Below are 56,778 nucleotides of genomic sequence, written 5' to 3' on the forward strand. Positions count from 1 at the left end.
GATAGAATGGATCTGAGAAAATAAACATAGTCTCAAGTTTAATGAGTTGGAAAGAGTTGATGAATAGTTGGGACGAAAGGATCGGGTTGTTCAATCCAAAATGCATGTCATAACCATTAGAGTCAGTTATCGTACTCAAATAAGTTTTCTTTTCTTATTTCTGAAAAAAGGGGCATTCATTGTCTCTTTTTGTTTTTCATATTTCCATCTTTGTTTTATAGTGTCTATTATTAAAGTAGAAAATCATCATCATTTTTTCTCTCTGTGTCAAATGTTTGTCCAAGCAAGTGATAAAGGACTTAAAACATGTTGCCAACCTCTTCAATTGAATAAAGAAAAACAAAGTCCCAACATATGAAGGCTACATGATCCAAATTCCAAAGTGAAGATAAAGTATCCAAGAAATTCTTGTCAACTGACAAGTTCTGAACTCATGAAAATACAAAGGTTCAATAGAGTTTGTTTTATAGACACCGCAAAACAAAGATATAGGGTTTGTGTTGGAGTCCTTCTTAATAGCCTAAGTTTGGTTAATGGTGCAGAAAGTTAATGACACATGAAAATAGCTTGAAGCAAGTTAAATGTGACAAGTGAAAGAGCAATTTCATCAAAACCTAAGCCACAAACCAACCACTATGTTTTTAAACTAACAAGTTTTGCTTGATATGAAACAGGAACACATGCTACCTTCAAATAAAGGGCTTCAAATCCTAAATATCAAAAGGTGAAATAACTCACTTCTATAAAACAAAGAGGCAATATTGCTACACAGATTTTGTAATCAAAATCATGGTAAAAACTCATCATTCTATATCTATGGGAGACACACTTCCTTGTCTGAATATTTCACGTTTCATTCATAGGTGGCACGCTTCCTAGATTAAACTTCTACTCCTATAAAGAGTCTTGCAACCCCTAAGAGACACACTTCCTAATTTTGGGCCTTTCACATTTCATGGATAGGAGATGCACTTCCTAATTTAAAATTTTAATCCTAGAAGATGCATTTTTTAGTCATAATCCCCTACTTTAACTCTTAGGAGACACATTTCTTAGTCTTGATCATTCAGTTTTACTCTCAAAAGACACAATATTAGAGTCCTTATTTACCTTTGCATTGTCCATGGTACATTATGCAAATAGTTATGATTCGGTTGACACTCACAAAATTCTTCAAATGATAAATTGGGCAAAAAATTATAATTATGTTATTTGGGACCTTACTTTCTGTTTAAGACCATCCTAGAAAATAGCACTTTACTTTATGTTCAGGACCCCCTGAATAATGAGACTTCAATTTTCTATCGGGATCCACCTATAAATAGGATTAACAGGACCCTCCAGAAAAAATGGGATGCCATTTAGCAAACCCTTCTTGAAAAAACTAGGATTAGCAGGACCCTTCTTAAAAAATAGGACTTCATTTAACAAGACTTTCCAAAAAAATAGGATCAATAGGACCCTTCTGAAAAAATAGGACTTTGTTTAACTAGCCTTTCTTAGAAACTAGGATTAGTTGAACCCTCCTAAGAAAATGAGACTTTGTTTAATAGGATCTTCCTGATAAAATAGGATTAGCAGGACCTTCATGAAAATATGGGACTCCAATCAACAAGCCCTTCCTAAAAGTATCGGATTAGCAAGATCCTCTTGAAAAAATGTAACTTCGTTTAATAGGACCTTTCTGAAAAAATAGGATTCTAATAGGACATTGTTTAATAGGATCATTCTTACAAAATAGGATTAACAGGACATCTTTCAACATGACCTTCTTGAAAAAATACGATTAGCAGGACCCTCTTGAAAAAAAAAATGTCACTACTTTAAACAAGACCTTCTTAAAAAATAGGATTACCTCCAGAAAAAATGGGACATCTTTTAAAAGGACCATTCTGGAAAACTAGTATTAGTAGAACCCTTCTAAAAAAAATGGGACATTGTTAAACAAGACCTTCCTGCAAAAATAGTATTAGTAGGACGCTCTATAAAAATGGGACTTCGTTTAACAAAACCTACCTGAAAAAATAGGATTAACAAGACCCTCTTGGAAGAATTGGATATCATTAAACAGGACCTTCCTAAAAAATAGAATTAATAGGACCCTCTAAAAAAGGGGGTAATTGTTTAATAGAACCTTCCAAAAAAAAATATTAGTAGGACGCCCCTAAAAATGGGATTTCGTTCAATAGAAACTTCCTAAAAAAAATAGGATTAGCAGCACCTTCCCATAAAATTAGAACTTCGTTTAACGGGACCTTCCTGAAAAATAAGATTAGTAGGAACCTTTTGCGAAATGGGACTTTATTTTCTGTTCAGGACCCTCCTGCAAAATGGGATCTTTCTTTATCATAGCCCTTTTGAGATAACTTCTGTTCTAGCTCACTGTTGATTTTGATTTCAGAAACCCTCCTAGAGAATACAATGAAGTCTTTCAATTTCAAGTTCATGAACCCCCCTGGAGAATAGCATGAAGCCTTTCGATTTTATGTTCAGAAGCTCGCCTAGAGAATAAGGTAAAGACTTTTAATTGTAAGTTTAGGAGTCCACCTGAAGAATAGGGATCACTTTCATTTCAATGCACAGAAGCAAATGCTAACACATTTAAGGCTTTTAACTGAGAATAATTGTGAAGTCTTAAGCAAATTTTTTCATTTTTGATTATTTTACTTTGATATTGCAGTAAAAGTCATGATGCAAGGGAAATTTAAGGAAATGGAAGAAAAAGAGCTAAAAACTAATGCAAAAGAACTAAAAGTGTGGCTGACAACATTCCTGATAAGTCGTCAGCTGATGTGTGAGCAGATGCTAACACATTTGAGGCTTTTAACTCTAAATAATTGCAAAGTCTTAAGGAACTTTTGGTTGTTTTTGATCGTTTTATTATGATATTACAGTTGTAGTAAGGATGGGAGGAAAACATAGGAAAGATGAACAAAATAAGTAAAATCCGGTACAAGTGAGTTGCTATGAGTCTGATGGCATTTCTTACAAGCCATCAGAGGTGTGGTAAGTCGTCAGAATATGCCGTCAGAGTGAGGCAGAACATGGTGAAATAGCTGAAGGTCTAACGACATTTGTTACACGCCGTCACAAGTATGGTAATCCATCATAGGACATCGTCAGAGTGAGGCAGAACAGGTCAAGATGGCATGACTTCTGATGACATATCTAAGACACCGTCAGAAGCCTGACGACCAACACCAATATGGCGTCACCTAAATCCGAGCCCAGCTATGATTTTGTTATTTTATTTTCTTAATTAGGCTTTAGTATAAATAGCAGTTTTTAGGGTTTTTAAGGAAAATGTTTTTCATTATTCAGAACAAAGAATTTTGGAGTGAGAAACACGTACAATGTTCTCTTTTGCCAATTATTTTTAGTTTCTTTCTTATCAACTATTCTTGGGTTTCTAACTTGGGATTTAATTGAATAAATTATTTTTTGTTTTCCATCTATACGTAAGTTTATCATTATCATCATGAATTCAACTTATGATTTCCTTCATCAAATCATGAGCGGCTAATTTCATTAGCCGGGGTTATGGGATCCAAGGATTAGGATTTGATATGATGCTAGGTGTTTAACGGATTCAAAGAGTAGTAGAACATCTTGAAATTCTGTGGTTTTAACTAAAATCTAGTGGTTGAAAACATTAGATTATGCCTTAGATTTTATTTGCTTCTAACGGAGAAATAGACTAGAGGACGGAAATTATCAAGAGGGAGTCGGAAGCTACAATGTCGTAACTGGATTAATCTACTTAAGATAACATCCGGTTGGATATAGATAAATTATCTAAGTTTGAGAGAATTAGATAATAAATTTTCTGGTGAGGTCGAGAGATGAGTCAGATAGTATCATAGTCAGAGATATTTTGTTGTTCTACTCATTCCGAGGATCTTTAGCATTACCTGGTATCTGTCAATACCTAAAACCTTTGGTGATCATAACCCTGGCTTCCTATTTATATTGATAACAACTCTACAAATTCAAAAAGTGAAGATTGATACTTTGTGAACTTTAAACCCCCAACTTTTGGAAATGATAAACTACCAGTAAAGTATTTCGTAAACAAATTAATGTTCACACCATATTCCCTATGGGATTCTATCCTAACCTAGTTGGGTTTTATATTGACAACGATTGCTTACCGCATTCAAGAGTGTAATTTGAGCGTTATCAAAAATGGCGTCGTTGCCGGAGAATACGGTTGTCAACTAAAAATTTTGTGCGCGAAAATTTGCTGATAATTAAGTTTCCTTGATTTATGTTTATTTTTTGTTTTTGTTTATTGTAGGTACTGTGTGGTTTATGCCAAAAATGAGAAGTTCCGGTGCACCACTATTACCAATCAACCCAGAACCTCAACTAATTGGAAGAATGGCTGAACAACAGGAAGTAGAAAGATTAGCTGCTTTAGCCAGAGCTCAGGTGAATGTGCAAAATTTGGGTAAACAAGCCCATCACCAAAACCCTGATGATAAGGACTTGGGTGATGAGGAATTGCTGAAACCTCAAAACCCAAGGAGAGCAAAGCAAGTTGCTGCACCAGTGCAGTGAAACATCAATAGAAATCATCCATCTCAAGGTAGATATGGTCAACAGCCTATGAACTATGAGGCTGATGATGATGATGAAGGAATGGATGGAGCTGGTGCGACGGGTGCTATCATCCCGCCACCGTTGGCACCAGGTGCAAAGTTTATCATAACAAGTATCATGATCTAACTCCTGAATCTGAAGAGGTTATTTGGAGGCTTGCCTGGTGATGATCCTAACATGTATTTGGTAAACTTCATCACCATCTGCAAATTCTTTGACAATCTGGGAGTGAGTCAGAATACAATCAGATTGAGGTTATTTCCATTGTCTCTGTCTGGAGAGGCAATAATATAGTTGAATGAGTTAGAGCCTGATTCTATAACCAACTAGAGGCAGTTGAAAGATGCGTTCCTAGAACAGTTCTTTCCACCCTCCAGAAGGATACAGTTGAGGGATGAGATTAGTAACTTCAAACAGCTTCCGACTGAAGCACAGCACGAGACTTGGGAAAGGTTTAAGAAAAAACTTGCACTATGTCTGAACCACAATATGACGGACTTGCATTTGATGGAGACCTTGTACAGAGCTTTCAACTCTGTGACAAAGCCAATAGTCGACAACGCTACAGGTGGTTCATTCATTGACCTCTCTTTTCTGGATGTTTCTGACATGCTAAATAGAATGACCAAGCAAAGTCAAGCTTGGCAGACTGGGGATTCTATAGTGGCTAGCCCTACTATTGCTGGTGGTATTACTGCAGAATAGCATAGAAGGGATGAGGAGCGAGATCAGGATATGGCCCACTTGAAGACGCAAATGGACTTGCTGGCTAAGAACTTGTTATCTGGCAAGACTAAAATAATTAAGGCTATGGATGCTCAAGGTACCGTATCTGCAGGTGCTGATGCTGAGGCCAACTATGCTGGTCCTCCTTGGACACTATGCACCTTGACTTGGGCAAATAGCCTAAGTAGAGGGTGGCTATCATAGGGGTGCGTGATGCAAAATGAGTGTAAAGAGAGGTAGAATAAGAAAAAAAATAAAAAGCCAGGTGTGGTGCAAAAAGAATAAGAAAAGAAAAAGTTGTATAAAAGATTAGAAAAAGATAATTTGGTTTTTGAAAGGATAGCACCTACCTTGAGCATATGTGATCAATAAAAGCGAGGAAGAGAAAAAGGTTAAGAAGTGAAACCCCAAGAGGTTAGCGTATTTTCAAGGAGGCGTAGTCACTTTAAATACCCTTGAATATCATACCAGCCCCTAGCCTACATTACAAGCTAAGAAAAAGACCTGTAGTAATCCTAGCTGACCTGTCTGAAAATCGTGGTACTGACTATAAGGGCAAGCCTATGGCATTTGATGCTCATTGAGTGGACCTTCATTCTGAGAGTGAGTCTCGTGATTATCCCTAAGTGTATATATGTGATATCGGATATGAGTGAGAAAGGGATTTCTTTCCTATGAGGGCACACAGGTTATGTTGCTAATTGCTAACTTGTTCAGATAGTGTGATCTTGGTACATGCATGGTTGCTATTGCTGAATTTATGCCATATCTCGATTCCTATGTGTTGCATAGTTGTTTTTCAATAGTATACACAATTGAATTTGAATTGATTGGCTTGGGAAAAGGTGAAGTTGTGTTGGAATGATATCAAAAATTGACTGCCAAATTGTACTTTGTATTCTCTTAGTTATGTTTTGGTTACTTGAGGATAAGCAATTCTTTAAGTTAAGGGTGTTGATGTGTGAGCAGACGCTAACATATTTAAGACTTTTAACTAAGAATAGTTATGAAGTCTTAAGCAACTTTTGTCGTTTTTGATTATTTTACTTTGATATTGTAGAAAAAGTCATGATGCAAGGGAAATTTCAGGAAATGGAAGCAAAAGAGCTGAAAACTGATGCAAAAAAACTGGAAGTGTGGCTACGACATTTCTAATAAGTCATCAGCCCTATGATAAGTTTCAAAAATCACGTCAGGTGTTGCAGTGTTAGGAGGATTAAAGTGAAACTGTGATGACATTTCTGACATGTCGTCACAACTGTGTAAGGCGTTAGAGTTGCTGTCAAGTGTAGGCAGAGAATCAAATTTTGAATGAAGAAGTGACGACATTTGTGATATGTCGTCACGTATCTGATAAGTCATCAAGCTTTGTCATCAATTAAAGAAAAAAATTCCAAGAATGCTGGAGGGCCTGACGACATTCCTGATAAGTCATCAGGATCCAGACACACCGTCACAAATGCCTCCACCTATTCCTAAGGATTTTCTGAACATTGTGATTTTATTTCCTTATTTAGGATTAACTATAAAAAGCATTTCTTATGGTTTTTCTAGGTGGTTGGCACTTGAGTTTTAAGAGACGTACTTTGATCTTTTCTCTCTCAAACTTCTTGACTTGAACAACACAACTATTTTGGAGAGATTATTATCAGTATTGTGGAATTTTTTCTTCGTGATCTAATCTGTGACTCACTAGTTATTATTCATATCTGTAAGTTTATCTTTCAAATCATGAATTCAATTACATGTTTCCTTCATTACATCATGAGTGTCTAAACTCCATTAACCTGAGTTATGGAATCTAGGGTTAGGTCTTGATGAGGTGCTAAGCATTCAAGATTCAAAAGGTGATAGGATTTCTTGATAATTCTGAAGTTTTAACTAACATCTGTTGGTTGCAAACAGTAGACACACATGCTTTGATTTGCTTGAGAAATAAATCAAATATAGTAGAAAGTAAATTATTAACAGGGACTAAAAAATACTTTGTTTAATAATCAGCGTTATAACAAGGTCGGTTAACCTGAGATAAAATCTGGGCAGTAAATAAAAATTCCCTAAGTCAGAGAGGATTAGGGAATTAAATGCTTAAGTAGGTCGAGAGACATTTAAGCATAACATTGATAAAGATAGCTTGTTATCCTACCCACCATGAGAATCTTGAACCACTTTTAGCATCTGTCATGTACTGGAAGCCCTAGTGAACATAATTCTGGTTATTTCATAAACTCTTGATTTACAAACACTGAAACTAGAGTGACCAACAATTATTGGCTAATCATTAAAAATCCCCACTTTATCTTTTTGCATCATTCATTTGAATTCAACTTGTAGCTATAGTTTCAAATTGATTTGATCGCTACCCACATTGTTCCCTGTGGATTTGACTCTGACTCCAAAGTTGGGTAAATATATTGACGACGACCGTCTTGTACTAAATTGAGGTGAACGTTGAGCGTTATCAACAATAGGGATCACTTTTATTTCTAGTTCAGGAGTCCGCCTGAAGAAAATGATCAATTTTCAAGTTTATCTCTAACACCAAAAGTCTACATAGAGAGACAGTTTATTTTCAAATTCAACGCAAGAGGAAAGCGGATGTTTCTTCATTTGAGAAAGCATGAAGATGTAAGTCAACATTTAGAGAAGTTACATAGATAGGATTTTGTAATATTATTTTTCTCCTTAACTTATAGTTTTCATTTTAATATAGTGATAGGGTCCACAAATCAAAAACTCGATAGCACCTTACTCGACTCTCAATCTAGGTATAGTATCTCTCCTTTCTTACCCCTTGAACTATGCGTGACTTAATTTCCTTATAACTCAAAATACGTAAGTGTCCAAAATCAAGGCTCGGTCACACTATATCTTTTTTTCACCTTTTGAATAATGATCGGGTCAAAACTTGCCTCGTTGTCTACTTCTTTATCTAGAAACACTTTGTGTTATAGTCAAAGAGGAGCAAGATATGGACACATAATTTTTTAACAGCCCGAACCTCATACTTCTCTTTATATGAAAATTCAACAATCAAAAAATAGTGACAAATTAAATTAATCCACTCAGCACTATCTCACAAGTCCAAAAAATATTCTTCAATTTTGATTAATTTTTTATTCTTTCTTACCCACCAAAATTTGCTAGGCAATAGTACCCTCCCGCACACTTTTATTAAATTGTACTTCCATCGCATTATTCTTTTCGTAAGACAAATAAATAAATAAACCAATCTTATGCTCTACCTCAATACACTAACATAGACCTATCCACACCGAATAAATAATTTTCCTCTCTCATATTCTTAGAAACATACTCAGCCAACCATCACCTGACAAGTGTCCCTATCCCCACACCCTCTCCTCTCATGTTTTTATTTCCCTTCACCTCCCCAATTTCAGGAACAACCCACAACAAAATACAAGATACACACAGAGAGAACAACAATATACACAGAGAGAATGACACCCAATTCACCACTATCCATATATGATACACCATTAATAATGAGCAGCAACAAATCCCTTCTCCGTTAATAGTGTTCACCTACACTAATTGACTCCACAATGAACCTTCATTTACACCACGAACAATGACCCCCACCTCTATTTTTTCCAATTCCTAGAAACCATGAACACCTATTAATAGAGAATCAATTTCCTTCATGGATTAGATGAGCAGTAACAACACCAAGGACACAACACCACCATCAGAAATGAAAAACACCACCAGAGTGACCAAATGACCACTTATTCCATTCATCACCTCAATCTCCATTAAAATTGACTGTATCATCGATAAAGCAACCACTAAAATAAGAAAACCAACTCCGTTCAAACCACCGCTGCTACCTCTATCCAACCACAAACTACCACCACTATCTCCAAAACACAAGAAGAAAAGGTTTCATGATTCAAGAGAAAAATAGAGTGGGATTAATTTTGTTGCATCCTAACTCACACGCAAGTGTATATGGTTGTGCAATAAAGTGGCCTTTTTTAGCCGAATATCAACTCCAGAGGGACTTGGTGTTTAGCAAGCAGTCCAATTCTAGAGTTACTAATAATATTAAATAAGTGTGAGTTGTAATCAAAAGAGAGTCTGGGTTTTAAAATTATGAAAGTAACAATAAACAATAACGAGAATAAAAAATTTTGTAACAATAATTTGGAGAAATCCAGGTTCAAGGCAATTTAAACAAGCCTACAAAGCTATTTAATCTCATCGGTTAAGTCAACTATCTTTGTTGTTAATTCACGAAGTTGATAACATGATTATGGTCTTTCAATCCTCTAATCATCTATTTAAATTATCCCCACAACTACATCGCTGAGCAGATATGTGAGAACTATTTCAAATGCATTTATATGTCATCACGTAACTGAACCAAATGGGGCTAACCGTCAATCGTATCTTTAATTCATCTACAAGAAAAGAACCTACTCCATATGTTCCACTCTAATCTAATGTTTCTCCTTCTGGTCTGGACTCACAGTAGAAATATAGGTGTATTCTAAAGCTCACGAGTTAATAAAATAGTAATACAAGAACATATGAACAACCAAATATTATAATCAACGTTAAACGAACTTAATTTAATGCTAAGTAATCATGTTCGTATCCTCAACTCAATAAAGAGGGTCTTTAGTCACTCATAGTCATATAATGAATCACAAAATTTAAATTCATACGTAAAAACTACAAGAAAACTAAAGTAAAGAAGAAAAACTCTATTTGGAGCCTCCCTCATGTATTTTCTCACCTAAGTTATTCTCAAGATTAGAATAGAAGTTAAGTGTCCTATTTATAGTGTAGTATAAGTTTTGCCCAAAAAACCCAAGCACTCTCTTATCGTGTGGCCTAGCTAGCATGCCACGCTCTAATCGCATGGCCTAGCTAGCGTGCCACGCTCTAATCGCACACGCATATTATTTTGTGCCATCCAATTTTTAACCAACTCCATATTCCCTTATCATGTGTCGCTCAGTGGGCGTGGCATGCTCTTATATTTTAAATACTAATTTTTCACTATAGTGTAGTTTCTTCACTTTGCTTCGTGTTCAATACATTGTAGGTGCCTTTCCAACTCTTTTTAAGCTGGTTTTGTTTCCTAATATTGCTCCTATCACCTTCAATTATTCAGAAGCTTGGTATTAATATCCAAATCAGGCTCATCGTGTAGCAATCTAGACCTGAAATAATAATCATCTCCATTAATTCATGTACACAAATTAAGCTCAATAAAATGAATATATATATACACACACACAAAATAGATAAAAGTATGGACAATAACCAGCACTTGAACGTATAAATACGCTCAATATTATATTTCTTTGAGCATCAGATTCTTTTAGGTTTAATATTTATTTGGGGTTTGTTGTTAAGGCTCGGTTCGAGGTTCCATGCACACCTCTGTAATTAACATTTTTTGTGGTGTAAAGCACGCTTCAAGTGGTCAATTCTCTCATCCTTATCTAGATGAATTTTAAATAGTTGTAATTTTGGATTTTGGAATTCTGTTGGATTATTTTATTTTAGGTACTGTTAATGAATGAATCCATGGTGAATCATACTTGGTTTCTCTAATTTTGTTGTGAATTGGATCATGGTGGATGTTACTATTGACAGTTGATTAGGGTTGTTTCACAAACAATTGAATTTTCATAATATTGGATAAAAGCAATGAGCCAGGAAGGGATGAAAATTGATAAGATCATAATTTAATATGTTCTCTTTTGTTTAAGTAATTAGTGTTGTTAACTCATGTTAGGTCGTTAAGTTGGATAGGCAAACTTAAGATTCGATATTGGATTATAATTAATTGCATAATGAAATTGTGATCAAATGTATTCATTTTTCGGGAACGCTTCGAAGTACTATGTATTCGAAGATCATTATACATAACTTTAGGCTAAGTTAGGTTAGTCTATGTTTATTGTTGAATTTTTCTTTATTTTTGGACTGTATTAAATGTACTGGACTTTATTTTTATTTTGAACTTTTGTCTGTTTGCCTTTTTGTGTTTGTGAGTTTATTCATGCCAAGTAGTCGATACAATTTAATGAAGTGATCACTCTCAAACTATGGGATTGTGTCTAATACCTTTCCCTCATTCAATAGAATTTCTTAATCAGAATCTTTGTTCGTCGATCATTATTTTTTACACCAAATCAATGCCAAAAGGTGACTTTGAGTTTTAAATGTAAATTCCAAATGGTGACTTTGAGTTCTAAATGTAAATTCTTTTTTTGAAGCAGTTTCTTTTAGTCGTTTTCAATAATTGAAACCCTTGCGAACTTAAATCTAATTTTTTTAGGTAAAAAAAGAAGTGTGACAGGAGACTAACATTTTCTCTACTTGAATTTCACGTCTCTATTATCCATCATTTTTCACTGCCTGTGTCTAGTTTCTCTCTACTATTATCATTTCTTCGTCCATGTCATTTTCCACCGCCCAGCTGTTACTTAGTAATGTATTTGGGTAAACAAAATATGTGTATGTGTAACAACAACTTCAACTTTAGTTTAATGTTTAAAAAAACAAGAACACAATGAAGTACAGAAAATACCCTCAACCTAAGATCAAAGTGATCTTTACAAAAGGTGTATTTTATTTTCAGAAATGAAGCTGAAACAAAAATGGCCAAGTCCTCCGAATTCACAGAGTGTCCTTAAGGAAATAATTCCTCTCACTGTACCCGAGGTTGTGGAATTTTTCTCCTAGGATAAAATGGTCTTCAATCCAATTATAGCGATACCTCAAATAGTTGAATTCCACGAACGCACTCAACGATTTGAATGATCACACAAAATATTTTTAAGAGAAGAAGAGTTTTTATTCTGAAATTTTTTATATATCAAAACCTGTGAATGAAAGCAGGTTTATATAGCCTATCAGATGCCTCTTCAAAAAGGTGGCATTGGTTCACTTAAATGGTGTGTCTTTTCTGGAAATTTATGTCTGTTTATCCAAAGAACATGTCCTTCTTCGCATAGAAATACCAGTTCACGAAACAGTGTATCATTTTTTTGAACAATTGCATCAGTTCGAAGCAGTGCATCAGTTCAGGAAACACTGTTTTGAAAACCTGCATGCATGCATATAAATGGAGGATTAGAAACACAGAACTGTTGTTGCATTTTTTCCTTTGACATTTGGATTAAATTTCTATCAAACAAACTTTGTCCAAAGATATTGATCTCATCGATCGATCATTTGACAAATCCAAATTGAAATCCAAATCCAAAGCTGAGCTGAGCAAGCGAGGACGACGACAGCGTGAGGTATCTCTTATTTCTTGCCTCACTAGCATGTGGAGATGTGTTTCACAATATAAACACTTTAAATCTTCTTTCTCAATGTGGTAGAATTTTAGTAAGTTTTCCTATTTTGAGCACACTTTCTATTTTGGTGTAAACTCAATTTTCTCTTCCACTTAATTTCCTCCACTTTCCATTCAAACACACATATAGACACATAGAACCCAATAATCCCCCACATGAATAGGGAATGGCTATTTTTTTTTGAAAAACTTTACGGACAAGTATGTGATCATCAAGTAAAGACTTATTGCATCTAGATAAGTGGGTTTTCCTTTGAACTTTCCGTAGTGAACATGCATCAGATGCACTCGGTCAATCAGTAGATTTGATATCTTTGAACCGTCGAACTTTAATATACACCTAGACAACATATGTCACACAACCAGCCTTTTACTATTTATGGTTCTCACGGTTTTGTTCTTTTCATCCATGAACATATCCCGGTTTTATGAGAGCTTAGAGAATAGGCCTTTACTAACATTCTCCTTGAAGCGGCTTCCACTTCGCTCTCACATAGGTGATTTCTAAACGTTCAGTCTTATAGATTAAACTATTTGGTCAAATCTGCCAAATTTAGATAATCATTAAAAGATTTTTCACCTTAAGTCTTATCAGTTTACGATCCATTATCTACATTATGAGAATGAGTTGGGTAATGGACAATGTTGAACCTGTCAGACACAACTTTGTTTGATCTCCTTGAACCTAGCTCTTGGACTTTCCAGTCTGCTAGGTGAGTTTCCACCATGCTAACTTGTCATAGGACTTAAACCCATTCCCTAGGATGTCCTTTCCACTCCTTCTCTAGATAGGCCTTTTGTAAGTGGATCCGACACATAATCCTTTGACTTTACATAGTCAATAGTGATAATTCAACTAGAGAGAAGTTTCCTAACAGTATTATATCTCCGTCGTATGTGATGAGATTTACCATTGTACATCATGTTCCCTGTCCTACCTATTACCTCTTGGATATCACAGTGTATACATGCTGGTGCCACTGGCTTGGGCTAATAAGAAATATCTTCCAAGAAATTTCAGAGTCATTCTGCTTCTTCACCGACTTTATCCAATGTGATAAATTTAGCTTTCATTGTAGAGCGAGTAATACATGTCTGTTTAGATGATTTCCAAGAGAATTCTCCTCCACCGATAGTAAATACATATCCACTTGTGGATTTTACTTCATTTGATCCGGTGATCCAATTTGCATCACTATATCCTTCAAGTACCGCAGGATATTTATTATAATTCAAGGCATAATATTGAGTGTATTTAAGATACCCCAAAACTTTTTTCATTGCCATCCAATGAGTTTTGTTGGGATTACTCGTATACCGACTCAATTTACTAATAGCGCATGCTATGTCTAGTCGTGTACAGTTTATTATATACATTAAACATCCCAATACTCTTGCGTATTCCAATTATGAGTCACTTTCACCTTCGTTCTTTTGGAGTGCAAAGCTCACATCCAAAGGAGTCTTGGCAATACCAAATTCCATATACTTGAATTTTTCAAGTACATTTTCGATATAATGAGACTGTGACAATGCCAACCCTTGTGGAGTTCTATGGATTCTTATACCTAAGATCACATCCGCAACTCCAAGGTCTTTTATATCAAACTTGCTCTAAAGAATTCATTCTGTAGCATTTATGTTAGAAATGTCTCTACTGGTGATCAATATATTATCCACATATAAATAAACAATGACTTCGTGATTTGGAGTGTCTTTAACATAAACACATTTATCACATTCATTTATCTTGAACCCGTTTGCCAACATAGTTTGGTTAAACTTTGTATGCCATTATTTAGGTGCTTGCTTTAGTCCATACAGCGACTTTATAAATTTACACACCTTATTCTTTTTTTTTGGAACCACAAAACCCTCAGGTTGTTCCATGTAAATTTCTTCCTCCAATTCTCCATTTAGGAATGCGGTTTTCATATCCATTTGATGGATTGGAAGATCATATACCGCAGCCAAGGAAATTAATATTCAAATCGATGTTATCCTTATTACTGGCGAGTATGTATCGAAGTAATCAAGGCCTTCTTTTTATTTGAAGCCTTTTACTACAAGTCTTATCTTGTATTTGTCAATAGTGTCATCCACTTTTATCTTCCTTTTAAAGATCCATTTAGAACCTAAAGGTTTATTTTTGGGAGGAAGATCAACCAATTCCCATGTATGGTTGCTTAAGATTGAATCAATCTCACTATTGACTGCCTCTTTCCAAAAGAATGAGTCCAAAGATGTCATCGCTTCCTTAAATGTTTGAGGCTTATTTTCTAAGAGAAATATTACAAAATCCTATCCAAACGAAGTAGACATTCTTTAACGTGTACTACGTCTTGGATTTTTTTCATTATGTACATTCTCACTTAGTTCATCTCGAGGTCGTTTAGACCCCCCACTAGACTGTTCATGTCTAGTTTTATACGGATAAATGTTTTCAAAGAATTCAGCATTGTCTGATTCAATTACCATATTTTCATTAATATCCGGATGTTCAAATTTATGAACCAAAAATCGACATGCTTTACTACTTTTAGCATATCCTATGAACACGTAGTCCACCGTCTTAGGTCCTATATTAACCCTTTTAGGCATAGGAATTTGGACCTTTGCTAGACACCCCCACACTTTGAAATATTTCAAGTTGGGTTTCCTTCCTTTCCATTTTTCATAAGAAATTGATTGTGTCTTACTATGGGAAACTCTGTTAAGTATACAATTGGCTGTAAGGATAGACTCCCCCCATAAGTTTTGCGGTAAACTGGAACTTATAAGCAAGACATTCATCATTTTCTTCAAAGTTTGATTTTTCCTTTTTGTAATTCCATTAGATTGAGGTGAATAGAGGGTCGTAGTTTGATGGACAATTCCATTCTCTATACATATTTCGGTAAAGGGAGATTCATATTCTCCACCCCTATCACTTCTTATCATTTTTATCTTTTTATCTAACTGATTTCAACTTCAATTTTATATTGCCTAAACGCATCTATTGCTTCATCCTTACTATTTAGCAAATAGACATAACAATATCTAGTGCAATCGTCAATAAAAGTTATGAAATACTTTTTCCCACCACGTGATGGTGTTGACTTCATATCACAAATGTTAGTGTGTATTAAGTCTAAAGGATTGAAATTCCTTTCAACGGACTTATAAGGATGCTTTGCATACTTTGATGCCACACAAGTTTGACACTTTGATTTATTGCACTCAAAGTTTGGCAAAACTTCCAAGTTAATCAGTTTTCGTAATGTTTTGTAATTAATATGGCCTAAACGTTCATGCCATAAATCATAAGACTCAAGCAAATAAGAAGAATTTGAACTTTTATTTATTTCAACATTCATTACATTCATCTTATAAAGGCCCTCTGTGAGATAGCCTTTTCCTACAAATATTTCTCTTTTGCTAATTACAATTTTTGCAAAAACGGTTACACATTTGAATCCGTTCTTATCTAGAAGTGAAATAGAAATTAAATTCCTACGTAAATCCGAAATATATAAGACATTGTTAAGTATCAAGACCTTTCCTGAAGTCATTTTCAAGCATATTTTTCTTGTTCCTTCTACCTTAGCAGTAGCAGAGTTAGCCATGTAGATCATTTCTTTTACTTGAGCCAGAGCGAATGATGAAAACAACTCTTTTTTGGCACATACATGGCAGGTGGCACCAGAATCCATCCACCATTTGCGAGGATTCCCCACCAAGTTGCATTCTGAGAACATAGCACACAAATCATTGCATTCTTTATTGGATCCAATCATATTTGCTTGATCCTTTTTCTTACCTTTCTTTGGGGCACGACAATCCGTGGACTTGTGAACAATCTTGCCACAATTGAAGAATTTTACCTTAAATTTCTTCTTTCTTGGGTTGATGGCTTCCTTGTTCAGCTTTCTTCCTTTTCTTAGAATTGTACAATATGTGCTCCATTAATTGTAGAATTTCCTTTTGACCTTCACTCGGCAGCCTTATTATCCTCTTTAATATGTAGCCAGACAATAAGATCTTCGATAGTCATCTCCTTGCGTTTGTGCTTCAAGTAGTTTTTGAAGTCTTTTCACATAGGTGGTAGCTTCTCAATGATCTCTGCTACTTGAAATGCATCATTCACAATCAAACCTACAAAACAGTTTATGTGAGTTCTAAGAACATTTTCAATTTCTTCAACTAAGATATTTTTTAAAGACATACCTTCTTTTAGGAGATCGTGAATGATTAATTGTAATTCCTGCCCTTGAGAGACAACTGATTTGCTATCTATCATTTTAAAGTTCAGGAACCTTGCAACAAGGAATTTATTAAATCCCGCATCCTCTGTCTTATATTTTCATTCAAGTTCCCCCCATAATTCCTTTGATGTCTTAGTTCCACTATAAACATTATAAAAGTCGTCTTGTAGACCACTCAGAATATAATTCCTGCAAAGGAAGTCTGAATGCTTCTAAGCCTCTACAATTACGAAATGCTCTTTGTCTGAGGTTCCCTCGAGTACCTCAGGAGCGTCTTCGCTAGTGAACCGTTGCAGACACAAAGTGGTAAGGTAAAAGAACATCTTTTGTTGTCATTGCTTAAAGTCAATGCTCGCAAATTTTCTAGGCTTCTCCGCAGGTGCCATTGGTTGTGGAGCATTTGCTCGACTTGTTGAAGCAATACTGTTTGCCTCCATAGTCGTAGCCGCATTTTGCATTAGACTATCGTTAGTCATTTTTTCTATCACCACAAGACAAAAATATTTAGTATTTTCAGAATACTACTTGTAAAGTTAAGCAACTTTAAATTCTTCTTCTTGTTTCTAGTTAACAATGAAGTTTTTATGACTTCCAATTATCAACCGAGTGAATTTTAAACTTGTGATGAAGATTTTATGTCTTCTACTCACTAGTTAAATTTAAACGGAGTAGAAAGCTTAAAGCTTTAATCTCCAAAAACAAGTTATACAGATTCTGAGTTATTTCCTTAAGGTTGTTACTTCATAATCTATTCGGGTATACAGAATCTGTATATGTGCAACAACTTCAACTTTAGTTCAATGTTTAAAAAAAACAAGAACACAATGAAGTACAGAAAATACCCTCAACCCAAGATCAAAGTGATCTTTACAAGAGGTGTATTTTATTTTCAGAAATAAAGATGAAACAGAAATGGCCAAGTCCTCCGAATTCACGGAGTGTCCTTAAGGAAATAATTCCCCTCACTGTACCCGAGGTTGCGGAATTTTCCTCCCAGGATAAAATGGTCTTCAATCCAATTATAGCGGTATTCCATGAACGCACTCAACGATTTGAGTGATCACACAGAATATTTTTAGAGAAAAAGAGTTTTTATTCTGAATTTTCTATATATCAAAACCTATGAATAAAAGCAGGTTTATATAGCCTATCAAATGCCTCTTTCGAAAAGGTGGCATTGGTTCACTTAAATGGTGTGTCTTTTCTAGAAATTCATGTCTGTTTATCCAAAGAACGTGTCCTTCTCCGAACAGACACACCAGTTCACGAAACAGTGTATCATTTCGTTGAACAATTGCATCAGTTCAGGAAACATTGTTTCGGAAACCTGCATGCATATAAATGGAGGATTAAAATCACAGAACTGTTGTTGCGAAAAGATAGATCTCATCAATCGATCGTTTTTCGAATCCGAGCGACGACGACGACGGGCGAAGCATCTCTTATTTCTTGCCTCACTTAGCATGTGGAGATGTGTTTCACAATATAAACACTTTAAAGCTTCTTTCTCCCACAAATGTGGGAGAATTTTAGTAAGCTTTCCTATTTTGAGCACACTTTCCATTTTGGTGTAAACTCAATTTTCTCTTCCACTTAATTCCCTCCATTTTCCATTCAAACACACACGTAGACACATAGAACCCAACACCAGCTACTCTCTACAACTATCTTCGTTTCTCCGACCATGTCATTTTCCACTGTCCAGCTACCCTCTACAACTATATTTTCTTATACCACAACTCTCTATTTTGTAATCACTTTCCAGTTATTGAAAACTGATAAGGTTATGATCCCACAGCTTTTCTCAACTATTAACGTAATATTCTTTCAAAAAAAATATTAACTCTTTCGGTTCACATAAATAATATTGTTATCAGTAATAGTAGTTAACAAGATATTAACCACCTATTTTTAATACAATCTGTTTGATGTATATTGCATAAAATTTATTTACTAATATAATATGTGGTAGTTTAATTCAAAATTTTAAAATCTTTCTACTACAGTATTCATTTCTAAAAAGAATATTTTGTTTACTTCTTACTTTTCTATCACTTACAATATTATCTAAGTGAAAATTAATTCATTAAATTAACAATTAATTAAAAAGTTTGGACATCAAATTTTTAGGGCCTAAAGCAAAATCTTCATTAATTAGCCTCCCGTTGAGCCACGATATTCTGTCATTGTAGTTTCGGGACTCATGAAAATTCGATCGAAATGAGTATTGTAGTAAGCTTGGTTGACCTTGATTCAAACTCCGTTCAATTTGGTAATGTAACAAACTTTGATTGAGCTTGATTCAACGTCTAGACCTGATACCTTGTCTAACAAGCGAGTAAAACACTTCTTGATATAAATTTGCTGTTTTTTATCGTACTTTTGGACTACTTAATAACTTAATAATAAGTCTCCCAAAAAACTACATATTAAGGGTATAACATAGATGAACGAAGCTACCATTGAACTTTATTCATGTAATTCAAAATTACATTTATTCAAACGACATGAAATATTGGGATGATCCCAACTAACAAATTAAGTTACTTCAACAGAATGTAACAGGAATTTTGCAATAAATTAAAACAACTCATCAATTTTTGTGATGAGGACAAGCACAATTATGTGTACCTATGTCATTTGCAGGACAAGGTGGTTGAACCTTATTTCCATCTTGGTACCAAATTAACCTTTTCTTGGAAAATTCAGTTACGAAGTTGTCAAGCATTTCAAATGTAACACCAGGCATAACGACCACAGGTGCCATGTCCCTTTCACATGAGAGTTGCCATTTATGAATAAACTCTTGTTCCATAGATCTTTCGAAAACAACCGTGATGCTATGTTGATTGAGCATTATGCTTATCCCTGATTTTCGAAGGATCTTTCAAATATCGAGCATTTTTCATGCATCTTTTAGCATCACCTTGAATAGTGGTGTGACACTTTTTGCTGAAACTGTACCATAAAAAACTGGGGCATGGCCACCTCGACTGCCTAAAATTGTGGCATCTATTGAAGCAATATACTCAATACTCCTTGAGAGTATGTCGACGTGCTTTTTTCTTGCTATTTGTATGCCACAAGGCATTGGACATCCCAAGAATTTGTGGCCGGGGACACTTACACTGCCAATGGGCTTCTTGAAGGTAATTTTAGGTGCCTATGCATACTCAACATTTATTTTTAGTATTTGTAAACAGAAGAAAAATGAAAAAGAAACTTAGTTCTGTGACAATTTAAAGTAGAAGTTAAGTTATATATACTAAAATAATGTATAAATCTAGTACAAAATCGTCATATAGTTTAATATGTGATAGCATGATAGTTGTCATTTTTATCTGGTTACATTATTAATTACTACTGCTTATATTTATTGATCATGAGAAATTCATTTGGCTTGTAGTTATTGTGTAGGTGATCTGATGAATGTGTAAAGATTTTTAAGGAAAACTTTTGTTTTTTAATATCAAATTGTGTTTTATGTCTATTTGGAGAAAATATCATGAGAAATTCATTTAGCTTGTACTCATTAGACAAGTGATCTGATGATTGTGTAAAGGTTTTTAAGAAAAACTTTTGATTATTATTATAAAATTGTGTTTATGTCTATTTGGAGAAAATATATGCGCAATATAGCCCGATATAAAACACTATTACATGCTTTTATACAAGGTTGGTACGTCATTTATTATGTTTTTCCTCAGGTATAATGTTTCATACATAACTTTGTATATTTGACTATGTGGCGTATATTATACTAGGAGGCTTACGCCGTGCTACGCACGGCCCAATGTTGATTCTTAAAAATTCAATTTTATGTATAATTCTATTACTTAATTAAAACGTTCATTTGTTTGGTTATTAGATTCTAAGTTAGACATATATTACTATATTTATTAGATTAATGAAATTTGTATAACAATATTTTAAGTTGTTCAAACTTTTGTGAGATGGATAGTTAATTATATTTTTTAAATTATTTAAATTTTTAATTATTGTGATTTTTAATGTTTGTTCCTCTATTCTACTAATTAAAAGTGACATAGTAAAATTATTATAAAAAATACTTGTAAATTTTTTTTTAAGCTGTCCCATATAAGACGTTAAGTTAATTTAAAACATCAAAAAAAAGATCTCATTTTATCTCTATTTTTTTAATTAAATATTATAAATTTTTTAATATTTAAATGACACGATTGAAACAACTGAAGCAGTTATGTCATAAATATCTATTTTAATTTTTTAATTAAGTATTTTTAATTTTTAATACGTGAATAACTTAGAATAATTACATAAGGGTAATATAGTAAAATCACAATTGAAGCAGCTGAAGCAGACATGTTGACCATGAGCAGCCTGCTTCAGCTGCTTCATCACGCCTTATCCCAATGTTGATTCATAAAAATTCAATTTTATGTATAATTCTATTACTTAATTAAAACGTTCATTTGTTTGGTTGTTAAATTCTAAGTTAGACATAATCACGATTGAAGCAGCTGAAGCAGGCATGTTGATCATGAGCAGCCTGCTTCAGTTGCTTCATCACGCCTTATTATATAGGATAATATTGAATAATATATTTTTGAAAATTTCCTTTTTTCTGTTAAAGGAAATGGTACTTGATGAACCAATAAAGATGACAAGAGGTGAGGTGAATGTCTTACATTTTTTAGAAATGGTAGTATAACACTACTAAAAAGTCTTGTTTTAGTCATGCGGTTTAGTGAGGGACGTCCCTCACTAATTAAGATTTAGTAAGGGCGGCCATTGCTATATGGTGTCTTGCTAATTTAAGTCTTGCTAATTATTAGTGAGAGAGACCCTCACAAAGTAATGACAGACTCCGTCACTCAGCCATCGCTATTTTGATCTTATAATTTTATAGGAAAATATAATGTAGTGAGGGATGTCCCTTGCTATATTAAAAATATATAAAATATTAAGTTATTATTTAGTGAGGGACGATCCTTGTTATATTAAATATATATATAATATTAATTTATTATTTAGTGAGGGACTTCCCTTGCTATATTAAAAATATATAGAATATTAATTTATTATTTAGCAAGGGACAACCCTTAGTATATGAAAATTAATACAAATTATAAATTTAAATATATTGAGGGATATCCCTAGCTAAGTCAAATAAAAATTTAATTTGATATTAGAATATTTGGAGGGATATAGCTATAGAAGTCCCTTGCCAATCTGGTGTTATTATTAGTTCTTTACTGCACTACAACTCAATATTTAAATAAAAAATTAAAGTACAACCAATAATAACTAGCAAAATAATAAGAAAAACACCTCCAAAATAATTTAAACATTAAAATTAATCAACCAAACTTCATACATATTCATCCAACTTAAACAATATGCAAACAATCACCAAACAAATTCTTTCAAACACTCCAAACTAACAAAATTCAAACCTAAAGCAATGCCACCTAATACTCCATTCCATCCTCCTCATCCTCTCCACCATCATCATCAGAGCTAGGGGGCGAAGAACGAGGAAGCTTGATTAAGGTATTTACTTGAGCCTTGAGTTCTTTGACGTCTGACTCAAGTTTCATCCTACGCCACTCCTCCTCCATCCTTTTTTGTTCCTCCTCGTATTTCCTAGCAAGCTCTCGAACTTTCTGTAACATCTCCTCAAACTACTAATCTGACATAGTAGCAGAACTCCCTATACCTTGCAATCCACATGAAAGATGGTGAAAGTTCTTATCAGAGCAAAGGTCGTATGCCTTTTCCTTATAAATGCCCCCAAGTATGTCTAACCAGCAGGAGAGAGTTTCTTTCTCTGATGGCATGATTGAATTGCCTTGGTCATCTGTCAATCAATTCATTTTGATCTCTTCAATTGCTTGAACATATCGATTCTACATTAAAAGTAAAATTAATATATAATAAATGATATAAAATAAATTCTAAGTAAGATATGAACTTATGTAAGTATCCTCTGCTCGTGTTTTGGTCCAGAATTCTTTTCTATCTCTAATTTTCATATGGGCCTTCTTCGCTACCTCTTCACGAGTGGTTGGAATATTAAGAGATGTTTCCCGCAAATAAAATAAACATAGTGAACCACAATTACATAAATAATTTACTATCATCTATGTGTATAAATAATTACCAGTATCTTCATCCAAAAGGTCTAAAATAATAACTCAAAAAGAGTGACATTAAGTTCCTGGATGTTTTAATTCCAGATGAGATGAATGATGCATGAGATGTTGATTGCAAAACAAGTTCAACTTCTCAAGTGACCACACTTAACTAAATTCAAAACACAAGTTCACATTTCAAGTCCCTACACTTAACCATTTTCAAGTATCTAATTCACTTCTCAAGTGACCACACTTAACTAAATTCAAAACACAAGTTCACATTTCAAGTACCTATACTTAAACATTTTGAAGTCACTAATTCATTTTTCAAGTGACCACATTTAACTAAAATCAAAACACAAGTTCACCTTTCAAGTAACTAAATTCAAAACACGTCACTAATTCATAATTCTGGTCCATACACTTAAATATTTTCAAATCACTAATTCACTTCTCAAGTTACAACACTTAATCATTTTCAAGTCATGAATTCACATTTCAATCGACTATACTTAAATATTTTCAAGTCACTAAGTCATTTCTCAAGTGACCACATTTAACTAAAATCAAAACACAAGTTCACCTTTCAAGTAACTAAATCCAAAACACAAGTCACTAATTCATAATTCAAGTTCATACACTTAAACATTTTAATGTCACCAATTCACTTCTCAAGTGACAATACTTAACCATTTGCAAGTCATGAATTCACATTTCAACCGACTACACTTAAACATTTTCAGGTCACTAAGACTGGATTTGTTTTTTTTAAGATTCAGACGTCTGAATCTGAATGCACGTCTGAATGATTAAGATGTTGTCTCTATATCTGAAAACTGAATGATTAAGACTGTTTGTTTTTCAACATTTGAATGTACAAAAAAAATTATTTATATATATAATAAAATAAAAATAAATTCAAATAAATAATTAATTATATATCAGAAAAGTATGTAATTTAATAGAACAAAATTATTATTTGATTGAAAAAATATATATTTATGTTTGTTAGTGATAGTGGAGATAGTTTATAATAGTGGTTGCAGTGATAATGATTGATGACAGTGATTAGTAATGTTAGTGGTGATAGTTGTGATGGTTGGTATTGTAGTAACTATTATGATGGTGGCAGTTGATAGTGGTAATGGTGGTTGTGATGTGACATTGCTTGATGTTAGTAGTTGGAGGTGTTGATTGTGATGGCTGAAAAATGAATAAATGATGGTTGACGATGTGTTGGTGTTAGTTGGAGATATTATTAGTTGTGATGGTGGAGATGGTTGTTAGTAGAGATAAATCATAGCGATGATAGTGATTGAAGTGATGATAGAGGTGGTGTTACTAGTGACAATGGTGGTGGCCGTCGAAGAATGTGTGGAGATTGTGATTTATTAGTGGTAGTTAGCACTGATGCAAGTTATGATAGATGAGTTAATCGATAGCAGGGATTGACCGGTAGTGATTGATGATGGTGGTATTGTTGACGATGGTGGTGGCATTAAATATAATTAGAATAATAGAGGTAGTAGGTGTAGTAGCGGTTGACAATAGTGGTTGGTAGCAATATTTGTTATCGATGGTGGTTGTGATGGTGGTGGTGGTTGGTGGTGGTGGTGGTGGTGGTTGAAAGTAATGGTGGTAGCAGAGGTGGTGATTGATGATTATGAATAGAGAGACGATGAATATTATCCAACACCAGAATACCTCTTCAAACCTATTAAGACTTGATTTTACGTCTAAATGATTAAGACCTATTCAGACCTACTAAGAGATAAAATCTTACTAAAAAAGCAAATGCACTTAATGGTCTGAAGTTTGAACCATTCAAATTCAGACCTCCATTAAGTGCAAACAAATGAGCCCTAAGTCATTTCCCAAGTGACCACACTTAACTAAAATCAAAACACAAGTTCACCTTCCAAGTAACTAAATCCAAAACACAAGTCACTAATTCATAATTCAAGTCCATACACTTAAATATTTTCAAGTCACTAATTCACTTCTCAAGTGACAACAGTACTTAACCATTTTCAAGTCATAAATTCACATTTCAAGCGACTACACTTGAGCATTTTCAATTCGCTAATTCACTTCTCAAGTGATCGCACTTAACTAAATTCAAAACGCAAGTTCACATTTCAAGTAACTACAGTTACACATTTTCAAGTTACTAATCCACTTCTTAAATGCCCACACTTAACTAAATTCAAAACACAAGTTCACCTTTCAAGTAACTAAGTTCAAAACACAAGTCACTAATTCACTTCTCAAGTGACCACACTTAACTAAATTCAAAACATAGTTCACGTTTCAAGTACCTACACTTAACCATTTTGAAGTCACTAATTCATTTCTCAAGTGACCACACTTACCAAATTCAAAACACAAGTGCACCTTGCGAGTAATTACACTTAAACATTTTGAAGTTACTAATTCACTTTTCAGGTGACCACACTTAACTAAATTCAAAACACAAGTTCACATTTCATGTGACTACACCTAAATATTTTCAAGTCACTAATTCACTTCTCAAGTGACCACACTTAACTATATTCAAAACACAAGTTCAACTTTCAAGTACCTAAATTTAAAACACAAGCCACTAATTCATAATTCAGGTAACTACACCTAAACATTTTGAAGTCACTAATTCACTTCACAAGTGACTACACTTAACTAAATTCTAAACACAAGTTTACATTTCAAGTAACTACACTTGAACATTTTGAAGTCACTTCTCAAGTGACCATACTTAACTAAATTCAAAATACAAGTTCTTATTCTGCTCTTGGCAAAGTGGCAGGTCTTGACTATCATCTGATAGAGTCCGGTGAAAATTCTCTATGTAGCAGATATCGATTCTGAATTTAATGATAATAACATTATAATATAAATTTAGGAAATAAAATAATTAGTACTAGAAATAGAGGCTTACACAGGACAGTTGAGCTCGTGGCTCAACCCAATATCAGGATCTTCCCCTGCTTCCTTGTGTGTGTAGTCCTGAAAACCTCAACATGCATTATCGGCCTTCCCAGCTTCTTTTCCTACAAACAAAATATATTAGCATGCTAGAAGCATTACATAACTTGATAAAATAGGAATGTGAAGTTGTCAAATACATGTCAATATCAATATGTATTAAAAAGAAAGAAAAATATTAATCATTTGTAGATAAGAGATAGCCTTGACCTATAGTTTTAGTTGGGTCTTAGGCAAAAAGAGGTCTAGGAATTTATACTAATTAACCACAATTTTATGCAACATAGGTTATAGTTGCCAACAATATGTTTAGCCTAAGGTACTTAACTAATATGCAAGAAAAGATCATCATTAAATGATGTCATTCCTTTTTATATATTGATTTATGCATAAAATATTAATCTATAGTATTAATAAAATATGTTTAGTAAAAAAATTATTCACATGACATGGCCTGCTTTTTGTACCAGATTGTATAATATGCACCAGTTCGCAATACAATGACACAAATACAAACAACTCAAAGATTTAGGTTGCAAACTGTTAAAAGGAATATTGATGTACAAAGAGCATCAAAGTCAAACACAAACAAAAGGTTCAAGGACTCTATATGTCTTCATTGAGATAAAATAATTTATAAAAGTTGTTTCTCTCCTATTTTTCTGAATCAAAATAGTACCATTAATAAATGACTTAGATAATTTAAAATTATGCAGTCACACTTATAGCCGTTTGGCCATGAAAATTTTTTACTTTTTTTCAAAAATTATTTCACTTTAATGAAAAAAGTAAAAATTGTTTGTTTGGCTATGAAAATTTCAAATACAATTCCGAAATTGTAATTGGAAAATTGAAAACAAGTTTTACTTGTTTGCACTTTTTTCACTCATACTTCTCTCACAAAATTTCAAAAACAACTTTAATTTATGTTCATGGCCAACTCCAACTCCAACTCCAACTCCAAAAAGATTATAATTTTCATGGCCAAACGGAGCTTAATCAGCCACGAAATGGACCATAGTCAATAAGAGATCATATAATAGAAAACAGAGTCATGTGCTCTATTGGACAAAGGTATTTTTCTAGTACTATAGCCCCATATGATACTGCATTTAACTCTTTCACGTGGTTTTCTTTAATTGTAATTGGACATTACAAGCAACTTATTTTCTTCATCGGCATAGCAACTCAAAATCACCAAGATTTAAAAATTCATGAAAAATGAAACATGGACTATCAGAAAACTGCATAACAAATTTCCACCACACTTGGCTTCACACATTCAGAACTTGAAGAATTATGAGGTACAAAAGAAGATATTTGTTTAAGAATGATAGGAGAAACATCAAGTGTGTTACTTAAAGCAAACCTGGACACTCTAATTACAAATTAATGGTGTATGCTTCGAAACAATGAAAGGCCCATGACCATGGTGTATGCTTCATACTCTAGCACTTGTAGTAATAATTTTGTTGAGGCAAGTGTTATTCTTAAGGGGATGGAGATGCTGGAATGATAAATGAAAAGTTCAGCATCTCAAGAAATGTATCTGAAACTATTAAAAAGATTAAAAATATCGAGAATCAAATCGACTTAAGTTTCTCTACTATTACAAAGGGACTAGCAACAATGAAGAATAATTGGCTAATTTCAGAGAAACAAGAAGCACATTAAACCCCAATACCCCTAAGAACAGAAAACCCCAGTACCCCAAAAGGTAAAATGCAGGACAACCAAACAAGAAAAAGAGAACCACGTAATGTAATTTCACACGAAAAAATGCATAAAAAAGAAGCAGAAAGAGAAATCAATTACCATAAACCAGCTCGAAACTATGTTCAGCCGCCGTCGCAGCCGAGTTTGAGATCCGCTACCTGTGGTAGTGGTACGACAGAGAGGAAGAGTAGCAGTGGTGTTGCTCCGATGATGCGATGAGTTTTAATTAGCCGATTTTGAAAGAGAGTTTTGAGAGAGCTGATTTTTAATTTTGGGGTTTTATTCTTCTAATTCTAATAATGATAATAATAATAATAATAATAATAATAATAATAATAATAATAATAATAAATATCAAAAGAATTAAATAAATATAGTATTTGTTAACTTCTTCTTAAACTAACAAGATCTATATTTGTTAACTTCACATTTAATAAAATAGTGGTATGCAACTATTTTTAATAATAAATATTAATTTATTATAATTGTAGCGTGTTCGTTTGATATTAACATACTATTCAATATGTTTAAATACATTCAGTTAGTTTTTCACTACCTCATACATTGATCACAGCATAATATATATGTACATATATATATATACACATCAACTTTTGAAACGTACTATATACATCACATGCACGAGTATATTACCTCATGTGGTCTCTGTTTCAAATGCTTTTCTTTTTTAATTTTTTTAATTGTTAGAGACCACATGTGGTCGCTCGCTTTTTGCATAATATATTTATTTTAATGAAAACCGACCACCTGTGGTCATTTTTTATGAAATATTTTTTTAATTGAAAATCAACGTTGCTTTTTTATTTTTTTAATTTTTTATTTTTAATCGTAAACAATCGTTTTTTGTATAATATTTTAAATTTAGTTTTTTAGTTAAAAAAATGACCATTTGTGATCTCTTTTTCAAATTATTTTTTTTTTAATTTTTTTAATTGAAAATCAATCACAAGTAATCGTTTTTTGAAAAATCGATCACAAGTGATCGCTTTTTACATGATATTCTTAATTTATTTAAAAAAAAATGACCAGTTGTGGTTGCTTTTTCAAAATTATTTTTTAAAAGAGAAATTAATTAAAAACCGACCACAAGTGGTACTTCATTTGTCGGTACTTCATTTTTTTAATTTTTTGATTAAATTAGCCATTGTTACTAAAAATTTTGCTAAATAAATGTAACAATAGAGAGTTGAGATATAAAACTCGTGAACACCCTTATATGTTAGTTGCAAATTAATGATTAAGTAAATTCATGTAAAAAAATCACATTGTTGAGTTAAAATTACTGAAAAGGCGAATGTTGTAATTTATTTTACCGCTAAAATATTGATTTCCTGAAAATATTTGTGGATTACGATACTCCAGCCAAAGTATATTAGGATAGTATGAATTATGAGGGATATTTTTAAATCTTTTTTATCTTTTGGATAATGCTTTGTTTTAATCCTTTGACCTCATACTTTTTTCCTGAGAATATGAGTTTTTGAAAAAGTTTTGGATTAGAATACTTCCAGTTTTGCGGAGAAATTTTGGATTTTTAAAGAGTCGCCACTTAATTTTGAAAAGGAATTAAGAAACCTTTAAAAATACTTTAAACGATCCAAACAGAAAAATCATGTAAGTTTTGAAGATTCTGAGTAGGCGGTTCTTATTAACGTTCTAGGAAAGTGTTAGGTACCTAAAACGTCCGCTAACTTGCAGTTATACGGACTGTTTGAAAATGTCTTTTAATTAACTTCAAAAAAAGATTGATTTATTGAAAAGTGATTGATTTTAGAAAATGATTTGTGTAAAACAAATTTGGACGACTTAGTAGGAATTTTAACTAAGTCCAAACAAGCTAATAAGCAAGTAAACACGTAAAAGGGGGAAAGGGAGGAGGAAGTAAGAGACTTGGGTCATTGGGTCGACAAAATCTGTCCTAATCTAATTGGGCTTTCGACTCACTTTCACCTGTCCTAATCTAGTTGGGCTTTCGACCCATCATTACCTATCCTAAGTCTATACTTTCGAGCGTTTAGCTCGGGTCTCGCTCGACCTGTATTAGTTTACAACTTTTGGCTTCGAGGCCTAAAATAGATAACCGAAGAAATAAATAACTAAAGCAACAATAAATGAATAAATAGTACAACAATAGATAAATAAAAAAATGAGACTCTCGAGTCTCGTCGCCGGCTCCAACGATGGAACTTTAATTTATTTTTCTTCTTTCGACTTTATTATCCATGCCCTATGAGATTGCCTCCGTAGGACCTTCAAAATCGACTCATGAGGGATGGGCCTCAATGACCCACATTGATAATGCAACAATGGGAATAAAGTCCGTTTGGACTCAAAGGCAGGTTCATGCAAAGAAAAGGTGAAGGAAGATAAAGATTAGGAAATAATTCGACTAGAAATAATTTAGAAAGAAATCTTAATCGATACATGAACATCACAACATGGCAACCAATATTTCAATCCATATCAACATAGTAGCAATTTCATTCAACATGCAGGAAACCATCTAGATGTAATGCTTGGCAAAACATTAAAACGCATTTGGTATTCATCTGTATAGTAACAATGCTATGAAACCAACAACAAAGAGTAAATTAAGACAAAGCGGACCAAAATTTGATAAAACAAATCTCATTAAGATAACATGGATTTAATTGCACCAAGCTTATGGAACAAGAAAACAACACATAATCCAAACATCACATGTTTTTCTTATAAACAGTAAAAGAAAGATTTAGCTGATTTATCCTAAGCTATATCCTTACTCTACTCCCAAAAGAAAAACAACTTTAGTGATATGGAAGACAATATGCTATAACAATACTCAACCTCACATCAAACTAATGACGACCAACAAGATGACATCAAATACGAACAATGAACAAGACACCATCAATCCGAAATTAGAAGCCATGAAATCGGTCATAACCAGATACCATCAGTCCGAAACTAATCAAACACAAAACTTTAACAAAACATTAGCTACAACGGGGCACCATCCACCCGAAAGTGTTAAAAAAAATCAAAGCACGAAACTTTAATCATGAAATCAAGTATAACAAGATACCAGCAGCCCAAAACTACTATTCAAAAATTAAAGTATGAAACTTTAATGACGAAATCAGCCTTAGTATGATACTAGCAGTCCGAAACAAAATCAAAGCATGCGACTTTACTACAAAAAATGGCTTATTCAACTTTACCAGCATACAGAGTGGGAGTATTAGATCAAAACTTAATCCACAACGTTGTTTCAAACATGCAACATGTTATAAATTAAAATAAAGAACCATTCATAGATAAAAATAGTGGATTCAGAATGAAGAACATGTCTTTAACAATACTAAGCAGCAGCGTCAAACACATTGACTCAAATATCAATATAGTGATAGCCATCATGAACAAAACCTATGCTATCGAAGCCATCTACTAGTAAACAATTCCCAGCACATCTCAGCAACTAACAACTACTAGCGACGGAATTATGAAGCTAAGACGCTAACATATCGATGAAAAGAAAATATCCAGACGAAGTGGGAAAATGAAGTATTACCTGTTTCGGAGCAGCAAAATAGGACAACAAGTTGACGAAAGGATTTCGACCACCAGAAAACCTCACAGCTGCTTCGACAATTTAGATGCACTATCTCAGAATATGTATATTTTTTTTAGTGTGAAGAGTGTTTTCTTGAGTGCCCTTTATTCTCTCTCCGAAATTTTTCTCTCCCTCAGTTTTTCCAAAACTTCCTCTTTTCGGACCCAAAATCTCTTTTTTCTCCCCTCTCTCCAAAACAGTAACCCACTCATTTCTTATATAGAAGACGAATTATGGGCATTTTCGGGACTTGAAAAATAAGATATTTTGGAATTTGAACTTTGAATTTCCTCCTTCAGCTTAGGGTTTCATCAACAAATGTACCAATTTTAAAATTGATGAACCAATAAGATTTAGGGAAAATGAATTTTCACCAAAAGCTAATGAAATTGTGACATACATGTACGAAATCGTACCCCCCATACCTGAGATTCGCGAAATTGAGCCGTTGAGGGGACACCTGAACCTATTCTTGAAGCTTCTTATTTTTTTCGCACATGGAGAGGGGATGCGTTTTGGATTTGGACGTTGGTGGTTTTTCCGTTTTAGGTGTTGGTGTATTGTTGTCATTGTTTTGGTATTTTTGAGGGTTGTTGTCATTGTTCTTGTTGAGAAGATGTAGGTGAGTTGGGCTGGGTCATGGTGAATTTGGGCCGCTGGAGCGTGTGGGGTTTGTATTGGGCTGAAGCTGGTTTTTATTAATGAGGAGAAGAAATCCAAATGGGCCTGGGCGGGTGGTTTTGTAATTGGGTCATGACTGTTGGGAATTAAGATTTGGGCTTAGGTGAAAGTGCGACCCAATTTTAAAATAAACAGGAGTAGAAATTTGATAATTTTAAAAAATGGCCAAATGAAATTAATTTTTAGCCAATTTTACTTAAATGTTAACCAAATTGGAAATCAATTTGATCAATTGCATTGCAATTGTGATCAACTCGATTTCAATTATGGTCAAATTTAGTAAATTGACTAAATTTAATTGAGAGTCGATACGAATTAATACTTTGTTTAATATTGAGCTTCTTGATTAGATAAAATTACACAAACATTTATCCAAATACATTATTTTTGAGAGAAAATAATATTTAAATCAAGATTTTAATCATTTAAATTTATTTTTAAGATAAGCATTGATTAAAATCCGACATTTTATAGAAAATAGGTATTTAAGTAACAAAACTATATAATTTCATATAATTGAATACGATAATATATAATTGCTACTTAAAATGACAAATTCATCCAAATAAATATTTTGAAAACCTTTTATTCAGATAAAATAAATATTGTAATTTTATTAAAAATCAAAGAAACTCGAGATTAAACTTGATTGTGGAAGGCAAAATTAGGTGTCAACACTTCCTAGTCAAATTAAATTAGGATAATACTATTTTACGGTGTTCTTTGATAATTTTATCTAAATTGAACTTAAATATTTAAGGATAAAAGTCCTTCAATATTTGAAGGATATTTTAGTCGATTATAATAGTATAGATAAATAGATAGATATGCTGATAAATCAATAATAATTTCTATAAATATTACTAATACACTTATACATAGTATAGTTGTCAAAATATATATTAATATATCATTCACTAATATTACTTAATGATGTCACTAATATTTACGGTTAGTATAATTGTCAATGTATAATTTAGCATACTAATATTTCTAAAAAAATCACTAATAAACTTTATTTAATTTAACTATCGTATAAATTAATCAATTAATATTATTTTAATAAAGATATTGAAGATATTCTTTTATTTTTCTGTAATTATTGATATATAGATTAATCAATCAATAACATTTGTAGTTATCAAATTATAAGACGATCTGTCAATACCACTACATTAATTTACTTTTATTTACTACAATATCAACTATAAGCTAATCAATTACTTATTGTATTACTTATAAAATTACTATACCTCTTTTTTTTTTATTATCAAATTAATTATAAGCTAATACAATTCATCAACATTTATTAAGAATACCACTAAAATATTTTTACTTATTCTAATTATCACTATCTAATTATATGTATCATATTGAGTGCTCCTTGAATAGCTTATATTTCATTTTCATTTATTTTTTACTAATGCTTTAGTACCGGCTAAAAAAATTACAAATTATATTTAAATTTTCTTTGAAATATGAATTTATTTGCTATTATTTAGTGAAGAAAATCCCTCACTATAACAAGATTAATATTAATTTTTTATTATCATCATATTTTAGTGAGGGATGTCCCTCTCCGACTTTTAAAAAAATAGAGATTAAAATATTAAATATTATATTTAATTTTTTTTTGAATTATGAATTTATTTTTTATTATGTAGAGAAGGAAATTCCTCGCTATAGCAAATTTAATATTGCTTTTTTTTATTATCGTCATATTTTTGTGAGGGATGTCCCTCTTCGTCTTTTAAAAAAATGGATATTAAAATTATATTTAAACTTTCTTTGAAATATTAATTTATTTGTTATTATTTAGCGAGGAAAATCCCCCGCTATAACAGATTTAATATTAGTTTTTTATTATCATTATATTTTAGTGAGAGATGTCCCTCTTCGCCTTTAAAAAAAAATGAAAATTATAATATTAAAAATTATATTTAAATTTTCTTTGAAATATGAATTTATTTGTTATTATTTAGCGAGGGAAATTCCTTGCTATAACAAATTTAATACAAGTCTTTTATTATCAACATATTTTAGTGAGGGATGTCCCTCTCCGCTATTATAAAAAAAAATAAATTAAAATATTTAATTTATATTAGGGACAATGTTGCAAAGTCCCTCACAATACCGACATACAATTTGTCCCTCCTAACCTTGGTAGCTAATAGCCAAATTTTTAGTAGTGTAAGTCCACATAATGCTGCATCGCAATGGATGTAGAACTTATCTTGAGAGTAACCAGAGTCTTTAAGTGTCTCAATAACAATATCAAGGTCAGCTATTCCTCCTTTGAATGTGGTTCCTAAGTCACACATGTTATAGCCAGTAAGCAAAAATAAAACATTGATGCATAAAACAGGTAGTAGAACATATAATTTGTGGTATATAGAGGAAGTACCATTAAAAACATTGAGCAGAGACAATTAGGAATATTCCACTACTTAATATGATACATAAGTAGTACTACGGCGGATGTTCAGGTCATTTGAATTGGAGTTTTGATTTTTGAATTGAAAAAATTACAATCCAAATTCAATTTAAATGAGCTCGGATTGAACTGAATTTTTTAAGCTAGATTTTGGATTAATCTGTTTGGATTTGGATTTTTGGTTTTGACTTTGAGCCTTAAGACATATCATAATAATCGACAGCCTTAGTTCACCAAATTGTTTGATCCTTAGAATTAATGTGCAATTTTCTATGGTTAACAAGGATTGAAGTCACTTTGACATCGATATCGTGTAATTTCATATTGGACTTAATTAATGCTATAATGGATAGGGGCGTAGGTTACTGGACCTTTGAAAATTGTATTTATTAATATTGGCCACATATTATACGGGATGAGATGAATTTAAGGTATAAAATTTCGTATATTCGAAAATTTGTACTGCTATAAATCCGATTTCCAATCCGAAATCCATAAACTTTAAAATTAAAATTCGTAAAAGTTCAATCTATAATCCAAATATCCAAAAAGTTTGGATTACAATTTAGATTTCAGATTGGCCCAAAGCCCCAAACTATGCCCACTCCTAACTAGTACTCCATTATTTATTATCTATTGAAGGAAAGAAAAGTAGTACTTTAAACATTTGAAAATGCTATATATAGACGAAAGAGGTGATGATGAAATTAACTAATTACTAATATTGAGATGGAGAATAGCAGGTTTGTTTTGGTTGAGAAGCAACTTTGATCTTAAATCATGATAATCCATTTCCCCAGTTAACAAAGTCCCAATAACTTCACATTCCATTTTATACATTCTTGCAGCTTTCAAAACTGAATAATGTGATTCTCCCGAAGCAGATAGAATTCCCTCTGGAAATTGCTCTCTCCTGCATACATCAAATTAACCAGGATATACATATAATGCAATTCCAAAACATAGGAGTACTTTATTAATTATCTGCTCATCAGTTATTAAATGTTACTTATGTGAGACTTTATTTTTTGATGTCTTATTACGGGAAAAAATAAAAATAAAAGACAGATAATATGAGCGAACAGACCCTAGCAAAATGCCATGTAGGTTTCCTTCGGTGCCACAATGTGTAACGTAGCCCCAATACTCATCCTGTTCGATTTCCCAAAGTTTGGAAAACCAATCTAAAACACCAACTTCAAAGTGTCTTGAGTGCATTCCATAGTTGTTTTCAGCGAAGGGATCATCAAAATTGTTCAAGTGATAGGGTAGAAGAGGAGCCATTGCAACATAGTCATCACAATAGATGTTATGTGGATAACCTGCATGCATGCAATGCAACGACATTAATATAATCAGTCTAATCTCATAAGTGGGGCTTAGGAAAGACAATGTGTATTAGTCGTGGCAGAACCAGAATTTTTACTAAGGGAATTCAAAATATGAAAAGTAACACATGAAGAAGCCAAAGGGGGTTCAACATGTATTAAATATACATAAAATATAATCGTAGTCATGTATAAACAATAAACATGCAATTTTTCTGCCAAAAGGAAATTCAAATGAACTCCTTGACCCAACTTGATTTTGCCCCTAAGCCTTAACTTAGCTTTGGGAAGGCAGAGAAGTTGTTTCTGATTGACCAAATTAAAGTATGTAAGAAAATTAAGATTAATTATGTTGGTAATAGTTGTATATACCTAGAAGCATGGTGGCTTTTTCATCAAGAATCTTCATATAAGCCTGAAGTAGATGTGTAGTTGAATCCAAATTGAGCTCCCCTAAAGCATGGCCATTATTAATAATGTTGTTAACTACTACTTGTGAATCATGAGTAGTTGAGTACCATTGCTAGTCACATTGTCGTCTTCTAATATTTGGCCATGGCAATCGTTTGATAGAATATTCACCTGCATTGCATGCATGCCCCAGAAATATTGATTCGTTACGTTGAAGAAATGCAAGAATGAGATTTCATATTAAAATATATAAAGTACATGTACGTTACAACAACAATAACAATATAATGCATATTTCAAAAGTTTATAGGTTAGTGCATGCTAAGAATTGTAAAGTGAAGTCGTAAATTATGGATTAACTACTTGTACAATAGAATATATCAGAATTATAACATAAAGTAAAATATGAAAACCTTAAACTAAGGGTGTCAGCCCGACCCAATCTAACCCACCTAGTCAACCCGGCCCAGTTTGACCCGGCTCGGTCAGCCCACAGGCTATAGGGTATCGGGTACCGGAATGGGTTATTTTTGGTTTTGGGCTCGGTTAACCCGGTCCAGACCAAGCCCGGTCTAGGTCCGCCGGAATAGGCCCGATTTAATTTTAAAAAAAATTAACAAATGGACCGTTGGGCCCAAAGTAGCCGTTGGCCCAACGGCTATTGTAATACCTCGCAAAATTCTTTTCCAGTCTGAGCCTTAGAGCGTATTTGGTAAAGCGAAAATCCGAGTCAAAATGTTTCAGGAATATCTTCCCAAGTATGAAATACTTTGAATCGTGTGGAATTTCCCTAATTTCTACTTTTTGTCATGTAGAGCATTGAATAAGCTTTCCATCGATACCAAATTCACCCAAATCAGACACTCGGGTGAAGAGTTAGACCCATTTTAGTAAGACAGTGTGTCACCTAGCATTCTAGCGCGTCGCGGAGCTAGCCAAAATGGCAGTCGTCAAATTCCAGTGGACCTCCGCGATTTCTCCGCGTCACGGTGAAGTTTCAGTTCGCAACAAGTTGCCAAAATGATCCCCACTGCGTCGCGCCACTGAGCAATTTCCCAATTGTCCAAATTCAGTGGAGGACCGCGATCACGGCGCGTCGCGCCAGGGCCAAAAATTGAGATTTTTCAATTTAAAATCTCCAAGGGCGTTTTGGTCTTTTCACCTTATCCCCACCCTCTATATATACTCGGTTAAGGGCTTTCAGCCCTCATTTTCTCTTTCTCCACCCAAAAACTAGGATTTCCAAATTCCAAAATCCTCTCTCCTTCTTTCATAAATTATGAGAGATCAAGAGAGAATCAATAGAAATCAAGAAGTCTTTCGAAGGCTTTCAAGAAAAGAGTTTCCACAAGGTATGTATATGTTAACTCTTGGGTCTTTTTCATCCAAAAAGTTCAAGTAACCTTTTCTAAATCTTAAAGAATTTATATTTATGAATTTTAATGATTCTTGTGAGTTGAAATTGATGTTTTTGCTATGGTTGAGTTATGATTCATGTTTGTTTACAAGATTATCAAGCCTTGACCCTAGTAGGTGGTATTTATGTGGTAAATAGATTGTGTTCTTGTTGTTGATGTTGAATGATTACCAAGATGGAACATTTACATGGTTTGTATGAATCTATGAGATTATGTGAGTTGGAAATTAAACATGTAAAATTGGTTGATTAGGGTGAGTATGTCGATGAATACACCTATGCCTAAGTTGTGAATGTAAGGTGTCCGATGAAATGTCTAAGAGACTAGAAATCAAGTATTGTAGTTAAATAGTGAGACTAGATGGATGGCATATTGTTATATACACTCTCTTTCATGGATAGGACTTTGAGAACTATGTGTATCGTGAAATGACCAAGTGAACCAATTACTCCACAATAGTAAGAAATCCCAAAGTAGGTGTAAAACCATACATGTCTTGTGGTTATTGAAAGACAACAGTGAGTAAGTTGAGACAAGATAGTGGTAAATTTCCCCAAGTAAGTACTCTTTGATATATGACAAGCTTCCCATATATTACAAGTGGTTAGCAAGTAAGTTATGATATGATAGTGTGAAGTTTCCCCAAATTACGTGATATCCGAATATACAACAAGATTGATATAAGTATGAAGTACTTGATATAAATACTGGTTGAATAAGGTATAATCTAATAGCATGTCTACCCTAGGCTAGTACATGATGGTGAACCGATGTTGATGATCCTTAAATGTTTGAAGTGACCTTTTGGTGATTGTGATGATATATGAATTGTTGTAATGATGAATGAATACTTGAAATGATGAATGAATGATTATGTTTTACTTTTATGTTATCGAGTCCTGGGGGTATTTATACCCGACAATAGAGTTGTTGTCTAGAGCCCGTGTTAGTTTCACGATAATTCTAGTCGAGCTCTGATTCTCAGAACTCAGTGAACTATAGAAACTCTATATCCTCAGATAGTTACAGAACTTGAGAAATCTCAGAAATATCTGTTATCTTGGTATTCTCTGTATCGCTAGTAATCTAGCCTTAGTGTTGTACTTAACTCAGATCTTGTAGTATTCCAGTGTTCAGTTCTGGCCTCGGTAATGAACGAGTAATCTATTCAAATTTTGTATCATCAGTCAGATACCATGATTCAGTAGTATTCTGTTAGATACGAAACCATGTGAATTCAGCTTAACTCAGTCAAATCATTTGAGAAATATGATCAGTGTCAGATTCAGCCCAGTTTGTGTTCAGCTGAAAGTTCAGGTCAGAGTCCTTTAGTTGGGAGTAGAAACTAGCACCGAGCGAGGGAAAGGATGATGATTCCTCCCGTCAGAGAGAAAGAGGCCAGAGTTATTAATAGCAATCCCTGAACTCCAAAATTGCGTAGCCAGTGTAGGATACAGGAGTACCCGTCAGTAGAGGCTGTCACCATCAGAGAGGTTGACTATTATATTGAATTAGGTCGACTTCCTACGAGGGTCATCCCGTCAGAGAGGCTTGACCAGAGAGTGAGTCTTTATCCGTGGCACGGTATTGACGCCCTTCCAGCTGGGGTCATAGGTTGGACCACAGCTGTGGTAGGTCGGGGAATGTTGGTTAAGTAACTACTTCCCACAGTTTCAGTTTCAGTATTAATCTTCAGAAATTAAGACTGTCAGATACAGTCATCTATCATTATGAGGAACTCAGATAGTTCCATTGATTAAGGGACCATCCCCGACAGATAGGCTTGGTCACATATACAGTTGTTTGATATCATATTCAGAGATAAGCCACCAGATAGGCTTGATTCACAGTCTCAGATTCTGTTGGGTATCCTTGTTGTCGAATTCTGATATAATCATATTTCTTATCATTGATAATAGTTTCTGAATATCATCCGTTAGAAAGGTTGATCTCTAATCCTGTCAGTCGAAAGCAGTAAGCTCAGAATCCAATCCTTGATATAAGTGCACCCAGATTCTCAGTTATCAGTATTAGATGAGTTAGCGATTCAGTATCTCAGTGTCAGTAGTGAGTTCAGTCTGTAGTAAAGTGGTATCCGAGTTTCAGTACCTAGTTGTGATGATTGTGTTTATGGTCTGTGCATTCATGTATGTGTTCTCATGCGATATTTTCATGATTATTCAGTTTAGATATTGTGCACGCATGAGCCTTTGCATTTAGCCTTACCTCTTCTACATACTCAGTACATTCTTGTACTGACCCATTTATGGTATGGTGTTTTATTTGGCACCATAGGTTCAGAGGTACAGGATCAGAGTATCCTTAGCAGTTCAACCCAGTCAGCAACAGTAGCAGTGAGTTCTCTTCTTTCGAGGATGAAATCTCAGTTGATTATTATTGCATCGGATTCTGTTTATATTTATTTTAGTTAACGGAATTAGTTGGGGACCTGTTCCATCAACTACACAGTTCAGATAGTTAGAGGCTTTTCAAATGGATGTATTGGAATTTAGTTTTCAGTTTTGAGTATGTATAGATATGTTGAACCTTATGGCTAGTTTCCGCCTTTATTTCAAATTCTATGTATTGTACAGGTACAGATATCAGTAAAGGGTTAGCTTGTGGTACTTCGGAGTCATAAGCACCGTGTGACGTCCTGGGATAGTATCTCGGGTGTTACAGCTATATAGCCATTTTTGGGTCCAAACGGCTACTTTGGCCGTTTTAATTAAAAAAAAATCATTTAAAGTTATTTTTTAACCCCAAAAAAATTCCTATAAATACCTATACTTTCAAATCATTTTCCACACAATTTTTCTTTCTCTCAAATCTCAATTCTCAATTCTCAAATATTCTATATATTTAATTTCCTAAAGTGTTCACTTTAATTTTTAAATTTTGCGATTACAAAGTACAAGTGAAAGCTTCTAAAGTCACAACCTTTGAATACTTTCAAAATTTGGTATTGTTGTTCCATCTCTTACATTTAATTTTTAATTTGTGTACTAATTGTTGAATATTTAATTTTATTATATTTGTGTATTTTGAATTTTTTTAGTTTAATTTATATTATGGATAAATTAAGAAACCTCGCTAGTAAAGGTGTTTAAAATTTTTGTCCCGACTGTGGTAGTGGTAGTAAAAAGCGAATTACTAGCGGTAGAGGTACTTCAAGTAGTAGATATATCTGTGTGCCTCTGCCTCCGGTACCGCTTAGTCAACCTTTTCAGCAAAAAATAGGTGTAGGTGCCCACGATATGGATTATGTAGAAGCTCAGAAAAATTACGGTATAGAAGAAGAAAATGAAGTAGATGCGGTTAATTTAGACGAAGATGATGAAAATATTGGTGAGACCCCCGGAGTAGAAAATGCTAACGTTAGATCTGAATTGGTTAATCTCCCTCCCCGTCCTCCTCGTGCCCTAAGAGCTCGTAAACCAACTAGTATTGAATGGAAATTTTTTGACCGTATATTAGATATTGACGTGCAATGCAATACTATTTGTCAACAAATATATAAGCATAAAATAGGAGGCAAGCAAGTGGGTACGGGTACATTAATGAGACATATAAATAATAATCACGAAAGAGAGTTAAATATTGCACGAGGTGGTGCGGATGTTGGTGGGCCAACGCAAACTAGAATGGACCCAGCAACCAATCAGGTAATGAAGAAGTATAATTAATTGAGGGATCGGGAAGAAATAAATAAAATAATAGCTGTGGGTTGTTTGCCTTTTAGTTTTCCTTCTTCTAATGCTTTTATTCATTATATTCAAGCAACTTATAATCCTATGTTTAATGGTATTCCTAAAACTACTTGTAGGACCGATATTTTTAGACTTCATTCACAATATTATTTTTATTTATCAACATTGTTAAAAAATATTCACTGTAGAATGTCCCTAACTTCTGATCTTGGTCGTGCTGTAAATAAATATGATTATTTAACTATTACTTGTCACTAGATAGATAGTAATTTTGTTATGCAAAAACGTATTCTTGCTTATTTATATGATGAAAATCGTAAACATACTGGAGATTTTATTGCTGATTCGATTGCTAAAGTTACAGAATTTTATGGTATTGAAAATAAAATCTTATGTATTGCTTTTGATAATTCTTCTAACAACAAGACTGCTATAACAAAGTTAAAATCTAACCTATCTCCGCCGTTACCTGAAATTTTTCATATTAAATGTGCTTGTCGTATATATAATTTAATTGTACGAGATGGTCTTGAGTTTTTTGAACTTTATATTGAAAAAATTCGGCTTGTTGTTGGTTTTATTCAAGGAAATAATCGTAGAAGAAGAATTAAAGACTTAAAACTTAAATGTGAACAAAATGGACTTGCACCGATATTGATGCCTGAAGAATATGATACTAGATGGAATGCTACGTATGATTTTTTAAAAAATTATTATAAATATAGAGTTCCTATTACACTATCTTTTAACCAATATTGTGGTTCGTTTGCTGATTCTGTCCACTGCATGCTACATGATTTTGACTGGGCTGTAATTAATGATCTTGTTAAGTTTTTGAAAAAAATTTATATAGTTATGGTTTAATTTTCCAGTGTTTATTATCCTAATATTTGTAATATTTTGGCATAAATAGCCGATATTTCTGGTTTGCTCAAAGAGTATAAAAATAAAGAAGGTTACAAAGAAGTTGTTGGTGCCGTGTTTGCTAAATTTCAAAAATATTTTTTTCCGATTCCCCCTATTTACTTGATTGGTACTATGCTAAATCCATGCATGAAATATACTATTATGTGCCACTTTAGTACTCTTATTTATGCTAAATTAGAGATAAATACTAACAATGATTCTGATGATGAAGAACAAGAACAACCTGATTTGTGTACGGCTATGGCCGATGCGAATGCTTACATAGATAAATTATATAACCACTATGCTGATTTAGTTGATTTAGCTGTGCCGACAAATATCACTCCAACTGTCGTTAATCATCCTCCCGAGGAGCCATCATCTTCTAAAAGGACGGCACATAGTGGTTTTCCTGATCACTTGTATGATTTACCGTGTTGGAATAATGTTGAGGAGGGAGCTTACACAATAACTTTTAGGGAAGAGCTGAAGTACTATCTCTGATCGCCGCTAGAGGATCGTAAACGACGGATCAACACATTGGATTGGTGGAGGAATAATGAAGAACAATATAATATGCTTTCAAGATTAGTTAGAGATATCCTGAATGTTCCAATGTCAACCGTTGCATCGGAGAGCACTTTTAGTCAGGGACGACAGTAGCTTAGAGACAACCGGCATTCATTGAGAAGCAATGCAATGAATGTTCTAGTTTGCCTTAGATATTGAATTAGAGCTGAACGAAGAAATCAAGGAATGAAAGCGGAGCCGAAGGACAAACAGAGACTTGAAAAAATTATGACTTCACGGGAGAACTCAGCAGAATCAAGCCCTATGCATGATTTTGCCCTCGTTGACTTTGACTATCCTTTGCAAGTTCCCGTTAATATTAATATGAATGAGTTGGAAAAAATGATGCAAAATTTGTAGATTTTTCATCCATGTAAATTATAAATTTTGGATCATTTTGCAATCAATAAAATTCAACATTCATTCACTTCCTAGTCCTTACTTTGTAATTTTTTTCATTTAATGATTTAAATTGAAATTTTAGTTTAAATTAAATACTTAGTTTTAATATATTACTAATTTACTAGAAAGTATTATTAATTTTTTATATTAAATAGCATATGTTTTATTTAAAGAAGTACATATATTTTATATATGTACGTATATATTGAATGGTACATATATATGTGTGTATATTTTCTAAAGTAGTATATATTTAACATATACATGTGTATATGTTTTAGAAATTGATATATAACTATATATTTAGTGTGTGTATATATTGTAGTATATATATATTGCAGTATATGTTTTATTTAAAGTAGTACATAAATTGAATGGTATGTATATATGTGTATATATCTTCTATAGGCGTATATATTTAACGTATACATGTGTATATGTTTTATTAACTATATATTTAGTGTGTGTATATATTATACTATTGTAGTGTATATATATTGTTGTATATGTTTTATTTAAAGTAGTACATATATTGAATGGTACGTATATATATGTATATATCTTCTATAGACGTATATATTTAACGTATACATGTGTATATGTTTTAGAAATTATTATATACATATATCATTATATTGTAGTATATATCTTGTAGTATATGTTTTATTTAGAGCAGTATATATATTTAACTAACGTATAGTCGTATATACGATTACATGTATAATTGTGTATATGTATTATGTGTATATATTTTTTAAATGCTAATGTAGTATATACTATATATATAGTGTATATATATTGTTTAACGTATTTAAAATGTATATAGGTGGGTATATATAGTGTATATTGGAGAAATTTTATTTATTTATTTTTGACCGATTTTGACTGAATTTTTAACCGATTCTGACCGGGTTTAGGTGAGTTGGACCGGGTTGGGTTAAGTGGGCTGGTTCAAGGTTGTTTTTAAAATTTTTACTGTTGGGCCCAGAACCGAATCGACCCGTTTAGCTAGGCCTGAATCTGGACCGACCCACAACCCGGCTAAATCTCACGGGCCGGTTCTAGGTTGACCCGGCCCAGCTCACTTGATACCCCTACCTTAAACCTAGAAAATTAAAAGATAATGTGAATTAACCTTGTTTATGGTAAGACCTTCCATTCTTAAGCAAGCTAGAGAACTTTATGCGAACTTATGCTAATGATATACATATGTACTAGTTTAGGAATACGCGGGTTGTGCGTGTACCCCACTTTAATGAGTTCAAACATTACATTAAATAGGATATTTGTTTAAATAATATAGATGAATATAATAATTAAATTTAATATCTTTTGAGTATGTAAAGATAGAGAATTTATTTATTAAACTTAATCTTTACCAAAAATATTTTAAAAAGTCGATCGATATTCATCTACTATCTGTAAATTGCAACAAAATAATACAGTGATAGAGACATCAAATAATACAATTAAATCTAATTTTTACACACAAAAAAATTTTCAAACTCGTTTGACACTCATCTACCACCCGTAAACAATAACAAAATAATACGATAATAGAGATATCAAAATAATACTACTAAACTTAACCTTTACATAAAAAAAAATCCTCAAAGCCGACCAACATTTATCTATTACCTGTAAACTGCAACAAAATAGTATGATAAAAGTGATATCAAAATAATACAATTAGACTTAAATTTTACGCACAAAATTTATTCAAAGTCGATCGAGATTCTTCTGCGAACTGTAAGCTACCACAAAATAACAAACTAACACAGATATTACAATAATACAATTAAACCTAGCCTTTACCTAAAAATAATTCAAAGCCGACCCACATTCATCTAGCATCTGTAAATTAAAATAAAACAATAAGATAATGAAGATATCAAAACAATATAATTAAACCTAACCTTTACACAAGAAATTCTTCAAAGCCAACCGACATTCATCTACGACCTATAAACTATAAAAAAAAAATATAATAGTGATCACAAAGTTTCAATATTGATCCAACTAATTCTTGTCTGAGGGGAAATTTTGACCCTAAAGAATGATTACATGTTGAATTCTATTATTCTGACAAAAACAATGAAGAAGTTAAGGGTTAGAAAATCAAGCATCCATCAATCTAAACATACAATCGAATCAAGTTAGATGAGCACTAATCATATTCTCCCAATAGGCAAACCGGTTTGTTTTCTAATTTAACGTACATCTCAATATTTATAAAAGTATTTCTTTAATAAAGTCCTATTTTAGAAGTATTTTTCTAATTAAGAAAAATATTAATTAATTCTACTACCATATATTTTAGGAGTCCCATATTTTTTAGGAAGTCTAGTAGAAAGAAAAATATTAATTAATTCTCCTACCATATACTTTAGAATTCTCATATATTTTAGGAAGTCTAGTTAATATAATAAAAAATAATTAAATAATAAAGTGAAAAAATAGTGAAAAGACAGTTTTGTCTAAAAAAGAGTGTTTTAATAAATGGTAAAAAGTTCAAATCACTTTTCTAAAATCTTCGCACTTTTAATATATTATAGATATAGATATAGATATATCAAACAACCTTTTTATTGAAGAATGAATTGAGTCTGAAGTTGTTTCATATTTATACATATTGTTGGGGACCTAGATGTCATATAATTCTTCCTTAGACTACGTTAACACTTGTTGAATGACTTTTTGTTTTGATCGATCATGTTTAACATTTTAGTATCCAGCTCAGAATAACTTCCTTTGTCTTCTTTTGGAAAATGTAATGGTCGATCCTTGAATTTTATAAGCTCATTCCAGTTGTTATGTATAAAATTTGACATTCCGTGTTACTCAATTTGAGACTAGTAACTTGTTTGGTTAAACTTCTAAAATTAATTTATTTTTAAAAATATTTTTTTTTTTGGGTGAGAATCAATTTGTGTTTGACCAATTGATTTGAAAAAAACACTTTCTTTGCTGCAATTCGTATTTGGCCAACCTTTTCAAAAAGTGTTTTTTAAAAGTCAAATTGCGAATAAGGACATAAACAAATTTACTTATTAATCAATACTAATTGTTAGGTAATAAATAATTAAGTTTTCATTTTATTCAAGTAAAACATTAAAGTAAAATTGAAACTTACTTGATTCATTCAACATTAAAAAATATTGTATCAAATGTTACTCGATGATTATTAAAAAAATTTCCGGAAAAATCACTCATATTAAACATCTTACCTAAAGAAATACGTACTGGCTGCTGAAGGAGATAGGACGTCCAGAAAGTTTGTGGCGGAACAAATTTTATGGTATATGGTATATTATGTTAGGGTTATTTTGGTACATACATAATTTTACTGAAGGTATTTATGTGATAGCAAACACTAAAATGTTTCTGCTTCTGCTTCTGTTTTGGGGAGAAACTATTTTTCTTTTAACTTATAAAAATAGTTTTTTCTGTTCCCTAAAAGCACTTATTTTTCTTCAAAATCTTGGTCAAACTTTATTTTTTAAAAACAAACACTTATTGAAAAGAAAAATAAGTATTTTTAGGAAAAAATAAATTCTTTTAATTATATATTCTGTGTTACCAAGTAAGCTTTAAATCGAGAGGAGGGAATAAAAACAGTTTAGGATATACAAGACAGATCATATATTATGTCAAAGTTATAACTTAATTAACCTCATCAGAATTCATAGATTTCAGTGGACTTTTACATTGTCATTTTTGTTGTTATTTTTACGTTGTTATTGTTACAATTGCTATAAATTTTATAGTATCTAATAGACTAATATTCCCTTTGTCCATTTTTACTTATTCATAACGTTCAATAACACTTGTCTAATTTACAAAATCAATAGATAATTTACTTATTTCTACCCATTTTATCCTTAACATTAAATACGACTTATCATCTAATATATTTCCCAAAGAATTAAGTATATTATATATTCAAAGTGTAATATGATAAAATTATTCCTATTATTTACCACTTCTTAATTCTTATGTCAATAGAAAAATAAATAAGTAAAGATAAATTATTTCGATTAATTACCACATTCTACTAGCATTATTAATCATGACTACACTATAAAGAAGAGCAAATTGATTTTGATGTAATTCCACATAAGAAATACCCTTCATTGTTTTATAATCCTAAACATCACAGTTTTTTACTTTCTGCATTTATTTTTACTTGTCAGACTCCACTTCAAAAATCAATTTAATTAATTTCGAAGCTAAATTGAATTAGAGTAATATATTTAATATTTTAAAAAGTTAAATTTAAATATTCAAAACTATACACAAAATGCTATAAATATCGGTTCTAATTATAATCATATGATTAAAAAATGTTCTCTCCATTTCAAAAATAACGGCCCACCTTTTTTTTTTTTTTTTGTTTCAAAAGAATTATTTTTTTTAGTAATAATTTAATTTCAACTTTTCACACACACACATATATATATATATATATATATATATATATATATTTGAGATTATAAAATTAAAAAATATTTTAATAAATTTGATATAATTTTAATTTAATACCATATATCTTAAAATGTCAATCCAAATCTATGTAATTTAACTTTTGAGAAAACGAAATATGAGATATTAAATTGGTAGGAGTTATGTTCATGTTCAACTGTTGAAGTTATAAGTTGTAATTCCAATTGAACCAATAGCATGCCTCGTGTGTCCATATTATCATGTGTCCAACTACTATTTTTTCTCCTCTTCCCGACATTATTGACTCTCTTCAATTTCGTCTACATACGCAACTGCTCCTTAATTCCTTGACGGAGGCGGCTCCCCTCCAGTAATGTCTGTCTCCATTTCCTCCAGCTGGACCTTCTATTGCTTACGCGTGTCCTTTCAATAATTTAAGGGACCAGATTAATTTCTTTAATTAAATGATTTTAACCATAGTTTCTGCCCTATTCTTTTTTCTTTTCACGCATATATATTTTAAGGATCGTCTGATTGCAAATAAGTTATCTTGACATAATTAATTATATTAAAATAATTAATCATAAAATTAGTTATTTCAGAATTAGTTATTTTATTATTTATATAGCATAAATTATTCTATTACTATGATATAAAATGGTAGGATAAATAATCACGAGACTAGCTAAAACCTCCAATCAAATACAAAATAAAATAAACCTGAATCCTATCCCAGAACTATTATACCTTATACCGCACGACCAATTTGACTCCTTATTTATAAAAATGCAGAGGGAGGAAAGAAGGGAAAAGACATCATTTCCACCTCATACTATACAAGAAAAGTCTAAGTCGCACCTAAATTATATAAATGACCTATTACACACTTTAACTATATAAAAGTGATATTATTTCCTCCCCGCGACCCCATTCTAAGGCGCGTGTATTACACTTATTTTAGGCGCATCCAACATATTAAATAACAAAAGTAAACGACTAAAAACATTAAGGGAAAAGGCATCGTTTCCACCCCAAACTATAGTCGAAAAGTCGAATCCACACCTAAACTATATAAGTGACCTATTACACACCCAAACTATAAAAAAGTGATACTTTTTACTGACGTGTTGCTAACGTGGCAGCGCGTGTAAAACACTACACCACATGCAAGTGGTGGTAGCCTGACAGGGTGTAAATAGTTTCACTTTTTTATAGTTTAGGTGTGTAATAGGTCACTAGTATAGTTTAGGTGTGGCTTCGACTTTTCGGGTATAGTTTGGGGTGAAAACGATGCCTTTTTTCTGATAAGAGAATAATAAATACAAAGAGTACACAATAGGAGAAGTAGAAGCAGGAAACTTGGGCTTAATTGTCAAATACCCTTTTTGAAAACTTTGTTTGTCATTTAGACAAAAGTCTATAAAAATTTATCAAATACCCACTAAATATGATGTCATCATCTCTTCTTTTCAAGTTAACAAATTTAGCACGCAAATTTTTAATAATACACTTTAGCCCTCCCACTTCATTAATAATTATATTAAAAATATCTTTCCAAAAATAATTAAAACAAAAATTAAAAGTTTAAAATAGAAGCTCTCATTTTCCTCCAAAATTCTCCGTTTCAGGCACGATTCTGACAATTTTTTCGACGATCAACTCAAAATCAGTCCACAAACATCATAATTTTGTTCATTGCATCCATTGTTATCCTTTTTTGTTATCTTCTCAAACACACTTTCCACCATTGTTATATAACTTCTAAATCACTCTTATTATGCCAAATCTCTTTAGAATGTATATACAGTTGCTCAGGTGTAAAATCCAAACCAATGATAGAGTCATGTTTCAAGCTCATATGTAGTACATTATGGAATTTTGATAGTGTTATGAGTTAATTTGATGTATATTAAGGTCTCAAATAATTTCCAACTATTGGATGAATCAAAATATTCCTTACGGATTGAGTATTCGATATGAATGTTGCTTTAGTTAACTTCAAATGAGCATAACTTTTGCTCTACTCAAAATTTTCCAACTTAAGACCCACCAAATTATAGGAAATTGAATTAGTTTATCAACGATACCAATTTTCCCCAAATTCGATACTAGAATGAGAAGTTATGGCACTTTTAGTGCAAAATCAGTAGCCCAACGCGATAAGGCCGTGTCGTAGTGATGGGCAAAATCATGTTCGCTATTTTTCAGTGAACCATCGCAATAAGCATCGCATCGCGCTGATGTGTTATTTCGCGTTCGCCCTTTTTATAGTGGAGCGCCGCGATAACGCCGCGTTGCGCCAAGGGTCAGATTCGCGTTCAATGAGGCATCGCGATGGCGCCGCGTTGCTCCAAGGTTTCAGTTCAGGATGGTCACTTTTCCAGTGGCCCAACGCGATTACACCGCATCGCGCCGAGCGTCAAAATCGAGATTTCCAATTAGTTTTGAGTTTTTAATTTAAAGGGCATTTAAGTCTTTTTCCCTCACCTCAGTCAGTACAAACATGGGATTTAAGCCCCAAAAGAGCACTAATTGCTCATTATTTCACAATATCTCAAAATTAAAGTAGCTCTCTTTCAAGAACAAACCCCAGCTCTTCAAAATTCAAGATTAAATCTCAAGAATCCACAAACAATTCTCACAATTTCATCAATCAAGGTATGTTTTGTGTTCATCCATAGGTTTTCTTCCACCCTAGGAGTTCAAAAACCCTTTTCAAGAACTTAAATTATGATTTATATTCTTAAATTGAATTGTGTTCATGCATGTTTTGATTTTATGGGTTTTAAACCAAGGAGATTATGAATTTCAAGTAAATAAACTAGTATGTGTGTTGATTTATGTACTCCTTATGTCATAACCCATGAATTGTGAATTGAATATTGTTATCATGATAATCCCATGTTATTTTTCCTCATGTTCAAGAACTATGCTCCCCAAGTATTTGACAAAATGCCTATGTGAATGATTTGTGCATGCCATCCTAATTGTAATGCTTTAAACTTGTGATATGGTTCCATTAATCATGCTATCGAGTCTTGGGGGTATTGTATACCCGAAATTAGCTGCTTACTTAATTCCAGTCGTAATAGAATGATTTCATAGTATCCCGAATAGTAGAATTCAGTCAGTTAACAGAATCAGCGTGAGTTCAGTCAAACTTAGTACAGTCTAGTGATTAGTGTTAGTTCAGTTGTGAGTAGGATTCAGCATCGAGTGAACCCAGGAATGGGGGCATTTCTGTCAGTGTGGGGTTTGACCCTTAGTAGTATTTTTTGAGTTACAGAACTACATAGCCAACATAGGGTAAATCGACTTCTTTTCAGACTAGGGTTGACGTAATCATATACATCTCATGAGTCTTCTTGCCAGATTAGGGTTGACCCAACCCGTGTTAGTAACCCATGGCATGGTGCCAACACCCTTCCAACTAGGGTTATAGGTTGGACCTCAAATCAACCTATAATCGAGGTATGTCTATTAGAATATAACTCCCATAGTCTCATTTTTAACATTTAGTAATCAACATTCAGTACAAAACTCAGTTCAGTTCTACACGATCATAACTTTCAGTTATCAGTGATCAGTTATCAGAAACTCAGTACTTCAGCTTAAGTCTAATTCAGATAGAAGATATATGAGTGGCATTACATGTTCAGTATCCTCAGTGGTTTCACTCTTGCATATTGTGATACCCTAATTTTTCCCATTAAATATTTCGCTCCCAAATGTATCTAGTTGTTAAAACCTTTTTATCTTTCCAAGAGTCTGTTAAGATCTCGGACAAAAACGTGTTGAATTCTGTTCTTTATCATGATTAATAATTTTTCTGTATGAGATTTTTGGATATGTGACCTGTTATCGCGTAGAGTATCGAATAATCTTTCCAACGATATGTGGATAATCCAAAACGGACACTCGAACAATGAGTTATGATCATTCCGATCTAACCGTGAATAGTGGTGATCAGTAAATGTGCAGGAAAAAAAATACTGAGGCCAGGCGAATTTTAGGGTTAACTTCAAACGATCTTAACTCCTTATACATAATGATCTGGGTGAGCTACTATATATCAACAGAAAGCTTTGAGAGTCCTCTTTCCAATGAAATTGGTTTCATCTAATTTGTCCATTGGAGAAAAACATTATGGTCGATCTACTTCAGCCTATTAAAACAGTCCACCAAAGGACAGATTTGACATTATTTGATTTTTAAGGGTATTTTGGTCATTTCTGCTCCAATCCATCCTGGTAAACCATGGATTTAAGTCTATTAAGAGTATTCAATAGCTCATTTTTCTCTAAAATTTCCTAAGGCTCAAACCCCAACCCTACTACTCCAAATTTCATCCTTCTATATCTCTTGATTGAACCATAAAAATTTTAAATTGATTTGGGATTCGAGTTGATCATGTTAAGGGCTTTGAGAATCACCCTTTATTTTTGTGAATAAAGTTCTGGAGTCGTAAGTTCATATTCATCTTTAATTTTAAGGTATTTGGGGCTTTGAACAAGAATAATTCTTCCGTTCTTATGCCCGTATCTTTAATTTTTATTATGGATTATTATGAGTTTGGAAAATGAATTTATTTTCAAGATATCCTACCATGAGATTTTTATTATGTATATATGTAAATTATTCAAGCTTGCCAATTATGATTATTTAATGGATTCATATGGTTCTGTAAGTTGAATTATGTCTAAATAATTCTATTATGAACTTATAAAGATTTGAATTGTAAGTTTTGAATCACATGAGTATTTGACTATTTTCGTTCTATGAATTGAGATTTAATATTGGAATTCTTGGTGTTTCTATCAAGAATTGATATATTTTGAACATGTATCCACGTTTTAAGTTGAAGAATGAATTATTGGTATTTTCAAGTGTTTTCGAGCCATGTGTCAAATTTTGAGTTTCCTTATGACGATTTGAGTTATTGGGTATATTGATATCGAAGTTGTAACGAGTCTTGGTATTTTTTGAATGGTTTTGATGAGTTAAATTGTTGAAAATATTATGTATTGAGTCTTCATATCCTTGTCCAAATGTCGAGTCGGTTATGGTTCAATGCATTGATACGTTGTTGATGTTGAGGAAGATTAAAATGTTTTGAGCTAAAATGTGTTGAGTTAGGAATCCACAAATTGATATGATTTGATGAATGAGAAAGAGATTTGATTTGGTCTTTATGATAGACCCTTGTGATTTTGTGGTGGATTTTTTAACGCGTTCTGAGCTTGTCGGGGAGTAGTACTTAGCACCGAGAGAGAAATTTGGTATTTCCCCAAACCTATGTGCCACCATAGGGTTGTTTGATGATGATATTATTGGCCAGAGAGTCCGATTGTGATTATTGCAGTTTTAAGGTCATACTCCCTGGCAAAGAGTATGACGCTCCCGCCAATGGGAGTTTCAAACGTTGGTATTCCACGTAGCTCACGTGGGTTTATCGATTATAGGAAACTCCCGTGTCCATAAGATTAAGTTTATTGAATTACCGAATCACTCCGAGATTTGAGTCAATGAGTTGAGATGTTTATGATGTTTTATGGTCATTTATGATGATTTATAACTACTTATGATGATTTTTGACAATATGATAATTTATGATGATTTATCATAATTTATGATTTATAATGATTTACTTGGATTACAAGATTTTATCATATGAACTGTTTATTATGAAATTACGAAAAGTATGATTTGATATAACTTAAGCCAAGTGAGTCATCATTGTCCGTATGCATGTTTTCATGAAATTGATTATACTATTTATATTGTTGCATGCACCCCTCACAAACTTAGTACATTTTAAAGTGCTGACCTACATATTTCTATGGGCTACATTCTTACCAAAATGTAGGTACAAGCTGTAGCGCACATATCGTGTTCAGCTGGGTTGCAGCTCTCGATTGGCAGGTGATTAATCCTTTTGATTCAGGGACTTGAGTTGTTCAGATTTGAGGTGTATTGCATTTTTTGTATTTAGTCATATTGAGTAGGGGTAGTTGGGAGTCATGACCTGGCTATCTTTGGTCAATGCTAGTAGAGGCTTCATAGACAGTCACTAGTAGTCAGTGTATTCAGTTTCAGATTTGTATTTATATGAGCAGAATTGTGATCGTGTAAATTTACTTTCATGTTGGTCAGACTAAGTTATGGGTTGTTTCTGCATTATTCCTTCTATTTTATGTATTTTATTCAGTTGCTTTGGGTTATGCTAGATGAAGGGTTAGCTTGGGGTCACTTATGACCTTAAGCACCATGTGACGTCTCGGAATTCGATTTTAGGGCATTACAAGCTTGGTATCAGAGCACAGAGTTCAAGTGGCCTAGGGTGTCTATGAAGCCGTGTCTAGTAGAGTCTTGCGGACTGGTACAGAGACTTCTATACTTTTCTTCGAGAGGCTACGAGGCATTTAGCCAAATATTCCCTTTCTTTCAAGTCGTAGATCGTTCTGTGGAAAGGTTCCTTAAGAAATTCATACGGGTTCATATCTTGCATAAATTGGGCCATTTCACCTTGTTCTAAAATACCGGATATAGTCAAGCGTAAATCCTTATAAATGGTGCTTTCTTAGATAATCTTCTCTGATATTACGGGCTTGTAAGTGAGCTAGAAAAAAAATAATTTCATTAGTGCTCTTGAGTTCCGAAAAATTGAGGTGTCATATGTACGTTCTTGAAGGTTGTGCATTAAGCCTATGTCGGAAGTGTTTTTGGATTTCTCCCTAGAATTCATGATGTGATTTCGTATTTTCCTTATCCGTGTACTAATGTTGAGACAGGGTGATTAACTAGTTCCAATTTCTTTTCTTGATTATATTCCTGGGCTTACTAGCAAAGGTTCCATATCTTTCAAGATGTACCCTCATCCCTCTTGAGTCATTCAGTTGAGGTAAAGCGAGACACATATTCTCAGATCCTTGATTATGGTGTACCAGGCTTTTATTTCTTGAAAATATTTTCTAGTCATCTTTTGATGAAAACTTGAAGTCTAGTGAAGCCGTGTGAGGCTTATTTCGATTCACTACCATAATTGTTTTGATATTTATTTCCTTTTTCAAAATACAAAATCAAAGTCTAGTGAAGCCATGTGAGGTCTATTTCGATTCATTAGCAGCTGGCTGTTTACTCTGTTGTTGTTGCATTGGTTGGAACCGGGGGGTTGGAAACGTGGTGGAAGGAGGTGTTAATAAATTATTATGGCATAGGCCATGGAATTGTGGATGATTATTGTCGTTATGAGGTTTTGGTGGACTAGTATGTTTGGGGTGTTTGACAGATAGAAATGGTTGTTGAGATTGTTGTTAATCGTAGTCAGAGTGAGTTGTTAAGTTTGTATAGTGGGTGACGAGAAAAATAAACTTAATGATTGAATTACTATGACGTTAGTGATAGGGAGGAGATTTAGTAGGTTTGAACCGTATGTACGGGAGCTTAAGTCTATTTGTTTGTGATCAAGTGTGATATTATGTGTTGAGGTAGTAGTATGCTCAAGGTGTTATGGGGATATTTTTTTAGTTATTAAATATTAAGCGGTTAGTGTTATCCTTGATCGGGTAAGTATGAATGATGATATGTGGTATACGATGTAATTGTGAGTTAACTTGGGCATTAGAGGTTAACGAGGGTGTTAGTTTGAGATGTGATGTTAGTAAAGCATGAAGAAGTTAGTATGGTTTAGCGAAGGTTTGATGTATCCATGGTAAGTGCTAGAATCTAAGCTGCGGAGTACATCAATTGTTGTATGATAACTTTTGAAGTTGTCTAAGTTAGTGGGTATTTGAGAGTTATGTTAAGATTGGGTTTTGCGCTCACGGGTGTAGTTATGCGGGTTAAGTTATGGATCTTGTGTATGGGTATATCCTGGGACCCTGGAGTAAGGCGAATGCCATGGACTAGAGTTTTTATGGTGATTTGTTGACTCGGAGTGTTGTCTTAAGTCTAAGGGGGAGATAGTAGAAAAAAAATTTACTAAGTTAAGATTGCGGGATTTAGGTAGGTGTATCGGTGGGTTGCAAGTTGGTGGTGAGAAGTGGTGGTGTTGATCCTATTTTGCCCCAGCCTTTTCAATGACTTCGATATTTTCTCATGCCTTATGTTTCATTCCCCTGATCATAATACATGTTCATGCATATCATGGGAAATCATGTATTCTCCTAACTATCGAAATATGGAGTCCCAATTTTTCTAGCTGGCGAAATCCACATTCCATAAGCTATAAACTCCAAACTCAAGTTGTGCGGTTCATAATGCATGTGCTTAAGTTTTATTGTATGTTCAAGTTCAGTCTACCGGAAACACCCTTAGCGACCAATAAGATTCAATTTATGTCCTTGGTGTCCTTAATCTTTAATCTTGATTCTGGTTGAATTCATGCATTTGATGCCCTAGTTCTCCGGCCTCAATAGCCGCACCAAGTCATACACAATATCCCTTCATATTCTACCCTTTTATGAATTTTCATTTGTCGAGGGAGTGTGGATGAATAGTGGTGACGACAGGAGAGAGTGAGCGGGTTTTTGTTGATAAAGATTGTGGCATGTTCATTTTAGCTAAGGTGGCAAGTGTGGAGTAAGCTTGAGGCTAGGCTTTTGATGGATGTCATGGTTAATTGAAGCATTTCGTGTTGTGTTTTTGAAAGTGGTTGTGTGATGGTTTATCTAGGTTTGTAGGTGGGGAATTATTGAAGTGAAGTCTTGTGCATGGCTTAGTTAATTAGAAAAGTTAGTGAGTATTTTCTTAAGAATAGTGCCCGAAAGTTTTCTTAATAAAGGATTGTAGAATTTGAAAAAGGTGTTTTATGGATGTTGATTAGGAATGTATACGTAATTATAAAGATAGGCTTGAACATCATGTGTGTGTATATGGACGGAGATTAAAGTTTATATTATCGATAAGTTTTGGTGTCTATGTTGATTTAGAAGTCTAAGCTAAAAGCTCTTGTAAATTGATCTTGCATAGCACTCATGTATTGTGAATATATCTCCTGTCTGAGGATATTAGTTGCAAGCGTTGGCCTTGCTAAAAGTTGAATTGCGTATATGCCTATGAATAGTTCCCTAAGCTTCAAGACTTGTTGATATGAATATGATGATTGAAAATGGTGAGTATTAAGTGGATTA

At 33.0% G+C, this 56,778-nt stretch overlaps 1 pseudogene; it reads right to left on the reverse strand.

Moving 5' to 3' along the window:
- Positions 1-19,510: 19,510 nt before the first annotated feature.
- LOC107879203 lies at positions 19,511-36,375 on the reverse strand (annotated as a pseudogene).
- Between the last annotated feature and the right edge of the window lie 20,403 nt (positions 36,376-56,778).

The sequence above is a fragment of the Capsicum annuum genome, chromosome 8 (assembly GCF_002878395.1).
Source record: "Capsicum annuum cultivar UCD-10X-F1 chromosome 8, UCD10Xv1.1, whole genome shotgun sequence".
Taxonomy (NCBI): domain Eukaryota; kingdom Viridiplantae; phylum Streptophyta; class Magnoliopsida; order Solanales; family Solanaceae; genus Capsicum; species Capsicum annuum.